The sequence below is a fragment of the Oncorhynchus tshawytscha genome, linkage group LG15 (genome assembly GCF_018296145.1).
Source record: "Oncorhynchus tshawytscha isolate Ot180627B linkage group LG15, Otsh_v2.0, whole genome shotgun sequence".
Taxonomy (NCBI): Eukaryota; Metazoa; Chordata; class Actinopteri; order Salmoniformes; family Salmonidae; genus Oncorhynchus; species Oncorhynchus tshawytscha.
Window position 1 is genome coordinate 17,370,913 of NC_056443.1, and position 59,914 is coordinate 17,430,826.

Below are 59,914 nucleotides of genomic sequence, written 5' to 3' on the forward strand. Positions count from 1 at the left end.
CCATTGGTCAGGAAAAACTCCTGGCTGTAACTATGTTCCATGGTGAAGTTTCACCTAGGTAGATATTTAAGGTCAGCTTCCCCTTCCCCAATCCCATTAGTTTGAAAAATGTAAAACTGACCTAATATCAGCATCTAAGGGCAACTTCACCCTACTCTCTTGTATATAATTAGGTCCAGGGGTGTTTTCTGACCAGACCAGAAACAACTCCTGGCCCTACTATGACATTTACCATACAAACCTATGAATATATACTATGCCTACTGAACACAAACACATTACATACAGTACATAGGTCTTCTCTTTTGGGTCAATACTCCTTCTTGATTATTTTGGGAGTCATGGGAGCTGCCAAGACAAAAATATAGTATGTTCCCTGATAAACTGCCAAAGGCTTTTTGCCCTGCCTGGTTTCCCAGTCTCTCAGGAAATCCAATGTATTTCATGCAACTGGACACAGTTTTGGGCATCGGCGCCGAATAGCCGTCGTCCTCTTGATCCCTGGTGTCGGCAGCTTTTTTTTATAGAATGCATCTCGTCTGTGTCTCAATAGTTTTAACTAGCTTCCTTTGCTTGTATCCTTTCCCGTTTCCATAGTTTCCTTTCCTTGTGTCTTCATAATGGTTCAGGTTCATGATGGTTCAGGACATGACAGGACAGGACAGGTGAAAACAGTGTGGATGAAACCAGTCCTTTTAATAATCACTGAAAATAAAAGAAGATGAGACAACCAAACCGAGCAATTTTATAGTATAGTGACACAACCCATGTTTCAAGCAGCAGCACAAGCAGGAGCAGAAGCAGTGCCGGTTGGCTTCCTTCTTATGGCTGAGATCCCGTTAACGGGATCGATATGACGACAGCCAGTGAAAGTGCAGGGCACCAAATTCAAACAACAGATATCTCATAATTAAAATTCCTCAAACATGCAAGTATTTTACACCATTTTAAAGATACACTTCTTATTAATCCCACCACCGTGTCCGATTTCAAAAAGGCTTTACAACGAAAGCATACCATGCGATTATGTTAGGTGAGTGCCAAGTCACAGAAAAACACAGCCATTTTTCCAGTCACAAAAAGTACAAATAAAGTTAAAATGAATCACTAACCTTTGATGATCTTCATCAGATGACACTCATGGGACTTCATGTTACACAATACATGTATGTTTTGTTCGATAAAGTTCCTATTTATATCCAAAAATCTCAGTATACATTGGCGCGTTATGTTCAGTAGTTCCAAAACATCCAGTGATTTTGCAGAGAGCCACACCAATTTACAGAAATACTCATAATAAACATTGCTAATAGATACAACTGTTATGCATGGAACTTTAGATAAAGTTTTCCTTAATGCAACCGCTGTGTCAGATTTCAAGAAAGCTTTACCGAAAAAGCACACCATGCAATAATCTGAGTACAGCGCTCAGAGACCAAAACAGCCAAACAGATATCCGCCATGTTGTGTGGTCAACAGAAGTCAGAAATAGCATTATAAATATTCACTTACCTTTGATGATCTTCATCACAATGCACTCCCAGGAATCCCAGTTCCACAATACATGTTTGATTTGTTCGATGAAGTTAATCATTTATGTCCAAATACCTCCTTTTTGTTAGCGCGTTCAGCCCAGTAATCCAAATTCATGACGCGCGAGCAGATGAGCAGACGAAAAGTCAAAAAGTTCCGTTACAGTCCGTAAAAACATGTCAAACGAAGTATAGAATCAATCTTTAGGATGTTTTTGACATAAATCTTCAATAATGTTCCAACCGGAGAATTCCTTTGTCTGTAGAAATGCAATGGAAAGCAAGCTAACTTTCACATGAACGCGCGTGGTCAGCTCATGGCACTCAGTCAGACCTCTGACTCATTCCTTTGTCATTCCCCCCTCCTTCACAGTAGAAGCATCAAACAAGGTTCTAAAGACTGTTGACATCTAGTGGACGCCTTATGAAGTGCAATATGACCAATATCCCACTGTATCTTCAATAGGGAATGAGTTGAAAACCTACAAACCTCAGATTTCCCACTTCCTGGTTTGATTTTTTCTTAGGTTCTTGTCTGCCATATGAGTTCTGTTATACTCACAGACATAATTCAAACTGTTTTAGAAACTCCAAATATACTAATAATATGCATATCTTAGCTTCTGGGACTGAGTAGCAGGCAGTTTACTCTCGGCACCTCTGGGCACCTTATTCATCCAAGCTACTCAATACTGCCCCCAGCCATAAGAAGGAGTATGTGAACATATGCTACTATTCTATCTTTTCCCTGATTCATTTCACAGCATGTAAGAGGATTTGCCAATTTGAAGACCCTGTTGACATCTGTGACTTTACATTGACAGTGGTCTAATAGGCTAATGCCTAGGCCTATATTGGATGAGGGGTTACACTCAGGCTTCCTGTGTCTAATGTAAATATTGCTGAGTAATAGGCCTAATGGGCGAGGTGTAAGGATAAGATAAGATAGATAGGGGAAGTGTAAACTCAGATGGCCCACAACAAATCTACTGTAGGCCTGTCATATTTCAATAGAAAACAATATAAATTGATTGTCCATCTTAAAAAAAAATGTTTTACCTTTTTTTAACTAGGCAAGTCAGTTAAGAACAAATGGTTATTTACAATGACGGCCTACCCCATACCAATAAACACATGAATACAAACTGAATCTACATGCCGTGTTAACAAAAATATTCATAAACCGTTATAGCTGGAAATATATTTACAAAGTACAAACCAGTGATAGCCTACAAATCCCGAAAGTCTTAGCAGGGTCCAATTTGACAATCGTCCAATCCGCGTCATGACAGCTCCGCACGTGACTCTGGGTGAAGTTCTTCCTGAGAGAGCGGTGCAAAACAGACTGACAAATCCAGGAACGGAGAATTGCAGTTTGTGTGTAAGTAATACAAATTACGATAAAAAATACCGCGGCGAATAAATTGGGTGGGCTTTTCGGCAGCTGTTGGTTGATGTTATGTTGTGCTGAGACGAGAGAAACGTTCGCCGTTGTGTTCTAAAGTAGCTGTCGGTTTGTGTTGGGCCTTCGCTTATTTCCTGGTCGATGCTCGGGAGCTCATTCTATGGATGTGATGCACTGGCTCGAGTTTTGGCTTTGCGCTCTTGCTGGAATGGGGGGCAAAGTTGTAAAAGTTGTCTTATCGTGTGCTTGAAGCCTTTATTTTGGAAACATTGCTTTCAGTTGGTGGTTATTTTTTGTGTTTACAATGTTATTTGAGCCGTAATGTCTAGTATTGAAGCAGAATGTTTTTTAAATTTTCTTTCAGCGCAACATTGAAGCTAGTTTTGCATTCCATTTCTCCTTCACCTCACTTGATTTGGGGGGATCGGGCTAGTCAGCAAGCAGGAATTACAAGTAAAGTCAGAATACAAAACGTTCCCGAGATGAGTAACGTTAGCGTGATATGGTTTCAATTCAAAACACTATTCGTTTCCCATATTTCTGCATTGAAAGTCTGACTTCACTTGTGACAGTCCCGTGCTAGTGCTACTTTGTTGCTACAGTATTTGCCAGTATTTGTCATGCTGTTGCGTTATTGTTGCAGTGATGCATGTAACACATTGTATCATATTAGCATCGACCATGAAAGTCATCGTGATAATAATCTCAGAGCTTGAAAGGAACATTATTGAATCATTAACGTTACAGACCTCGTGTGGATATTTTTTAGCACATAAATGTATCCAAATGGTTTTTAATATTGCATTCATCCAAAAGAGGTAACCAGAATATAGGACAGAATGCTTGACCCAAATGGCACCCTATTCCCTATATGGTATGCTACATTTGACCAGGGTCCATAGAACTCTGGTCAAAAGTAGTGCACTATGTAGGGTATATGGTGCTATTTTGGATGTAAACCAGTGTTTGACCCACTTGCAGCATCAGCCTACAGTATGATAATATCAACAACAATGCAGGTATTGATTTAGCCCTTTTGGGGGGAGGTCTGTTTCTGTGTCTGTCTCTGTGTCTGTCTGTCTCTGTTGTGTTTGTGTGATGGGATTGAATAGATAAGAGTAGTTTGTAGTAATGTACTGTATGATGAGGCTTGCTAAGCTAGGGCAGCCCCCTTGTCTCCCACTGCCTCCCACCCAGGCAGTGGTCACTTGTCAAATATTCTGGACAAAAATATAAATGCAACCATTTCAAATATGTTGCTCAGATACAGTTCATATAAGGAAATCACTCATTTAAAATAAATTCATTAGGCCCTAATCTATGGATTTCACATGACTGGGCAGGGGCACAGCCAAGGGTGGGCCTGAGAGGGCATAGGCCCACCCACTTGGGAGCCAGCCCCAGCCAATCAGGATGAGTTTTTCCCCTCAGAAGGGCTTTATTACATACATACATACTCCTCAGCACCACCCCTTCCCTCCTCTGACGATCAAGCAGGTGAAGAAGCTAGATGTGGAAATTCTGGCCTGGCATGGTTACACGTGGTCTGCGGTTGTGAGGCCGGTTGGACATACTGACATATTCTTTAAAACGACGTTGGATGCGGCTTATGGTCGAGAAATTAACATTCTCTGGAAACAACTCTGGAGGAAATAAGAGAACTGCACATTTTAGAGTGACCTTTTATTGTCCCCAGCACAAGGTGCACCTGTGTAATGATTATGCTCTTTAATCAGCTGCTTAATATGCCACTAGCAGGGATAATAACAAATTTGGGCACAACATTTGATAGCTTTCTGTGCATTTGGAACATTTCTGAGATCTTATTTCAGCTCATGAAACATGGGACCAGCACTTTACATGTTGCGTTTATATTTTTGTTCAGTGTATATATTTGTCTGTGTTTGTGTGTCTGGCGGGTGTGTGTCAAACGTTTTAAATAACGATGCTCTTTGTCTCGATGCAGCGTAGCACTACCTCATTGGTACAGTATGTTGATGTGACCCGATGTTGCTATATCAGATATAGAGACTGGCACTTTCAATGAAATGATTCATGTCTTGACTTATACCTTTAGCATTTAAAGGGACAATCCAAACTTTGACTTTTAAATCAGTGATATATAGGCCTATCCATTGAAGAATGTAACCTATGAATGCCTCATGAGCTTAGCTCACCTGACTCCCAAAATATAAGCTGTATCACAACCGGATGTGATTGGGAGTCCCATAGGGCGGAACACAATTGGCACAGCGTCGTTCAGGTTTTTGCCGTTGTTGTAAATAAGAATTTGTTCTTACCTAGTTAAATAATGGTTCAATTAAAAAAGAATGTTTTACTCCATTGCTGTTAAACAATATAATAAACAAACACAGTTTAGTTTCAAAACATGGTTAAAACGAACAGTTTGTTCCCATGGATGGTCTGTCCTTGCATCCATATGAATTTGACAGTGGTTAGACCTACATTTCCCCATCCCTCAGCTGTTTACCAAAAAGGTTTCGGGGTTGACTGCTGTGTTCATTTTTCGAATCCCGAGTTGCCCTGTTAAACTGACATCAACCAACCGTTGGTTGATATTCCGGAGCTGGAATAAACCAGGCTGAACTAGGCTATATGATGCTAAATATAACTCAAGTGGTCACTACTTCAAACTGTAATAGCTGCTCCTTGAGATGAGCGGTTTGATTTGTGTGGTGTAGTTTGTGTGTGTGTGTGTTAGGGTAGGGGTTTGAAAAATGTTTCACTATATGAATAGTATCATACATTTTTGTTGGATATCAGATATCCAAGGCAACTCTGCTAGCTAATTTTTTGCATCCACAATGTTATTTATCATCCAATATAACAATGACTGTCTTGACTGGAGTAGCCTAGAGAAGCTAGTTAAGGATCTGCCAGTTTTTTTCAATTTTTGTCTAAAATGACATACCCAAATCTAACTGCCTGTATCTCAGGACCTGAAGCAAGGATATGCATATTCTTGATACCATTTGAAAGGAAACACTTTGAAGTTTGTGGAAATGTGAAATTAATGTATGATAATATAACACAGTACAAAAAAATTGCATGTTTTTTTCTCTGTATGCTAGAGAAATGCCATAATGTATTATTCCAGCCCAGTTGCAATTCAGATTCTGGTCACTAGGTGGCAGCAGTGTATGTGCAATGAACCATTGCATTTCTGTGAAAAAAGATGAATCAATACTGCCCAAATGTGCCAAAAAAATGTATTAATAACTTTTCAAGTTCATTATAATGCACTCTCCTCAAACAATAGCATTGTATTATTTCACTAATAGCTACTGTAAATTGGACAGTGCAGTTAGATTAACACTAATTTAAGCTTTCTGCCAATATAAGATATGTCTATGTCCTGGGAAATGATCTTGTTACTTACAACCTCATCGCGTTAGCTCAACCGTCCCGCGGGGCACCCACTGATCTTGTAGAGGCTAGCTAAGCTCGCTAGCTAGGCTAATTGAGGCCACATGCTGCACTTTCTCCCCAACCCCATTCAGATAAAACAGCCTACCTGTTGGTTGCTCGTTTTAGCCTAATTCTCTTTTTTTTTTAAATGTATTATGCAATTTTATTCCATCTTGCATTGCATTGCATTGAGCTGCTTTGATAGGCCAACATAAACAACAAGCTACCTCTCACTTTCTCCATATATCGCTAACTCTCTTTGTTCAGTATGTTTTATTGTGGTTTGCACCATGCACTACATAAAAACTACATTAAAAAGTTTTTTATTCAATGAATAATTTAACATTTTTCTTTCAGCCTTAGCAGAATATCTAGAATTGCAGGAAATTTGCTTTAAAACAGCTACATTTTGTCACTGCAGCCAACAGGAGGGCCTCTAAATTTTTCAGACAGCGACCGCATCATTGATCATGCTCATGTCTACGCCTACCACCTAAGCTCCATGTTGTTCCTGAAAAAAATATTGTATGTAACAATACCACATGGATATTTTAATTTAATGTCGGAAAAAGTCTTTCAGTGTTAAAATCGGATTAAAATAGGCCTATTTCTCGGGCAAAAATGTAAAACCCACACAAGTTTCTGAAAACGAACGTTCGTTCGGATATTTGAATAACAGCACATCCGTGTGTGTTTTTAAAATATACCTCAGTTTGATTCACAGCTGTGTGTGTTGATATACACTGAGTGTGCAAACATCAGAAACACCTGCACTGAACACTTTCCATGACACACTGACCAGATTTAAGTGCATTCAGGTGGCAGGCGCAACTGTTTGAGTGTGTCAAGAGCTGCAACGCTGATGGGTTTTTCACGCTCAACAGAATCAAGACTGGTCCACCACTCAAAGGTCATACAGCCATCTTGCCATAACTGTGGGAAGCATTGGAGTCAGCATGGGCCAGCATCCATGTGGAATGCTTTCGACATTTTGTAGAATCCATGCCCCAATGAATTGAGGCTGTTCTGAAACACCTTCCCTATTAATTGTTGTCTGCAAAGTAGGCATTAAACATTGTTGTGGACACATCTCATTCCAAAATCATGGGCATTAATATGGGGTTTGTCCCCCCTTTGCAGCTATAACAGCCTCCACTCTTCTGGGAAGACTTTCCACTAGATGTTGGAACATTGCTGCGGGGACTTGCTTCCATTCAGCAACAAGAACATAAGAAGGCCAGCATCCCGGAGTCGTCTCTTCACTGTTGACATTGAGACTGGTGTTTTGCGGGTACTATTTGATGAAGGGAATGGCATCTGGTTTAGAGATCTTCATGGGTCCCAAAAAGTTGGACCCGTTCTGAAGTTAGCCATGGGGCTTTCCCCCACCGACCCCAATATGCAAAAATTCATTTAAATAATATGGGTCCGTTCGGAACGGGTCTCTGAGGACATCTAGACCCGTTCTGTATAGACCTGGTCGGATCCAGTCCCGGTCCGATCCGAGTGAGAGAAGCAGCAGAAAACTACTTTTTTAAGCTACTTTATTAATCTGAGCTGATACAGCACGAGAGGAGGGAGAGAGGTGCCGCTCCAGCAGGTGAGGGAGGGGCCTTACTGTGAGCGAGTGACACATGGAGGGAGAGACGCGACAGCAACCAACCAAGCCGACTCGTGCTACCATAACCTAGCTATGGCAGATAATAGTCAATTTATCATAAAATAAATTGGACTGCATCAAATCGAGACGAGAAGCTAGCTAAAGTTAGCTAGCTAGGCTGAGGCTGCAGTGCATGCGCTTTCGCATCTTACAACTTTTTTAATTCTGTAATTTTAATTTCCATCTTCCGTTGATTTATTTATCTCCTAACTTTTGCCACACACTGCAAGGCTCTATAGTCTATACTGTAGCCTATTGTCTCTTTGATGACTTATGATTGGCCAACAACAAGTTACATGCGCCACGCTCATCTCTCGTGAAAAGCAAGAGCAGCAGCATAAATCATAAAGGTTCTCTCTCTGCTGCAACACTTGCGTTCGGATCTGTACAGGCCCCTCCTGACAAGTCACTTAGAATTACACGTCTCTGGTATTTGGGTACAGGTGGATCTGTGAAGACCTCTAATGTGATTCTACTTTTTGGGGATAACCATGAGTGGAAACAGTCCCAATGACTTTATTAATCAATATTGATATCTTACGTTTTGTTCTCTGACCTCTCCTCTCCTTCTATCTTCTCTCCTCCTGTAGAGTCAGTGGAAGAAGCACTCCCCTGTAGAGTCATGGCCTCTGCATCAATACCAGTCTACAACCGCTCAAATAACCCCCTGGAGAACAGCTCTAGTCAGAATGTAAGGATCTCGCTCTCTTCCTCGCTTCTCTTTCCCTTCTCTCTGTCTTTCTCTATTTGAATTCAAAGGGCTCTCTATACTCGCATGTTATTTCTCAAACTCTCTCTCTGTTCTATGTTTTTTTTGGTGGTTTGCAGCATATATAATTAGCTCTATTGATACCGTACTACCGACCACATCTAATAAGCTGTTTCAGCGGTTAGGCTGAGCAGGGAAGATGATGGTGCCAGTCCACACTAATACATGCAAACTCTCATCTCTCTCACTTACATACTCGTATGCATTCACGCATCCCTCTACACCAGGAATCCCCAGTAGGTGGCCCACCGGGGATTTTATTTGGCCCCACAAGTTTTCTTTGCAAAAATGTCTAAAAACCTATTTTCACTTTGTCATTATGGGTCATTGTGTGTAGATAGATGAGGGGTATTTTTTTTTATCCATCTGCAATCTCAAGTCAGTGACCAAACTTTTTAACCATGCATTTCCTAGGTTGCTGCTGTTACTAGCTACTTACCCTCTTCTGTCATTAAAAAGTTATGGTGGCTCTACCTAACATCCATAGGCAGTAGTGCTGTCTTACTCACGGCTGTGTTGAAAGCTCTTATGTAGGAACTCTGTCTGTACAGTTCCGGCAACCAGCATGAAAGCAATTTATAGCACATAGTTTTTTTTAGATCATGTGTCAGTTGGGTCAATTTTTTTTTTAAACGTTCCTTCGGCCTTCCAGGATAGTGTACACGGTATAGAGTTTTTGTCAATACAGACACCCTCTGTCATAGATTACTCATTCCTATTGGCTCTCGAATCAGGAAGTCCTCGAGTGGTGGGCCAATAAAAACAGTGCTCTTATAGCATTGACTGTTGAGGGTTTTCCATGCAAAACAAATGACGGCTAGGTACAGTACTATGGACACAAGTGTGGCTTTGTCGAGACCTAGGGAGGCTAGACGCCAAAGGAAACAGTGCCCCTTGCTAGACACACAAACACTCTCTCTCTCACACACACTCTCTTGCGCATGCGGATGTGCACATGCTAAACAGTAGCCTCATTCTCTTTCTCTCCCTCTCTCTCGCATACAGTACATCCCTGAAGATTTAGTGTTTTGTTAGCTGCTACTCTTCCTGCGGTCCAAACAGGAACAAAACAACACATCATAATATAACAGTAGACTACATCATAAATAATACAATGCATCATAATAAAACAGTAGGCTACATCATAATAATACAATACATCATAAAACAATAAGCTACATCATAATAAAACAATACATCATAATAAAACAATAGGCTACATCATAAATAATACAATACATCATACAAGACATTGTGCATTGTGCAAATTTGCACAGCTCCTTTATTAAAAATGTACAATATTAAAACAATACAATATTACAAAATGTGTGTTTTGTAGTGTGTGTGTCTTCACAGTCCGCGTTGTACTGCAGTGTGAAATGTTTTTTTAATCTGATTGTACTGCTAGCTTGAGTTAATTGATGTGTAAGAGTTCCATGTAGTCATGGCTCTGTAGTGCTGTGCGTTTCCCAGCCTCTCTTCTGGAGTTGGGGACTGAGAAGAGACCCCTGGTGGCATGTCTTGTGGGGGTATGTACTATATGGGTGTCTGAGCTGTGTGTTAGCTGTTTGAACAGACAGTTCGGTGCTTTCAACACGTCAATACCTCTCACAAAGACAAGTAGTGATGCAATCAATCTCTCCTCCACTTTGAGCCAGGAGAGATTGACATGCATGTTCTTAATATTAGCCCTCTGTGTACATCGAAGGTCCACCTGTGCTGCTTTGTTCTGCGACAAGTGTAATTTGCCTATGTCCATCTTTTCACCACTTGACCATATAACTGGGCTGTAGTCCAGGTGTAATAAAACCAGGGGCAGTAGGACTTGCTTTGTGGAATGTGATGTCAAAAAAGCAGAGCATCTCTTTATTACAGGCATACTTCTCCCCATCTTTACATCTATATGTTTTGACCATGACAGTTTACATACTAAGGTAACACTAAGTCATTTAGACTCCTCAACTTGTTCAACAGCCACACCATTTATTACCAGATTCAGCTGGGGTCTAGAACTTAGTGAATGATTTGTACCAAATACAATGCCCTTAGTTTCAGAGATGTTCAGGACTAAGGCTGTTGCGGTGACCATATTACCTCCACACCCGGCAGTCATGATTCATGACCACAGTAAAATTCCACGTCACCGTTAGGTCAAGGTAATCTCCTTTTTATGCACTTTGGACATACTTTGGTAGTACCCAATTTGCTAACAACCATCAGGTCACTAATGGCCTGGTACTCGGGGCTCTATTGTCCCTCTAACCACTCGGGCATCAATGCAAATAAAATCACAAAACGCATCAAAACAGTATGTTGCTTTTAAAGCTCACCTCACTGTGATGATCAACTTGAAGAAAGAAGTTCAACAGCAGGTTGAAACTGAGTGTAAAACATGGTCAATGTGGATTTTGCTTCAAAGCCGAACATAATATAGACAGCACTTCCTAAGGTGATGATTAATTCAAAAACACCCATAGACATATTAGAGCCTATGCATACACAATCTGCTTAGGAGCCCAAGCCCCCCCAAAAAAGGAATTTAAATGATTGTTATGCCGTTATACAATACATTGCCTACTGCGTACAGTACCAGTCAAAAGTTTGGACACAAACTTCTTTACATTTACAATTTTTTTCATTGTAGAATAATAGTGAAGACATCAAAACTATGAAATCACACATGGAATCATGTAGTAACCAAAAAAGTATTAAACGACTCCAAATATAGCTTTGCGTACGCTTGTCATTCTCTCAACCAGCTACATGAAGTAGTCACCTGGAATGCGTTCCAATTAACATTTGTGCCTTTTCTGGACATTTGTGGAATTTCTTAACACTTAATGTGTTTGAGCCAATCAGTTGTTTTGTGACAAGGTAGGGGTGGTATAAAGAAGATAGCCCTATTTGGTAAAAGACCAAGTCCATATTATGGCAAGAACGGCTCAAATAAGCAAAGAGAAACAACAGTCCATTACTTTAAGACATGAAGGTCAGTCTATCCTGAACATTTCAATAACTTTGAAAGTTTCTTCAAGTGCAGTCGCAAAAACCATAAAGTGCTATGATGAAACTGTCTCTCATGAGGACCACCACAGGAAAGGAAGACCCAGAGTTACCTCTGCTGCAGAGGATAAGTTCATTAGAGTTACCAGCCTCAGAAATTGCAGCCCAAATAAATGCTTCACAGAGTTCAAGTAACAGACACATCTCAACAGCAACTGTTCAGAGGAGACTGAGTGAATCAGGCCTTCACGGTCTAATTGCTGCAAAGAAACCACTACTGAAGGACACCAATAAGAAGAAGAGACTTGCTTGGGTCAAGAAACATGAGCAATGGACATCGGACCGGTGGAAATCTGTCGTCTGAGTCCAAATTTGAGATTTTTGGTTCCAAACGCCGTGTCTTAGTGAGACGCAGAGTAGGTGAACGGATGATCTCCACATGTGTAGTTCCCACCATGAAGGATGGAGGAGGTGGTGTGATTGTGTGTTTTGCTGGTGACACTGTGATTTATTTAGATTTCAAGGCACTATTAACCAGCATGGCTACCACAGCATACTGCAACTAAACACCATCCCTTCTGGTTTGTGCTTAGGCCCACTGTCATTTGTTTAACAACAGAACAATGACCCAAAACTCACCTCCAGGCTGTGTAAGGGCTATTTGACCAAGGAGGAGAGTGATGGAGTGCTGCATCAGATGACCTGGCCCCCACAATCACCTGTTAATTCTTCGGTTTGATGTTGTCACCTTTATTCTACAATATAGAAAATAGTAAAACTAAAGAAAAACCCTTGAATAAGTAGGCGTGTCAAGATTTGACTGGTATTGTATTACGCATGGCAGAAAAACATTAAACTGATTTAAGATGTCTTTGGTACATAATTGCTCTAGCCTATACTCCAATATTAAACCAATTTGAGTAATGTCCTTTTAGTTTGGACTGTATTAATATGCATACTGAATGGACTGGTTACCTAATATAACGCTCCAAATTTCTATCCACGAGTCTGGGAGAGAACGTATTGCCCTTGGCGATGCTGTTGGTTGATTGGTTGTGCAGGGCGGCTTACAGGTAGCCTACAATTATAGTGAATTAATTTTTTTAATATCCTAGTAATAGGACATTTAAAAAATATATTTTCATAATAAATTGGGTGACACACCTTTAGCTATTCAGGACCAGTTTACAGCTGATATCTCAAAGTGCTGTACAGAAACCCAGCCTAAAACCCCAAACAGCAAGCAATGCAGGTGTAGAAGCACGGTGGCTAGGAAAAACTCCCTAGAAAGGCCAATTTCTAGGAAGAAACCTAGAGAGGAACCAGGCTATGTGGGGTGGCCAGTCCTCTTCTGGCTGTGCCGGGTGGAGATTATAACAGAACATGGCCAAGATGTTCAAATGTTCATAAATGACCAGCATGGTCGTATAATAATAAGGCAGAATAGTTGAAACTGGAGCAGCAGCACGGTCAGGTGGACTGGGGACAGCAAGGAGTCGTCATGTCAGGTAGTCCTGGGGCATGGTCCTAGGGCTCAGGTCCTCTGAGAGAGAGAAAGAGAGAATTGGAGAACGCACACTTAGATTCACACAGGACACCGAATAGGACAGGAGAGGTACTCCAGATATAACAAACTGAGCCTAGCCCCCCGACACAAACTACTGCAGCATAAATACTGGAGGCTGAGACAGGAGGGGTCAGGAGACACTGTGGCCCCATCCGAGGACACCCCCGGACAGGGCCAAACAGGAAGGATATAACCCCACCCACTTTGCCAAAGCACAGCCCCCACACCACTAGAGGGATATCTTCAACCACCAACTTACCATCCTGAGACAAGGCTGAGTATAGCCCACAAAGATCTCCGCCATAGCACAACCCAAGGGGGGGCGCCAACCCAGACAGGATGACCACATCAGTGAATCAACCCACACAGGTGACGCACCCCTTCCAGGGATGGCATGAGAGAGCCCCAGTAAGCCAGTGATACATGGACACACATGCTTTGTTTAATGCCAGTGGCACATCATTGGTAAAAATACAAAAGAGTAGAGGGCCCAGAGAGCTGCCCTGTGGTACACCAAACTTTACATTTGACATAAGACAAGCTTCTATTAAAGGAAACCATTTGAGTTATATTTGATAGATAGCGCTGAATCCACAATATGCCAGAAGATGAAAAGCCATAATACAAGCTGCACTGAAAATCTAACCGTACAGTTCACACAATCTTCTTAATCAATCTTTCATTCTTAATTGATTTGTAAACATTTCTAAAAACAATTCACTTTGACATTGTCATTGGCCAACATACAATACTCCATCTCAATTGAATCAATTTTAAATTCAGGCTGTAATAAAACAATGTGGAAAAAGTGAAGGGGAATGAATACTTTCTGAAGGCACTGTATTTGAGTGCTAAAAATAGAAGTGAACTATACCTAACACGTATAAGTGGTTTATGTTAATTTCCCATCCGTTGTCGGGGCTGCTTGTCAAGCAGCAGAAGTTAACTGATCATGTTTACTTAGCAAGCTACCGCTTGAAACTTTGTACAGTTGGCTTTTTTTGTGTGCTAATGTATAAAAAGGCCACTGTGTTCTTGGGAACCTTCAATGCTGCAGAAATGTTTTGGTACCCTTCCCCATTTCTGTGCCTCGACACAATCCTGCCTTGGACACAATTCCTTTGACCTCATGGCTTGGTTTTTGCTCTGACATGCACTGTGAACTGTGGGAACTTATATAGACAGGTGTGCCTTTCCAAATAATGTCCAATCAATTGAATTTACCACAGGTGGACTCCAAGTTGTAGAAACATCTCAAGGATGATCAATGGAAATAGGGATGCAACTGAGCTGAATTTCGAGTCCCATAGCAAATGCTCTGAATACTTATGTAAATAAGGTATTACTGTTTGTATTTTTTATAAATTTGCAAAAACGAACACGTTTTTTTGCTATGTCATTCTGGGGTATTGTGTGTAGATTGCTGAGGTTTTATTTTTTTTAAACTTTTTTACATTAAGGCTGTATCTTAACAAAATGTGGAAAAAGTCAAGGGGTCTGAATACTTGCCGAAGGCACTGTATCTGGATGATTTATAAAGTCAGGCACGTTTAACATGTAGGCTATTGATTATAGACCTAATTAAGTTGAGGTTTCCTCTCTCCTCACTTTTCTCAGACAATTTATGGCAAGGGCTGTTTTCTCGTCTCCTAATGCTGCTGCTGCCGCCAATATTCTGGTTAACTTTGCTGTTTTGCACATAGCGACATGGTCTAGGAAAAGCCAATTCAACAGCGCGCTGATTGTGTTTCAGGACAGCGGCTGCTATCCAATGCGGTAGAAATCTCTTTTTGTTATAAAATAATATAATTTGTATTTGTGTTGCACCATTGTTCTTACAAGATATAACCACATACGTGCTACTGAAATTGTGTCTTAAAGTGATGGACTGTGTCGCCCCCATGGCCTCCACAATTGATTAGTCCCCTCAGACAGACGCGAATCAGACAAGTGTCTTGTTTTTTGCTTCTGCTCTGCTAAAGAATTTTCTGTCTACCAACAGCCTATCGACCAAACAATCTAAATGTGGTCAGCCTTAATTGATGGGCCATGTCAAATTGGCTAGCTAGCTAATAACAGATCACGTCAATATGGCTAGTTAACGTGCTAACTCTCCGGGGATAAACTAAATGGCTATATCCAAATATTGTTTGATTTGCTTGCCATCTATAGTGGTGACGACAGTAGTCCGACTGACAACTTTACCAGAACGAGAACTTGCAGATGTCAAGCTGTGTAACTCTGATTGAGCTCTGCATCGTATTGTGACGGTTTATTGATAATGACTTGGTGGCACAATGAGTTGAGATATTGGAATCCTCTTATCTTAACCTGTGTATATTGAACCTAGGAGCAAAGAAGGAAGTAAATGCCGTGTGTATCTTTCTCTTTAAAGAGGTGTGTGTGCCCTATTAATGTTCCACACTCTGTTTTGATGGCAGGCATCCAGAGAGAGTCTGAAGATGGAACCACTGGCAGTCACCCTACTGCCCGGAGAGGAGAGAGTCATAGGTGAGTTTTCTAAACTGTTTCTGGGTGAATCTCAATTGTATTTCCTTGATTGCGTGCATCCTCGCTCCTCAAAACGTATTGGAGGTGAAGATCTGAGTGGAGGAGCCTCAGATCTTCTGCTCCAATGTGGGAAGAAATAAAGAATTGAGGAAATATTATTGAGATTCGCTCTCTGTCTCAAAGGAACCTCTCATAACAGCAACTCTCACTAGTGGTTAGTTTCAGATTCCATAGATGGTTACATCATATAGGATTTCTTGAATGTATCTGTATTTAGCCTTGTAACCTTTGTCTAGCTGTCTTAGAGGAACTTCTCATAACAGGAAGAACTCGTGTTTTTTTTCTCTAGCCTTGAAATTTGGTGACATCATTCAGCTGCAGTAGTTGGTGTCTTAGAATACTTACAGTGCATTCAGAACATTTTTTCCACATTTTGTTACGTTACAGCCTTATTCTAAAATTGATACTTTTTTTCTTGCCATTGTATAATGTATGTGAACCCTTAAATTGGTCATCAAATTTGATCTGATCTTCATCTAAGTCACAACAGACAAACAGTGTGCTTAAACTAATAACACATACATTATTGTATTTCCTTGTCTATATTGAATACATCATTTAAACAAACATTCACAGTGTAGGTTGGAAAGGGTATGTGAACCCCGAGGCTAATGACTTCTCCAAAAGCTAATTGGAGTCAGGAGTCCGCTAACGTGGAGTCCAATCAATGAAATGAGATTGGAGAGATTGGTTAGAGCTGCTCTGCCCTATAAAAAACACTCAAGAAATTTGAGATTGCTTTTCACTAGAAGCATTGCCTGATGTGAACCATGCCTCAAACAAAAGAGATCACAGAAGACCTAAGATTAAGAATTGTTGACTTGCATAAAGCTGAAAACGGTTACAAAAATATCTCTAAAAGTCTTGAACATCAGTCCACAGTAAGAAATTGTCTATAAATGGAGAAAGTTCAGCACTGTTGCTACTCTCCCTATGAGTAGCAGTCCTGCAAAGATGACTGCAAGAGCACAGCGCAGAATGCTCAGTGAGGTTAAGAAGAATCCTAGAATGTCAGCTAAAGACTTGCAGAAATATCTGTAACATGCAAACATCCCTGTTGATGAGTCTACAATACGTGAAACACTAAACAAGAATGGTGTTCATGGGAGGACACCACAGAAGAAGCCTCTGCTGTCCAAAAAACCCATTGCTGCACGTCTGAAGTTTGCAAAAGTGCACCTGGATGTTCCACTGGCAAAATATTCTGTGAACAGATGAAACTACAGTTGAGTTGTTTGGAAGGAACACACAATGAATTCCCAAGTTTAGCCTAACATTCTCCTGCAAAATGTCTTGATATCTGTCTGCCAATTGAAGCTCAAATTAATTTGGGTGACACAACAGGACAACGACCCAAAACAGAGAAGTAAATCAACAGAATGGCTTCAACAGAAGAAAATACCCCTTCCGGAGTGGCCCAGTCAGAGTCCTGACCTCAACCCGATTTGAAAAGTTGTGGCATGACCTCGAGAGCAGTTCACACCAGACATCCCAAGAATATTGCTGAACTGAAACAGTTTTGTAAAGAGGAATGGTCCAAAGTTCCTCCTGACCGTTGGACAGGTCTTATCCGCAACTACAGAAAATGTTTGGTTGATGTTATTGCTGCCAAAGGAGGGTAAACCAGTTATTAAATCCAAGAGTTCACAAACTTTTTCCACCCTGTACTGTGAATGTTTACACGGTGTGTAAAGACATGAAAATGTATAATTGTTTGTGTTATTAGTTTAAGAAGACTTTGTCTGTTGTGACCTAGATGAAGATCAGATCAAATTTTATGACCAATTTATGCAGAAATCCAGGTATTTTGTGATGGTTAAGTTTGTCTCTCCTCATTTGATAGTAAAAAGTCAGAGTTATACTTCAACTAAATCTTTAATCACTTATTAGGGAGCAGGTCAATACAACCAGTGGCGGTTCTAGACCATTTCAACTGGGGGGGCCAAGCTGGGGCCAGTTGTACTGTTAGAGGGGCCAGTTACATTAGACGTTATTGTTGTCATATCGTTTTCTTCACTGCATTGCAGGCGGAAGACCATGTTCATAATCATCATCGTTGCCACTGTCTAATAACGGATGTAAAAAAAGAACGATAGCAAAAATTAGTTATGTAAAAATTATTTCATACTCCACATTTAGGGGGACCACAAGGGAGTCCAAAATTGTCACAGGGGCACTAGCCCCCCCTGGCCCGCCCCCAGAACCGCTAATGAATACAACTCGCATATAAAAAGTGAATCGATTGAGTGCTCTACGATAATGATGGCTGGTCGACGATTCACGCTCAGATGATACGTTGAGAGCTCTGAGACAAAATAGCCAAGATACACCCTTTTCAACCTACATGACGAACAACGGATATATAGAATGGGTCACGAGGTTAAGATTTGTATGAAAGATACAGTCTGCTATGTATTATAGGTATCTGCTGTGTCAACAATTTTCATTGTGTAGAGACCAGTGTCTGGCCCTCCGACTCCAAACTGGAACCATCTCTTCCTGATACGGTATAGAACAGAAACATTAACTCGTGCTCTTTAGGTTTTATCACCCAAAATACATTGTAAATCTCCTCCCAGAGGCCCATCCTCAGTAGAACACACACACAGTAGTTAACAGAATACACTATTCTGTGCAATAAAAGTATTATAACAATCTTGCAATTTTCCACCATAATTTCCAAAGGGTTCATGTACTTTTTCTTGGCACAGTACATTATTTTATAAGAAAGAAATTCTCATCACACAATAACCCATAATGACAAAGCAAAAACTGTTTTTTAGAAACGTTTGCAAATGTATAAAAATGATCCAGAAGAAGATTGGAAGAATGTCCGATGAAACCAAAATATAACTTTTTGGTAAAAACTCAACTCGTCATGTTTGGAGGAGAAAGAATGCTGAGTTGCATCCAAAGAACACCATACCTACTGTGAAGCATGGGGGTGGAAACATCATGCTTTGGGGCTGTTTTTCTGCAAAGGGACCAAGACGACTGATCCGTGTAAAGGAAAGAATGAATGGGGCCATGTATCGTGAGATTTTGAGTGAAAACCTCATTCCATCAGCAAGGGCATTGAAGATGAAACGTGGCTGGGTCTTTCAGCATAACAATGATCCCAAACACACCGCCCGGGCAACGAAGGAGTGGCTTCGTAAGAAGCATTTCAAGGTCCTGGAGTGGCCTAGCCAGTCTCCAGATCTCAACCCCATAGAAAATCTTTGGAGGGAGTTGAAAGTCCGTGTTGCCCAGCAACAGCCCCAAAACATCACTGCTCTAGAGGAGATCTGCATGGAGGAATGGGCCAAAATACCAGCAACCGTGTGTGTGAGAACCTTGTGAAGACTTACAGAAAACATTTGACCTCTTTCATTGCCAACAAAGGGTAGAGAACAAAGTATTGAGAAACTTTTGTTATTGACCAAATACTTATTTTCCACCATAATTTGCAAATAAATTCATAAAAAATCCTACAATGTGATTTTCTGGATTTTGTTTTCTCATTTTGTCTGTCATAGTTGAAGTGTACCTATGATGAAAATTACAGGCCTCATCTTTTTAAGTGGGAGAACTTGCACAATTGGTGGCTGACTAAATACTTTTTTGCCCCATTGTAAGTATTCAGACCCTTTGCTATGGGACTCAAAAGGTTCATCCCGTTTCCATTGATCATCCTTGAGATGTTTCTACAACTTGATTGAAGTCCACCTGTGGTAAATTCAATTGATTGGACATGATTTGGAAAGGCACACACCTGTCTACATAAGGTCCCACAATTGACAATGCATGTCAGAGCAAGAACTAAGCCATGAGGTCGAAGGAATTGTCCGTAGAGCTCCAGGACAAGATTGTGTCGAGGCATAGAACTGTGGAAGGGTACCAAAAAATGTCTGCAGCATTGATGCTCCCCAAGAACACAGTGGCCTCCATTAGTCTTAAATGGAAGTTGTTTGGAACCACCAAGGCTCTTCCTAGAGCTGACTGCCCGGCCAAACTGAGCAATCGGGGGAGAAGGGCCTTGGTCAGGAAGGTGACCAAGAACCCGATTGTCACTCTGACAGAATTCCTCTGCGGAGATGGGATAACCTTCCGGAAGGACAACCATCTCTGCAGCACTCCACCAATCAGGCCTTTATGAAAAAGGCCCATGACAGCGTATACAAGTTTGTGAAAAGGCACCTATAAAATATTCTCTGGTCTGATGAAACCAAGATTGAACTCTTTGGCATGAATGTCAAGCGTCACATCTGGAGGAAACCCCGCACCATCCCTACGGTGAAGCATGGTGGTGGCAGCATCATGCTGTAGGGATGTTTTTCAGTGGCAGCGAGACTAGTCAGGATCGAGGGAAAGATGAACGGAGCAAAGTACAGAGATCCTTGATTAGAGCACTCAGGACCTCAGACTGGGGCGAAGGTTCACCTTCCAACAGGACAACAACCCTAAGCACATAGCCAAGACAACGCAGTAGTGGCTTTGGGACAAGTCTCTGAATGTCCTTGAGTGGCCCGGACTTGAAACCGATCGAACAACTCTGGAGAGACCTGAAAATAGCTGTGATGTGACGATCCCCATCCAACCTGACAGAGCTTGAGAGCATCTGCAGAGAAGAATGGGAGAAACAACCCAAATACAGGTGTGCCAAGCTTGTAACGTCATACCCAGGAAGTCTCAAGGCTGTAATCGCTGCCAAATATGCTTCAACAAAGTACTGCGTAAAGTGTCTGAATACTTTATGTAAATGTGATATTTCGGGTAATATTTTTAATACATTTTCTAATATTTCTAAACTGTTATTGTTTTTTCATTATGGGGTGTTGGTTGTGTGTGTGTGTGTAGATTGAGGGGGAAAATAACGACTTCATCAATTTTAGAATAAGGCTGTAACATAACAATGTGGAAAAAGTCTAGGGTTCTAAACCCTTTCCGAATGCACTGTATATACAGTATACCGCCCACACCAAAACGTGGTGTGTAAGTGTTTACTGTAAATATAACCCGAGAGGTGGTAGGGAGGAGATTCCTGTTGGGGTTGTCACAGGAGAGGCTCAATATGGAACCAACTCTCCCAGACGTGTCAACTTGCATTGTTCCAGAGTAGTTATAATGTCGCTATTGCTCTCTCAATTTGTCTCTCCTCTTCAAGGCTTTATTGGCACGGGAAACATGTTTACATTGCCAAAGCAAGTGAAATAGAGTAATGTTTATTGTTCATTTTTTGTCTATCTCCGCTCTCACTCGCTCTCTGGGATCACTTCTGCCGATGTTATTTATTGCTTGGATGATTTAAAGACTGGTTGAATACAGCTTTTGAAAATGTTTTATTTTCTTGCTGTAGTGTTTACATCATTGTTTGTGGGTACGTGTGCATTGTATATTCTTTGTCATTCATATATTGCTCGTTTTCTCGCTCTCCCCCCAAGACAAAGACATAATGTACATATGTCCATTCAGCGGACCTGTCAAAGGCAAAGTCTTCATTACTAACTACAGACTGTACTTCAAGAGTGCAGACGCAGTGAGTAGTACACACACGCGTACACACTCCCAGGGACTACCGCTGGGACAAAGCACACACACACACACACACACACACATACATCTGTCTGGTGGTTGTGTCTTGTGTGGCAGACAGATGGAAGGCATCAGAACACCCAGTCAGTCTAACTCTCTAAATAACATGACTGCTATATACTTAACTACTCCTTGTCATTGAACTGTTTGACCAAGAAATCAAAGAGCATATGAGAAATCCACAATCACCGGTTCCTGTGGCATGCATTGAAACGTGTGGCCTTATCGTGGCTTTCTTTCGCAGAATTACAAGAAATGAACATACTTGTTTAGTAAAAGTGTTCACTAGTAAACACCATGTTAAGGTGTGGAACGTTCATTGTATTACAAGAAAAATAAATAGCAGGTCTATTTCGATTCAGCAGGTGGCATAATCTGTCCGCCCACAATTCACTACGCTCCATTACTTTAGCATGGCTTTAGCGCAGGACACAATACACAGACATAGTCCACCAGAAGATTTCAAACATCTGCCACTGAAAAACAGAAGTGTTTTGATGCTCAGATGTTTACCATAGTAGACACCTATGTCATGAATGATGACACAGGTTTCCACCGCCAGCTTAGTGGAGAAAAGCCAAACGCAGGACAGACAACCACAGATGCTGACCTGTCACTATCGTGGATTTAGCCATCCGGCCTTCCGAAGTCAGAAGGAACTGAGTCACCATCAGCAAAAAGAACACAAGATATCAGTTGCCTATAATCTAGCTAAAATTGAAGCCAGATCTAAAAGAAACACAGACAACACAGTTGATGCACTTTTCAGTTATCACTGTGGCCTGTGTGTATACATTCTATACATGAGGGTGATGGAGAGAACCTGCAGGCTGTGGAAATTCAAAACGCTGCATTTTTAGGCAAGCCGAGAGAAGAAAACACAGCCTGGAGGGTCTGAAACGGCAGTTTGATCTAGCCTCATAAAGCCCCAGCGTGTCTCAAAGACTCCGGTGGAACGGCACAGTGAATACAGGTGGTGGATCAGAAAACAACATAGCATTACACTTGAACTGAGAACACCATGTGTGCCACACAAAAGACCTCATGCAACATCAAGGGGCCCGTGTCAAGTTTGACATTGCACAGAAAGTCAGCAGGACCATTGGAGAGCAGACAGACTTCATGCATCAATATGATAAAGACTTTGAGCTGAAGGCAGAGTGTGGAAAGCACTCAATCTCAAGTAGATCTGAGGACATCGACCATATAGTAAGTGTGCTTCTTTATTGGAAGTTGTTTCCTTTTGACACCTGGCAGGTTTTATTTACCCAAGCTTCCGGAACTTCCAAATGAAGCTGTTGCACAAATTGGACTATGAGGAACTATAGTTGTGGATCAACAACCACAAACTGAGCTTACACTGTGAGAAGAACCAACTGTCTGCTCATTTGGCACACAGGCAGAGGCACAAACATTTGACAGTTGATTTCAGCTGCAGTGTTAACCCTAGAATGGAAATGATCTTAAACGCCGCAATTAGAGAAGTAATGTAGGAAAGAGGAAAGAAGATGTAGTACTGAAACCAATGACAATGTAGACTCAACCTGTGTTTTTATACCGTTACATTCTTCGGTGCATTTATTTGTATAATTATTTAAACAGAAAATATTATACAGAGCCTTCAAGGTATTCATACTCCTTGATTTATTCCTCATTTTGTTGTGTTACAACCTGAATTTAAAATGGATTCAAAATAGTTTTTTTTTTCTCACCCATCTACACACAATATCCCATTATGGGAATGTGAAACCATGTATTTATAAATGTTTTCTAATTTATTTAATTTGAAAATGAAATACAGATATCTAATTTACAGAAGCATTCACACCCCTCAGTCAATACTTTGTACAAGCACCTTTTGGCAGCGATTACAGCTGTGAGTCTTTCTGGGTAAGTCTCTAAGAGCTTTGCATACCTGGATTGTACAATATTTGACCATTACTTTTTAAAAAATCTTCAAGCTCTGCCAAACTGTTTGTTGTTCATTGCTAGACTGCCATGTTCAAGTCTTGCCATAGATGTTCAAGCAGATTTAAGTCAACACGGTAACTAGGCTACTCAGGAGCATTCAATGTTATCTTCAACTCCAGTGTATGTTTGGCGTTGTGTTTTAGGTGATTGTCCTGCTGAAAGGTGAATTAGTCTCCCAGTGTCTGTTGGAAAGCAGCCTGGAACAGGTTTTCCTCTAGGATTTTGCCTGTGTTTATAGCTCTATTCTGTTTCTTTTATCCTAAAAAACTCCCTAGTCCTTGCCAATGACACCCATAACATGATGCAGCCACCACCATGCTTGAAAATATGGGGAGTGGTATTTTTTATTACATTTTTGTTATTTAACCTTTATTTAACTAGTACTCAGTGATGGGTTGTGTTGGATTTACCCCAAACATAACTCTTTGTATTCAGGACAAAAAAATAATTATATATATATTATATTTAAATGTTACTGAAGTGCCTTGTTGCAAACAGGATGGATGTTTTGGAATATTTTTATTCTGTACAGGTTTCCTTCTTTTCACTCTGTCATTTAGGTTAGTATTGTTGAGTAACAACATTGCTGATCCATCCTCAGTTCTCATACCACAACCATTAAACACCAGCTTCAAAGATATTTCACATCGGTTTAGATGGTACAATGATTGAATAACTGCTGGTTTTGTCACATATACTGAAATTAGGTGAACAATTTCGAATTTTTGAAACCAGGAAATGGAAGAGCGGTTTCTGCATAATGCGCCTTTTAATCAATTTTAAAATCAGTCTGTAACACAACAAAATGTGAAAAAAGTAAAAGGTTGTGAATACTTTCTGAAGGTACTGTATGTACATTTTCTTTACCATTTTCTTTACCAAATGCCAAACGTCCTGCACGGTGTTGGGCTGTAAGCCCAACCCCCACCTGTGGATGTCGGGCCCTTATACCACCCTCATGGAGTCTGTTTCTGACCGTTTGAGCAGACACATGCACATTTGTGGCCTGTTGGAGGTCATTTTGCAGGGCTCTGGCAGTGCTCCTCCTTGCACAAAGGCGGAGGTAGCGGTCCTGTTGCTGGGTTGTTGCCCTCCTACGGCCTCCTCCATGTCTCCTGATGTACTGGCCTGTCTCCTGGTAGCGCCTCCATGCTCTGGACACTACGCTGACAGACACAGCAAACCTTCTTGTCACATCTCGCATTGATGTGCCATCCTGGATGAGCTGCACTACCTGAGCCACTTCTGTGGGTTGTAGACTCCGTCTCATGCTACTACTAGAGTGAAAGCACCGCCAGCATTCAAAAGTGACCAAAACATCAGCCAGGAAGCATAGGAACTGAGAAGTGGTCTGTGGTCCCCACCTGCAGAACCACTCCTTTATTGGGGGTGTCTTGCTAAATCCCTATAATTTCCACCTGTCGTCTATTCCATTTGCACAACAGCATGTGGAATTTATTGTCAATCAGTGTTGATTCCTAAGTGGACAGTTTGATTTCACAGAAGTGTGATTGACTTGGAGTTACATTGTGTTGTTTAAGTGTTCCCTTAATTTTTTTGAGCAGTGTACTTTAGATAACTCAAAATTGGTATTAGAACAAATATTTAAGCCAAAGTATTTATTTACAGTGTGTTTGTATGGCATATGTTCTACTATTCCACACAGCTCAATGGTTTCCACAACAATAATATCCTAGACTACATACCCTAAGTCTTTTGAAGTGTTAAGTATATATGAGAATGCCTACAATATTAATCAACACAGCATGAAAAAAGTCCCCACATATACAGTCATGTTTGAGCTGTAACAGTTTCACCCGCTTGTAGCTTGTACTATTTAAAACTCCCAACAGGCTGTTTTCCATGTTACAGGATACAGTGCCTTCATAAAGTATTCAGACCCCTTGACTTTTTCCAATTTTTTTTAGGTTACAGCCTTATTGTAACATTTATTAAATTGTTTTTTTCTTCCCTCATCAATCTACAAAATATTTTTATTTTCACAACTGAAATATCACATTTACATAAGTATTCAGGCCCTTTACGCATACATTTTGTTGAAGCACCTTTGCAGTGATTACAGCCTTGAGTCTTCTTGGGTATGACGCTACAAGCCACAATCACAACTGACCGTGATTGGGAGTCCCATAGGGTGGCGCACAATTGGCCCAGCGTCGTCCGGGTTTGGCCGGTGTAGGCCATCATCGTAAATAAGAATTTGTTCTTAACTGACTTGAATATAAATTAAAAGCTTGGCACACCTGTATTTGGGGAGTTTCTCCCATTCTTCTCTATAGATCCTCTCAAGCTCTGTCAGGTTGGTTGGGGAGTGTTGCTGCACAGCTATTCAATGGTCTCTCCAGAGATGTTCGATCAGGTTCAATTCTGGGCTCTGGCTGGACCACTCAAGGACATTGAGACTTGTCCCGAAGCCACTCCTGCGTTGTCTTGGCTATGTGCATCAAGGATCTCTGTACTTTGCTCCGTTCATCTTTGCCTCGATCTTGACTAGTCTCCCAGTCCCTGGTGCTGAAAAACATCACCACAAAATGTAGTCAACACCATGCTTCACCGTAGGGATCGTGCCAGGTTTCCTCCAGACATGACGGGTTGCATTCAGGCCAAAGAGTTCAATTTTGGTTTCATCAGACCAGTTACCTTTTTGGCAAACTCCAAGCAGGCTGTCATGTGCCTTTTACTGAGGAGTGGCTTCCGTCTGGCCACTTTACCATAAAGGCCTGATTTGGTGGAGTGGTGCAGAGATGGTTGTCCTTCTGGAAGGTTCTCCCATCTCCACAGAGGAACTCTGGAGCTCTGTCAGAGTGACCATCGGGTTCTTGGTCACCTCCCTGACCAAGGCCCTTCTCCCCCGATTGCTCAGTTTGGCCGGGTGGCCAGCTCAAGGAAGAGTCTTGGCGGTTCCAAACTTCTTCCAGTTAAGAATTGATGGAGGCCACTGTGTTCTTGAGGTCCGTCAATGCTGCAGACATTTAAAAATAAAAATAAATTAAATCTAAAAACCTTTTTGTTTTGTCATTTATGGGAATTGTGTGTAAATATTTTTTAAATCAATTTTAGAATTTAAAAAAATGTGGAAAAAGCAAAGGGGTCTGAATACTTTGGAGGCACTCCACACTCTTCCATATGCCTGCAATTAAGACTGAACGTCTTGTGGTCCATAGTTGACTACATGTTGGACACCCTCAAAGTCTACCCCTATGCCCAGTGCTGAAGTAGCCTAGCCATCACAAATCTGATATTAGATTAGTCTTATTTTAAGGCTGCGATGATGTGCAGTTTTATGTCCTTGGGTGTCTGAGTGGTACATGTCCAAAAACCTGTTTTCCATTGTGCCCTCTGCTCTTGCTGGATGCACAGATTTCTCCCCAGGGAAATTCTGAAAAACCTTGTTGTACAGAAAAGAACAGTCTTCAATTCTCTTACACTATAGGACAGTTCTTGGGATCTCAGGTCCATTTGACTCCAACATTGTGAGCAACCATGAAAATGTCTCTACGGGGTCAGAGGGCACCTTCTTCACAGCCAGTCTGATGATGTCCCTGTCAGGACTTTTCACAACCTCAAAACATTGCTGCATGCACAGGTGCTTCATTGTGCTCTTCCTTGTAGCATTGGATGCTGTAGCTCTGATGGCCAATACAGGAACTGGTAGGGTGTCCGCAGCTCGCCAACCATTCCACACCACTTCCAAAAAGCAGCCTCCTTCCCCTGTGCCTTACCCCTTTATAGGAAATGGGATAAAAACAAGAAAATATGCAATAGTTGTAATAAAGGACTAAATGTGAATCGTTTCTGGAAGCTAGTTTGTCTCTGGTCACTACTTCACCGGGCAGCCATTTGAATGTGTACTTTTTATTTTCTATTAAATTGAAATTGTTCAATTACGGGCCGAGTTGGTTTAGCCACAGAAAAAGGCAGCAACCTTCCCGCTAGCCATGATTGGCTGAGTTAATGGGTGGGCTGGACATGCCGAGAGATGAGTCGGATTGGTCTGCCATATCGCATGCTTCTGTCTATTTGAGCTGGTCAGTATGTGTAGGTAATCCTGTTTAACGTGGCTTGTTGAAATCACTGGGATTAGAGTATGATATTTTAGGAGATGGAGAAAACACCTGTCTCTGGATTAACTCTTCAAACTAAGGGCAGCCATAGCATCTGTGACAGGGAGAAGCAACCATCCATGATGTATACAGGTAAGATAGTCTAACTAGCTACATTTTCAGATATTAAACATTTCAAATTTTGACAGTCGTTTTCATTTCAAGTTAGTGTACCGTTAGCTAGCTAGCTAACGTTAGCTGGCTGGCTCGTTAGCTAATGTTATGTGTATAATTTTATTATTATCTCAGAGCCATTTGCTTTGCTAGTTATAGCCTAATGTTAGCTAGATTGCTGGATGGTTAGTTACCTGCAGATTCAAGCAGGATAGTAATGTCATGAGTTGGGATTATGGTTCATTGTTTACCTAGCTAGCTAGCAACATGTCTTAACAATGTTTGCCAGTTAGCTTGGGTGTTTGACTGTTGTTGTTAGGACAGAACGCTCAGATCAACCCTTAAAGAGATGGGTGGAGCTAAAGCTAAAGAGGGTGTGAACGATGCTGAATGGGTGTAGACAAAGAGCTCTCCAGTAGGTACCAAAACATTAAATGGCTATTTTCTGTGAGGTTACAAGTTGATTAACTTTCAAAGCAGAATTACTTTCCGGGTGTGCCTCAAATGTAGCTTTGTGTGTCTGCTTTTATCCAATGTAAAAAACACCATTTCAAATTTTGCTACTTAAGACCGAATCAAGGCGGTCGGTCACAAATAATACTGGTTCAATGACAACATTGTCATGTTGAAGGTAGGAGCATGGCCTTAGTGTTCATTTAAAGTAATGTAATTTTAACAGAAGGTCCAACATTATTTTAAGTGACATACAGTACCATTCAAAAGTTTGGACACCTACTTATTCAAGGGTTTTTCTTTATTTGAACTATTTTCTACATTGTAGAATAATAGAGAAGACATCAAAACTATTAAATAACACATGGAATCGTGTAGTCACCAAAAAAGTGTTAAACAAATCATATTTTATATTTGAGATTCTTCAAAGTAGCCTCCCTTTGCTTTGATGACAGTGTTGCATACTCTTGGCATTCCTTCAACCAGCTTCATGAGGTAGTAACCTGGAATGCATTTCAATTAACAGGTGTGCCTTGTTAATTTGTGGAATTTCTTTCTTCCCTTAATGCGTTTGAGCCAATCAGTTGTGTTGTGACAAGGTATACAGAAGGTGTCCCTATGTAGTAATATACCAACATTATAGAACAGCTCAAATAAGCAAAGAGAAACGACAGTCCATTACTTTAAGACATGAAGGTCAGTCAATGAGGAACATTTCAAGTACTTTAAAAGTGTCTTCATGTGCAGCTGCAAAAAAATAAATATATTATAGGTACTTAGTTTTATTAGTTGTATTAGTAATTGCAGCAGTTTAAGATGTAGCCCTATTTAGTAGTTTTACAACTTTTTGTCTTATTATTAGACAGTAGTTGCCATTTATTCTTGTTATTTAGTATTGTTTTTTTAATTATTTATTTGGACACTTAAAAATTGGATGGTGCATCTCAAAAGATTTCATCCTGCAAAATGTCAAATAATAACTTACTAGCTAAGTTGCCTAACATTTAGTTAGCTGAACAATACCTAGCTAGATTGATTTTTCAGCCAGGCTTAGAACAAGCCATGCTTCATTTCATCAATATCATGCAAATAAGTAGGCCTACATGCAAAAAAGCTCATTGTGACTAAAACAGTTGTTCATTTACTGGGGAGTTGCTGCTTGCTTTCCTGCTTGCTTTTGCAATGGAATAAATGGAGTTCTGAGATTACTTTAAAGCTACGACATCAATTTCAGATTAAACGGCTTTTACTGCAATTTCAGGTAAAAACAAAATAATATATAATATAATAATATACATATTATTGACATATAATAATGTCTCTAATAATAAGGAAAATTATTATAAATTTCAACTGTTTCAAAAACATTTCTCTGCTATTATGATTTTTACTGTAGGCAATCTCTTGTAGTGAGAAGAGGCCCTTAGTCAAGCGGTACAATACTGTGCGTGTCTGCTATTGCTGTCTGTGTAGTTGTGTGTGACTTTGCTCTGTCTAGGTTATTTGGAAATGGGTATAACCACACTCTCTTAAATAAAGCAATATTGTGCCTCTAAGTGTAATCCAGTCTCTCTGGTATTTTCACTTTCATTCTTCCTGTTTTAGATGAGACGTTAATCTCCAACACAACAAAAAGTGGGGAATCCCGTATCCCTCGCTTGCTTTTTCATCCCTCGCTCTTTCCTCCTCCCTCTCTCTTTCTCCTGGCACCACCAATGTTTGGCACAGTTTCGTGGGCACTTGCTGTATTGTTTTCAGTTTCTGTAAGTTGTAATGTTGCCGGGGCCAGTTGCCAGGGTCCATGGAGAGGTATGGGGGCATTGACAAGTTGACGGAGGGATGGAGGGAGGAGAACAAGAGAGAAGAGGGATGGTTAGAGAATGATAGATGGAACATACGTGGAGGTCCCAAGGTTGGCTCTATCGGAGATCATCAGTCAGGGAGAGTGGTGTGTGTGTGTGCACGTGCTCGTGCATCTGTGCGTGTGTGTAATTGAGTGTGTGTCAGTGATGGAGTAGGTTATTACAGTCTACAGGGACACTACTGCAGCAGTAATGCTCTTTACTCCGGTCTACGTCCCAAATGGAACCCTATTCCCTATGTAGTGCACTATTTTTAACCCATATGTCCCATATGGCTCTGGTCAAAGTAGTGCACTAGATATGGAGTAGGGAGCCATTTGGAACGCATACTCCACTGTCTGTAATACAACATCTGACAACACTTTAACAATATGCTGACTTCATACTACTTCTACACACATGCACATACTCTGGTGACTATGAACTGATGCACGTGATACGAATAAGTGCCTGCTACATGGGCCTATGCTTTACTAAGGGTTTACTTAATAAGTCTGCCCTATCTTGCATATTAAATATTGTCTACATAAAGCATATTCAAGAGTTTAGTGCATTACACAATTATATGGTTTGTGCCCTCTCAATACCAATATCAAGTATTATTTCAGTTCAACCACTGCAGCACCAATCATCACTTTATGGCGTGTTTTGTTGTGATATAACTGGAATCCCAGCAGGACCAATCACGTTTTTATTTCTTGTGACATCACAGGACCCGTCGGTGACCTTGAACGTTCCGCTGGGTGCCATTGGCCGGGTGGAGAAGATGGGCGGAGCCTCCAGTCGAGGGGAAAACTCATACGGGCTGGACATCACCTGCAAGGTAAGATACTTCATCATGGCCCTGACACCCCTATTTTATACACAATGGTTCAGTCCTAGTCTGTCAGATATAATCGGAATGAAACACAATTTCATTTATTTTTAACATTGTGCTCAGAGACGTTAATTCCAGTGTTGGATCAGGAAGTTACAACATCAAGACGATAACTATTTATTTTGTACTGACATTTTGTGTGTTGTGTGTGTCTCCCAACAGGACATGAGGAACCTGAGGTTTGCGCTGAAGCAAGAGGGCCACAGCAGAAGAGACATCTTCGATATACTCTTTAGATACGCCTTTCCACTATCCCACGGCCTGGTACGTACACACCTTTTTTCCTTCTACCTTTTTTGATTTAGTCTCACCTGATATTATTAACACTTTTAATAACTGTTTAACAACTATAATTGTACAAGACAAGTGCTTTATTAGAGTTCGTCAGTTTGAGGTGGCCTGTTATTTCCCTTTGCACATCATTAGAGTCAATCACTCACAAAGAGCAGTTTACTTAGCGAAACTCTCCCATGTTGTTTGCATGACAAATAAAACCTCAGTATTGACAAGTCAATCACATTCTCTCTCTCTTCCTCAGCTTCTGTTTGCTTACCTGAGTCAGGAGAAATATGAAGAGAATGGCTGGAGTGTCTACAAACCCATGGAAGAGTTCAGGCGGCAGGTAAGCCTCATCATTGTCTTATTAAATGTGTCATTACATTGCTATGATAAGTCTTATAGGGTTTATGTGTCTATTGGGCCAGGTCCAATGTCACAGCTTTTAACTCAGTCACTTACATGTAACTGACAAAATAATAAAAACACTTGAGTAAATGAGGGATACGAAGTATATTGAAAGCATGTGCTTCCACACAAGTGTGGGTCCTGACTTAAAATAGCAATTAACATCACATCATGCTTAGGATCATGTAAAAATATATATATATTTTGTCTACCGAGGCTATGCCCTCATTGGATAACAATGCCCCCATCCACAGGGCACAAGTGGTCAATAAATGGTTTGATGAGCATGAAAACGATGTAAACCATATGCCATGGCCCTCTCAGTCACCAGATCTCAACCCAGTTGAACACTTATGGGAGATTCTGGAGCGGCGCCTGAGATAGCATTTTCCACCACCGTTAACAAAATACCAAATGATGGAATTTCTTGTGGAAGAAGGGTGTTGCATCCCTCCAAGAGTTCCAGACACTTGTAGAATCCTATGCCAATGTCCATTGAAGCTCGTGGTGGCTAGGCTTGGGAGTGGTATCCAGATTTCTATACCTTCAAACCATGTGCCATCCCGGGATATACGGTAAACGTTTAAATAAAAAAAAAAAGCCCCAAATGCTAACAAGTACTAAGGATTCTCATAGCAGGTGCAAGGTAAATGCTAATGAGTGTATGCAAACATTTACTACTAGGAAAGAAAACCCAGCTCATAAAGTTATGCAAGTATCTCAAAATGCAGTTTTCAGCCTGCACAAAATAAATATTAGGCAGCAGGGATCTCAATCCAGGAGGGGATCCTCTCTGTTGCTGTTACCAAGAAGCTTGATCTTGCAAGCTAACGTTAGTCACTTTGCTAACAAGTTAGAAAAACCCAGCTGGTGAGAATTTATTTGGGACATTTTAGATAGTTAACTTAATAGTTATAAAATATATAGCTGGCAAACATTAGTAGTGAATTTCATACAAGTGTAACTTTATCACCTCACTTAAGTTGTGCAGCAGGAGTGACTCACCTCACGAATCTCCCATTTTGCTCATCTTTGTAAACAAACATACACGACTGTCTCAAACAGCTGTTTTCGGTAACTAGTAACTGTAAGCTTCATAAAGTGATCTAACGACGAAATGGTAAACACAATCTGCTTTATATATTATCTAGTGCACAAGTTGACTGCAGGTATTTGTTTAAAAAGTACTAATATTCAAAGCCAAAACAACATCACTTACCAGAATGCTAACAAAATGCTAACAAGTACTAAGGAATCCTCATAGAGAATGCTAACTAAATGCTAACGAACATTTTGTACAGTTTCTGAACTAAACCGTACAAGTATACAAGTAACTCAAATGCTACTCACAGTTTGCTGAACCCCCAAACAAATATTAGCCAGCAAGACTCTTGATCCATGAGGGGACTATCTGCTGTTACCAAGCGAATGCATGAATTTTTTGGGGAAGAAGCTAACCACTTAGCTGGATAGCTAACTAACGACTAAATTAGCAAACCAAATGCACAACTGCAAAGAATTTAGCATATTTTAGACAGTTAACTTAATAGTTATAAGATATCTAGCTGGCAAACATTTAGTTGTGAGTTCCATACTTTAATTAAATCACCAGGCGCATGCTGCACGACAGTGAGTGACTCTGGTCTCTTGTTGTGTGCTTATAAACAAACACCACGTGACTTGGAACGTAAGCTACATAAGAATGTGATAGGTGAAATGAAGAATGCAATGTTCTTTATCTCCTAATGTATTGCACAAGTTGACTGCAGGTATTTACTTAAAAAGTAGCTACAAATATTCAAATGTATTAAAAAATGTCATATATTTTTAACTGTATTGACTGTATTGAAAAAGCACCCCGTGGCTTTTTCGAAATACCCCTGTATACGGTATACTGCCCAAGCCTAGTAGTTGGCCAACATCCTATTAGGACACTTTGTGTTGGTGTTACCTGTACTTAGTCTGTTTTTAAATACTGTCCTTATCCTGTCATCAGTGATGTAGTACTGTACTTCACAAATAATGCCTTCGAGTCACAACCTGCAATCTCTTCTCTGATTGGGTGTTTGTCTACCCCGGTCCCCAGGGCTTACCCACTGACAAGTGGCGTATCACGTTCATCAATGACAACTATGAGCTGTGTGACACCTACCCCACTATACTGGTGGTTCCCTTCAAAGCTACAGAGGAAGACCTGAGGAAAGTGTCTACCTTCAGGTCGAGGGGACGCATACCGGTAACTCCCCATTTCCTCATCCTATCCTCACATTCTTCCTGCCCTCTCTTCACCTTATCCCGCTTTCTTTTCTTCCATCTCTTTATCCCTCTATCAAATCCCTGTGTTCTATCTCTCTTACTTCCTTCCTTACACCCAACCCCCCTCCTCCCACACCCCTCCATCTCCCACCTCCCCACTTACCTAACCCTCTCTCTCGCTCACTCTAACACTGCGTCTTTCTTTCTCGCCTCTCTCTAGGTCCTATCCTGGATCCACCGTGAGAACCAGGCCGTTATCTGCCGCTGCTCCCAGCCCCTGGTGGGGATGTCTGGGAAGAGGAACAAGGATGACGAGCGCTACCTGGACGTGATCCGGGAGGCCAACGGCACTGCCAAGCTCACCATCTATGACGCACGGCCCAGCGTCAACGCCGTTGCCAACAAGGTCAGGGGACAAAGGTCACAATGGGGTCAATGGATCATATAGGGACACTTCCACCCTTTTTATTAACATGTACAGAAAAGCTAGCGAGGAATCTTTGGTATTGAGTTTTTTTTAATGTGAGCTCCTACATCACAGCAAAGCTTTGCTACATACAAAGAGTGATACGGTGCAATGTTCTGGAAGGAGGTGTGTTGGTGATGGTGTCTTTTAGACATCCACATAGAATGGACTGTTGTGTATCTCTTGTCTACTGTAGGGCCTTGCTAGTAGTCTCCTACATTGTTTACTGGTGTCAGAATCGAGGATGTAGAGTTTAGAAGCTAAGAGGCCACAACAACTACACTGTGTGTGAGTGTGTTTGGACTCTACTGATATGGAATCTATGAGGATAATCCCAAAATGTCTGACACCCAAGTGAGAGGCTTTTAACAGCTAGCTGCCCTCTGCACATTGTGCCTGCAGTGTGTGTGTGTCATAGACTGATCAAAAGCCCAAAGCATTTACTAATGGCCCTGTTTGAATACCCTCAAGTGAGGAATGGGTAACACTTTATAATAACACCTTGGAATAAGGCATTTATAATGGGTTAGTAAATAGTTTATTCATCATTTAATAATCCTTACGCCCACATTTGTAAATGTTAGTAAACAAATGTATTCACATTTATAAACCATTTTTAAAGTATGTTATGATTCCTAAGATCATTTCTAAGATTTTGAATATACAGCTCTGGAAAAAATTGAGACCACTGCAAAATGATCCGTTTCTCTAGTTTTACAGGTATTTGGTAAAAATTAACATTTTTGTTTTATTATATAAACTACTGACAACATTTCTCCCAAATTCCAAATAAAAATATTGTCGTTTATTTGAGGTCTGACAACACTGCATTGTTTTTGTTATTTTGACCAGTTGTCATTTTCTGCAAGTAAATGCTCTGAATAACAATATTTTTATTTGTAATTTGGGATAAATGTTTTCCGTAGTGTTTTGAATAAAACAAAAATGTACATTTTACGCAAACACATACCTATAAATAGTAAAACTGGAAAAACGGATAATTTTGCAGTGGTCTCTTAATTTTTTCCAGAACTGTAGGTCCTTAAGCCAGCAGCATACCACCCTGCATACCACTGCTGGCTTGCTTCTGAAGCTAAGCAGGGTTGGTCCTGGTCAGTCCCTGGATGGGAGACTAGATGCTGTTGGAAGTGGTGTTGGAGGGCCAGTAGGAGGCACTCTATCCTCTGGTCTAAAAAATATCCCAATGCCCCAAGGCAATGATTGGGGACACTGCCCTATGTAGGGTGCCGTCTTTCGGGTGGGACGTTAAACGGGTGTCCTGACTCTCCGAGGTCATTAAAGATCCCATGGCACTTATCATAAGAGTAGGGGTGTTAACCCCGGTGTCCTGGCTAAATTACCAATCTGGCCCTCAAACCATCACGGTCACCTAATAATCCCCATTTGAACGATTGGCTCATTCACCCCCCCTCTCCCCTGTAACTATTCCCCAGGTCGTTGCTGCAAATGAAAACAAGCCATTTACTAATCATTAGTGAAATCTTTTTGCAAGCCATCTCTTTAGACGAGGCCTATTTATAGTTTATAAATACTTTATAAATGTTTAGAGTGACCAGTGTAATTTCTTACAAAAAGATGGACAAGCCATTGGTAGACATTCCAGCAGTACCTGATGTTCCTTAAGTTCTCAAAATGGCCCTTATACATTTTTTTTCAATATTCAAACAGGGCCAGTGATTTTTTTTGTCCATGAATGATGACATCACTCTCTAACCTTAACCTCTGACCTCTATTCCATCCCTATAGGCCACGGGTGGGGGTTACGAAGGAGACGACACTTATCAGAACGCTGAGCTGGTGTTTCTGGACATACACAACATCCACGTCATGAGAGAGTCACTGAAGAAGCTAAAGGACATCGTCTATCCCAACGTAGAGGAGTCACACTGGCTGTCTAGTCTGGAGTCTACACACTGGCTAGAACACATCAAGGTAGGGATGTGCACGCACCAGGGTTGGGCTCAATTCGAATTGAAGTCAGTCAATTCAGGAAGTGATTTGAATAAAAAATAAATGACTTCTCCGTTTCAGTTTATCTAGAAGTCTTTGTCAATCATTGAATTGGAATTTCAGTTTGCTTCCTGAATTGACTGCCTTCAATTAGAATTGACCCCAACCCTGGCACACACACACACACACACCTCAACACCCCTCTCCTCTAGCTGGTGTAATTGGGAGCCATCCAGGTAGCAGATAAGATCAGTGGGGGTAACAGTGTGGTGGTCCACTGTAGTGACTTTAACTCTCTTGTTCTTTCTCGCTCTCTCTTACGCTCTTACTCTCCAGCTCGTCCTCTCTGGAGCCATCCAGGTAGCAGATAAGATATCGGGGGGTAACTCTGTGGTGGTCCACTGTAGTGATGGGTGGGACCGGACAGCCCAGCTCACCTCTCTGGCCATGCTGATGCTGGACAGCCACTACCGCACCCTCAGGGGCTTCCAGGTGAGTAAGAAGGATGGGAGAGAAGGGGATAGGGGAGAGGGAGGGTGGGAGGAAGAGAAAGGGTGATGAAGAGGGGGCAGCCACTACAGCACCCTCAGGGGCTTTCAGGTGAGTAGGAGGGATGGAGGGAGGAAGGGTGGGTGGAAGGGAAGGGGAAGAGGTCAGGGAAGAACAGGGGACAGCCACTATCACACACTCAATGGATTCCAGGTATGTATGAATTGTTGTACTCAAATTGACGAGGCAACTAGATGTATAAATATACATTTATTAATTCATTCAGGTGCTGCTGGAGAAGGAGTGGATCAGCTTCGGACACAAGTTTGCCTCTGTAAGTCAGACAAAGCCTTTTTTTCCCTCCTCGTGGACATTTAATCACATTTATGATCAGGAAAACCAGACTCTGTGCTGTCCATGTTCAGAGTTTTCTTTCTTTCTATATAACTCATTATTTCTAGAAACATATGTGTGCCCTCACTCTTGCATGAATCAGTCCCAGGGCTGCAATTGTCACCCCAAGTGATGTACCAGTTGTTGTACAACTTCCCTGTTGACGGCACCTATACTCTCTGCAATGTTATGACTGTGTGATTGCATAGATATCACCTCTGTCTTACAGTATGTAAATGACCAAAAAGTACAAGCTACAGTGACAGGAAGCTGATAACACGCCATATTGTTTCTCTGTCTGTGTATGTGTAGAGGATAGGACACGGGGATAAGAACCATGCAGACCAGGATAGGTCTCCTATCTTTGTACAGTTCATAGACTGTGTCTGGCAGATGACCAAACAGGTAGGTACACACACACACACACACACTCACCTGTGTTTGGCTTCGACTCGTATCTCAATTTGTCTTTCTCCACCTTCTCAACCATATTGGTGAGAAGGTCTAAGGTCCCTCTTGTGCCCTTCTTCTCCAATGGGTTTTGAGAAGGAAGTAAGGAGAGAGGATGCAAGGAATCAAGGAAATATTAACTGAGACAGCCTTCAAGTTGGTTTCAAACCAGTCAGGCAATCAAATTTATTTATGAAGCCCTTTTTACATCAGCCGATGTCACAAAGTGCTGTACAGAAACCCAGCCTAAAACCCCAAACAGCTTGCAATGCAAATGTAGAAGCACGGTGGCTAGGAAAAACGCCCTAGAACAGCAGGAACCTAGGAAGAAACCTAGAGAGGAACCAGGCTCTGAGGGGTGGCCAGTCCTCTTCTGGCTGTGCCAGGTGGAGATTATAACAGAACATGGCCAAGATGATCAAACGTTCATAGATGACCAGCAGGGTCAAATAATAATAATCACAGTGGTTGTAGAGGGTGCAACAGGTCAGCACCTCAGGAGTAAATGTCATGTGACTTTTCATAGCCGATCATTCAGAGTTAGAAGACAGCAGGTGCGGTTGAGAGAGAGTCGAAAACAGCAGGTCTGGGACAAGGTAGCACGTCCGGTGAACAGGTCAGAGTTCCATAGCTGCAAGCAGAACCGTTGAAACTGGAGCAGCAGCACGACCAGGTGGACTGGGAACAGCAAGGAGTCATCAGGCCAGGTAGTCCTGAGGCATGGTCCTAGGGCTCAGGTCCTCCTAGAGAAGAGAGAAAATTAGAGGGAGCATACTTAAATTCACACAGACAGAAGAAATACTCCAGATATAACAGACTGACCCTAGCCCCACGCCACATTATTGCAGCATAATTACTGGAGGCTGAGACCGGAGGGGTCGGGGGACACTGGCCCCGTCCACCTATACCCCCAGACAGGGCCAACCAGGCAGGATATATCCCCACACAGTTTGCCCAATCACAGCCCACTAGAGGGATATCTTCAACCACCAACTTACTACCCTGAGACAAGGCCGAGTATAGCCCACAAAGATCTCCCCCACGGCACAAACCCTGGGGGCCGCCAACCCGGACAGGAAGATCACGTCAGAGACTCAACCTACTCAAGTGACGCACCCCTCCTAGGGACGGCATGGAAGAGCACCAGTAAGCTAGTGACTCAACCCCCGTAATAGGGTTAGAGGCAGAGAATCCCAGTGGAGAGATGGAACCGGCAAGGCAGAGACAGCAAGGATGGTTCGTCGCTCCAGTGTCTTTCCATTCACTTTAACCCCCCTGGGCCAGACTACACTCAATCATAGGACCTACTGAAGGGATGAGTCTTCAATAAAGACTTAAAGGTAGAGACCGAGTCTGCGTCTCTCACATGTATAGGCAGACCATTCCATAAAAATGTATCTCTATAGGAGAAAGCCCTGCCTCCAGCTGTTTGCTTAGAAATTCTAGGGACAGTAAGGAGGCCTGCGTCTTGTGACCGTAGAGTACGTGTAGGTATGTACGGCAGGACCAAATCAGAAAGATAGGTAGGAGAAATCCCATGTAATGCTTTGTAGGTTAGCAGTAAAACCTTGAAATCAGCCCTAGCCTTAACAGGAAACCAGTCTAGAGAGGCTAGCACTGGAATAATATGATAAAAAATGTTGGTTCTAGTCAAGATTCTAGCAGCCGTGTTTAGCACTAACTGAACTTTATTTAGTGCTTTATCCAGGTAGCCAGAAAGTAGAGCATTGCAGTAGTCTAATCTAGAAGTGACAAAAGCATGGATACATTTTTCTGCATAATTTTTGGACAAAGAGTTTCAGATTTTTGCAATGTTACGTAGATGGAAAAAAGCTGTCCTGGAAACCGTCTTGATATGTTCGTCAAAAGAATCAATCAGGGTCCAGAGTAATGCCGAGGTCAGTTTACAGTTTTATTTGAGACGACTGTACAACCATCAAGATTAATTGTTAGATCCCACAGAAGATCTCTTTGTTTCTTGGTACCTAAAACTAGCATCTCTGTTTTGTCCGAGTTTAAAAATAAAAAAATTGTTGCTATCCACTTCCTAATGTATGAAATGCAGGCTTCCAGGAAGGGCAATTTTGGGGCTTCACCATCTTTCATCGAAATGTACAGCTGTGTATCGTCTGCATAGCAGTGAAAGTTAGCATTATGTTTAAGAATGACATCACCAAGAGGTAAAATATATAGTGAAAACAATAGTGGTCCTAAAGCGGAACCTTGAGGAACACCGAAATGTACAGTTGATTTGTCAGAGGACAGACCATCCACAGAGATGAACTGTTATCTTTCTGACAGATAAGATCTAAACCAGGCGAGAACTTGTCCGTGTAGACCAATTTGGGTTTCCAATCTCTCCAAAATAATGTGGTGATCGATGGTATCAAAAGCAGCACTAAGGTCTAGGAGCACAAGGACAGATGCAGAGCCTTGGTCTGACGCCATTAAAAGGTCATTTACCACCTTCACGAGTGCAGTCTCAGTGCTATGATGGGGTCTAAAATCAGACTGAAGCGTTTCGTATACATTGTTATTCTTCAGGAAGGCAGTGAGTTGCTGCGCAACAGCTTTTTCCAAAAGATTTGAGAGGAATGGGAGATTCGATATGGGCTGATTTGTTTTTTTCCCCTTCTATCTTCTGGGTCAAGGTTTGGCTTTTTCAAGAGAGGCTTTATTGCTGTCACTTTTAGTGAGTTTGGTACACATCCGGTGGATAGGGAGCCGTTTATTATACTCAACACAGGAGGGCCAAGCACAGGAAGCAGCTCTTTCAGTAGTTTAGTTGGAATAGGGTTCAAGATGCAAGCTTAAAGGTTTTAGAAGCCATGACTATTTTCATCAATGTGTCAAGAGATATAGTATTAACAAACTTGAGTATCTCACTTGATCCTAAGTCCTAGCAGTGTTGTGCAGACTCAGGACAACTGTGCTTTGGAGAAATACGTAGATTTAAAGAGGAGTTCGTAATTTTCTTTCTAATGATCATGTTCTTTTCGTCAAATAAGTTCATGAATTTATCACTGCTGAAGTGAAAGCCATCCAGGTGTTACATTTCTCTTTTTCTCCTTCTCCTCTCTTCTTTCCTTATTTCCCCATCAGTTCCCGACAGCGTTTGAGTTCAACGAGCGGCTCCTAATGACCATCCTGGATCACCTGTTCAGCTGTCGCTTTGGAACCTTCCTCTACAACTGTGAGAGCGCCAGGGACACCAACGTAAGTCAGACTGTTACTATCTGTTTTATCGCTCTCTCTGTCTCTCTGTCTCTCTCCTCTCTCTCTCTCTCTCTCTCTCCACCTACAACTGTGAGAGCACCTGGGACACCAACGTAAGTTATGCTGTCACTTTCCTCATTCTCTCCTCCATCTATTTTTCTCCCTCTGTTTATCACTCTCTCTGTTCCTCTACAACTGCAAGTATCTGAGACCACAACATAATGAGTCAGAGCCACACTTCTCTATCTTTTGGTAATTTCCTCCTTTCCAATACACCCTCTCTTCTCTCTACAATATTTCTCTCTCCCAACCCTCTCTCTTCATCTACCAACCCTTTCCCTGTCTATAATATTTCTCTCCCAACTCTCTCTCTTCATCTCCAACCCTTTCCCTGTCTATAATATTTCTCTCTCACTCTCTTTGTCCCACCACGCTCCCTCCCCCTCCCTCTCTCCATCCTGATCATGTGAAGTAGAGCAGAAGAGAGAGGGAGAAAGACGGGACGCATCACTGGTTCTGAGTTTCAAACAGACAATAACAATGCACTATGGGGGATGCAACACACATTAGTACACACTGCACTCACTCTGACACAAACAGACTGTCTGCGTAACAGCACATCTAGAAAACACAGATACCCTCTTATCTACACACACCTCTCCCTTTACATCCCAGTGTAAACATTTGTAGACTGCACAAGGGTCTAATTATTGGTCCAGAGACTCATTGCTGTATTCGCTCTTTCTTTAGTTTGCTCTCCATCTATCTCAGGTAATTCAGGGTTTGATTCAAGCATGGGCCATAAGCTAAATATATCTATTAACTGTAGGTTGCGTTGGATAAAAATGTCTGATCTTTCTCCCACCATCCCTCTCTCTCCAGGAGGGGTGGTCTAAGACGTGTCTCTGTGGTCCCTGGTCAAAAGTAGCCTATGCGGAGTCGCCAGAAAACGTTATCAGGGATACGGTATTTTCAACCTAACGGAAGTGTGAACTCAGCTCAGGCGTCTTTCTACCCCTGCTACGTTAGGTTAGGTCAACAGTCCTCCTAACCTCAACCCTTTCTACCCCTGCTACGTTAGGTTAGGTCAACAGTCCTCCTAACCTCAACCCTTTCTACCCCTGCTACGTTAGGTCAACAGTCCTCCTAACCTCAACCCTTTCTACCCCTGCTACGTAAGGTTAGGTCTACAGTCCTCCGAACCTCAACCCTTTCTACCCCTGCTATGTTAGGTTAGGTCAACAGTCCTCCTAACCGCAACCCTTTCTACACCCCTCTCTCTCAATTTGTATTCTTCCCTTCCCATCTCCCTCTCATGGAGGTTCGGTGTAATACGATGTCTCTGTGGTCGTTGGTGAACAGTGATACTTCCCACCTCTCTCTCTTTAACTAAAGTGTTATTCTTTTCACCAGGTGGTGCTGTCTAAGACGTTTTCTCTGTGGTCATTGGTGAACCTGAACCTTCTCCCTCTTCCTCCATCCTTCCCTCTCTCTCTCTCTAAACCAATAATTTTTCTTCTTCTCTACTTCTCTCTCTCCAGGAGGTACGGTCTAAGACAGTGTCCCTGTGGTCATTGGTGAACAGTGACTCTACTTCCTACCTGAACCCCTTCTACACTCCTGAGTCCAGTAGGGTTCTCTACCCCGTAGCCAGCATGAGACACCTAGAGCTTTGGGTGACTTATTACATCCGCTGGAACCCACGCATACGACAACAGGTAGAGCGGGATGGGAGGAGAATAAATGAAAGTACTGTTACACTTTACCCTCTGTAATAAGGCTACATAACACTGTCATAATGGCCGCTTATGACAACTGACATTACACAGTCATAACACACATTTAGTCCAGCTAATATACTGTATCGTTATCTAGACCCTGGTTCATAAGGCCAAAACTAATACTGTTATTAACGATCACAACTGATGTTACAAATTTATAACATAAATGTAATAGGGAGGAGGTCAGACACCTGACCATGTGGTTTAAGGACAACAACCTCTCTCTCAACGTGATCAAGACAAAGGAGATGATTGTGGACTACAGGAAAAGGAGGACCGAGCATGCCTCCATTCTCATCGACGGGGTTGTAGTGGAACAGGTTGAGAGCTTCATGTTCCTTAGCGTCCACATCACCAACAAACTAACAGGGTCCAAGCACACCAAGACATTCATGAAGAGGGCACGACAAAACCCATTCCCCCTCGGGAAACTGAAAAGATTTGGCATGGGTCCTCAGATCCTCAAAAGGTTTTACTGCTGCACCATCGAGAGCATCCTGATGATCCTGAGCAGTTGCCTGGTATGGCAACTGCTCGGCCTCCGACCGCAAGACACTACAGAGGGTAGTGCGTATGGCCCGGCCCAGTACATCACCGGGGCCAAGCTTCCTGCCGTCCAGGACCTCTATACCAGGCAGTGTCAGATGAAGGCCCTAAAAATTATCAGACTCCAGCCAACCTAATCATAGACTGTTCTCTCTGCTACCGCACGGCAAACGGTACCGGAGCGCCAAATCTAGGTCCAACAAGCTTCTAAACAGCTTCTACCCCCAAGCCATAAGACTCCTGAACAGCTAATCAAATGGCCACCCAGACTATTTGCATTGCCCCCACTTCCTCTCTTCTATGCTGCTTCTACTCTCTGTTGTTATCTATGCATAGTCACTTTAATAGCTCTACCTACATGTAGATATTACCTCAATTGCCTTGACACAGGTGCCCCCGCACATTCACTCTGTACCGGCACCTCCTGTATATTACTGCTGCTCTTTAATTATTTGTTATTCTTACCTCTTACTTTTTTTTTAGGTATTTTCTTGTTGTTGGTTAAGGGGTTGTAAGTAAGCATTTCACTGTAAGGTCTACACCTGTTGTATTCGGCGCATCTAACAAATAAAAATGTATTTTATTGATTTTGATAATCCAGGTAGCTAGTGGGCTAGCTGACGTTTTGTTAGGATTTAGCCAAAACTCAGAATATACCATACTGTCAGTCAAATACACTGGACAATTAGTTGGGGGTATCTTGTGGTCAGTCTAATTGTGAAGTATCACCTCTGGGGATTGGTTGGTTTGGCAGCAGTGATGCCGTGGCGTCCTATAGGGCTTGCGGTGTGTGTGTGTGTAAATTAAATAATAATTGTGTATGTGTGTAGAGCACCCGCTGCCTGCCCCCTCCAGTTCTTACACACACACCCCCCTGAACACCCTTCTTACCCTCTAGCTCTTTAACCCCCCCCCTACCATCCTCACACACATACCCACTCTAGCCGAAACATCCCTGGCCCCCCTCGGCAGGGCCTGAGTCACTGGAGCTGAAAATCCTCTTTATACAATACACACACACACACACAGTCAAACATGATTCACCAAATTAGATTTTGATAGAGGAAGCAAAATACTTTAAGCATGTGTTCTCTTTTCAGTCTCCTCCATTTCCACTAACTGAAGTTAACTGTAAGGATTTTTTTCCTAATACTGTAAAATGAACAGCTGTACCGAAAGACTTGTGTGATGGACAAATTGTAGAGGAGGAACTTCTTGATGCAATTAAAGTCTTTAAGCCAGGGAAAACTCCTGGGCTGGATGGCATACCAGTATACAGTTGAGGTATATCAATTTTTATTTGATGTACTCAAATTTGAACCACTCCTACAAAAATTGTGAACTATCAGGTAGTCAGAAAGAAGGTCTGATTTCACTATTACTGAAACAGGACCCAGGTGGTAAGTATAAAGATCCAATCCATCTAAAAAACTGGAGGCCCTTCAGACTTCAGTGTTGTGAAGTTATGGATCTCTACCGATTGGTGTCCCACCCACGGGACGGTTGAGCTAATGTGCACTAATGTGATTAGCATGAGGTTGTAAGTAACAAGAACATTTCCCAGGACATAGACATATCTGATATTGGCAGAAAGCTTAAATTCTTGTTACTCTAACATTCATTGTCCAATTTGCTATTACAGTGCTCTAACAGTGAAACAACACCATGCTATTGATTGAGGAGAGTGCAGAGTTATGAACATAAAGTTATTAATTAACCAATTAGGCACATTTGGGCAGTCTATAAAAAATATTTTTTGTTTAGTTTAGTAGTTTGTGTAGTATTGTTGGTAGTTACTGTCTTGTTACTGTCTTGTCTCATCGCTACAACTACTCCCGTACGGTCTCGGGAGAGACGAAGGTTGAGAGTCATGCGTCCTCCGAAACACAACCCAACCAAGCCGCACTGCTTCTTAACACAGCGTGCATCCAACTCGGAGCCAGCCGCACCAATGTGTCTGAGGAAACAGCGTGCACCTAGCGACCTGGTCAGCGTGCACTGCGCCCGGCCCGCCACAGGAGTCGCTAGTGCGCGATGAGACAAGGATATCCCTACCGGCCAAACCCTCCCTAACCCGGACGACACTAGGCCAATTGTGCGTCACCCCATAGACCTCCCGGTCGCGGCCGACTGCAACAGAGCCTGGGCTCGAATCCAGTCTCTGGTGGCACAGATAGACCACTGCGCCACCCGGGAGGCCTTAATTTGGGCAGTCTTGATGCTACATTTTGAACAGAAATGCAATGATTCATTGGTTCAGTCTACAACTTTGCACATACGCTGCTAAATTGCGCCTGTGCTGGAATAATACATTAATGCCTTTTTCTTGCATTCAAAGATGATGGTACAAAAAATACCCCCCAAAGTTTTTTTTTCCTTTGTATTTTCTTTTACCAGATCTAATGTGTTATATTCTCCTACATTAATTTCACATTTCCACCAACTTCAAAGTGTTTCCTTTCAAATGGTAACAAGAATATCCTTGCTTCAGGACCTGAAGGACCAGGCATGTAATTTCAGGAGAAAATTAAATCCAGCTCTCCAGTCAGCACTCTGTTCTATGGTAGCAAGATGTTATTTCCTATTTTTTTCAACTTTCAATTGAAATTTGTTGTAGTGAATTAATTTCTTTCTTTAGGGATATGAATACTGAGTATGTCCACTTCACCGTCAGATAATTTTATTGGTAAACTACACGGTAATATAAAAGTTCTATTTTTTTAGCAATCCAATACGTAATATGGTACACTTATCATGCAATAGTTCAGTTGTAATCCAGAGAGGTTAGAAAAATTATCTAGATCCTCTGAGACTGCAGGGATCCAGATTGCAGATTTAAGAGGAAACTTGAGTTGTCAGCATGCAATGACACCTTTGTTTTTAGTTCTTGGTTTTCTAGCCCCTCTATATAATTGTTTGATCTGATGTTAATAGCTAACATTTTGATGGCCATATTAAATAGATACGCCGACAGTGGACAACCTTGTTTTACGCCGACAGTTAAATTTTTTCTGAGAAGTAGCCATTATTTGTTGTTTTACTAACTAACAAACGAATAACTTGAACCCATTATATAAGAGATTCTCCAAAATTAAAATAGTCTAGGCCGTGTATATATAAATTCTAGTCATACTTAATCAAAAGCCTTTTCAGAATCTGCCATGAATACCAGACCTGGTTTCCCAGATGTTTCATAGTATTCTATTGTTTCCAGTACTTGTCTTATATTTTTTCATCGTCCATGTAAAAAACCTGTCTGATCAGGATGAATACTATCCGACAATACCTTTTTTAAAGAGGAACCTCACATTAATATCAATGCAGAATTGACATGAAAAGTCTTATTGAATCTCAAGTCAGGATTGAGTCCTTTGTGTAGTAGGGTCTATTTGTGGAAAAATCTCCCTGATTTTAATTCTTTAGTCATATCCCAGTTTACCTATTTACTTATGGCCCTGTCTATTCTGAACAATTCATTTTTTTCATTTATATAAGCAAAAATTATTGAACATTATTTGGAACGATAAACCAGACTAAATTAAACATGCTTATTTGTGTAAGGAATATGAGTTCAGGAAGCTAACATTATTAAATATTAAATCATTAAACCTCAATCCAGATTAGAACATCTCACTTTCAGTTAATTGAAAATGGAACCATTTTCTAATTGTTTCCCTTTCTAAAACAAGCCATACAAAGCCCGTTGCAATTCCAGTTTCATCCCCTAGAAAAGACAGAACCAATATTATGGTTAAACTCAAATATACTAATTGATCTAAAATCTTTATGGAATAAAAATAAATACAGAACTATCTTTGCTAATGATTTTATGAACAGTAAAATTGGAGTAATGTAATGGGCGGTTAGAGAAAAAATGTCAGTGTATTACCGCAAAAATGGAAGCAAGTGGAGAAGGTAGAGAAACATTTTCATCTGCCCTTTGTTAAAGACTAAAATTGGCACCAAAACATGTTAATAAATAGAAAAATATAACCATTTCATTTGAGGACCAACATGTTGACAGCGGTGCCATACAGGTTGAAAAAGTAGTTGGGAAGAGATTTTCAATGTGCCGATTCCATGGCACATGATTTATCAAGTGATACACAAAACAACGCGCTTGATTCTATTAAAATTATTATACAAAATGATTGCCAACAACAGAATGTTATGGGTGTACAACCATCTCAACTCTGCAGATTTGTCTGCGAAGAGACAGAATCATTAGATCACTTATTCTGATATTGCACCTACATTTTGTAACTAGTTTCTGGTAAGATTCATTAATGGCTTGAAAACACAACATTTACCCCAAATGAACCCTACAAATAGCACTGTTTGGAGATTTGGAAAGCCATAGTCAATCAATCTTCACTATAATAATATTTATAGGAAAAATGTTCATCCTTATCTTACAATCTGTACATACTATGCGATTTAGAAAGGTTTTGAATGTACTGTATGTGAAACAGAACAGTTAGAAAATATAGGGTACTTATTTACATAAGTATTCAGACCCTTTGCTACGAGACTCGAAATTGAGATCAGGTGCATCCTGTTTCCATTGATCATCCTTTAGATGTTTCTACAACTTGATTTGAGTCCATCTGTGGTAAATTCAATTGATTTGGAAAGGCACACACCTGTCTATATAAGGTCCCACAGTTGACAGTGCATGTCAGATCAAAAACCAAGCCATGAGGTTGAAGGAATTATCTGTAGAGCTCCGAGACAGGATTATGTCGAGGCACAGATCTGGGGAAGGGTACCAAAACATTTCTGCAGCATTGAAGTTCCCCATGAACACAGTGGGCAACATCATTCTTAAATGGAAGAAGTTTGGAACCACAAAACTCAGCCAAACTGAGCAATTGGGGGAGATGGGCCTTGGTCAGGGAGGTGACCAAGAACCCGATGGTCACTCTTACAGAGCTCCAAAGTTCCTCTGTGGAGATGGGAGAACCTTCCAGAAGGACAACCATCTCTGCAGCACTCCACCAATCAGGACTTTATGGTAGAGTGAAGCCACTCCTCAGTAAAAGACACGACAGCCCGCTTGGAGTCTGCCAAAAGGCACCTAAAGGACTCTCAGTAAATGAGAAACAAGATTCTCTGGTCTGATGAAATTAAGATTGAACTCTTTTTTTTGGTGAATGCCAAGCATTACCTCTGAAGGAAACCTGGCACCATGCCTACGGTGAAGCATGGTGGTGGCAACATCATGCTGTGGAGATGTTTTTCAGCAGCAGTGACTGTGAGACTAGTCAGGCTTGAGGGAAATATGAATGTAGCAAAATACAGAGAGGTTTGATTTTATTAGGATCTCTGTTAGTCCTCATTTGGCTAATATTCCAAGAGTCCTTAAATGTTAAAATACAATTTATAATACAATCACATATTCACATACAGTTGAAGTCGGAAGTTTACATACACCTTAGCCAAATACATTTAAACTCAGTTTTTCACAATTCCTGACATTTAATCCCAGTAAGAATTCCCTGTCTTAGGTCAGTTAGGATCACCACTTTATTTTAAGAATGTGAAATGTCAGAATAATAGTAGAGACAATTATTTATTTCAGCTTTTATTTATTTCCTCACATTCCCAGTGGGTCAGAAGTTTACATACACTCAATTAGTATTTGGTAGCATTGCCTTTAAATTGTTTAACTTGGATCAAACATTCCGGGTGTACTTCCACAAGCTTCCCACAATAAGTTGGGTGAATTTTGGCCTATTCTTCCTGATAGAGCTGGTGTAACTGAGTCAGGTTTGTAGGCCTTCTTGCTCGCACACGCTTTTTCAGTTCTGCCCACAAATATTCTATGGGATTGAGGTCAGGGCTTTGTGATGGCCACTCCAATACCTTGACTTTGTTGTCCTTGAGCCATTTTGCCACAACTTTGGAAGTATGCATGGGGTCATTGTCCATTTTGAAGACCCATTTGCAACCTAGCCTTAACTTCCTGACTGATGTCTTGAGATGTTGCTTCTATATATCCACGTAATTTTCCATCCTCATGATGCCATCTATTTTGTAAAGTGCACCAGTCCCTCCTGCAGCAAAGCACCCCCACAACATGATGCTGCCTCCCCCGTGCTTCACGGTTGGGATGATGTTCTTCGGCTTACAAGCCTCCCCCTTTTCCTCCAAACATAAAGATGGTCATTATGGCCAAACAGTTCAATTTATGTTTCATCAGACCAGAGGACATTTCTCCAAAAGTACCATCTTTATCCCCATGTGCAGTTGCAAACCGTAGTCTGGCTTTTTTATGGTGGTTTTGGAGCAGTGACTTCTTCCTTGCTGAGCGGCCTTTCAGGTAATGTCGATATAGGACTTGTTTTACTGTGAATATAGATACTTTTTGTACCGGTTTCCTCCAGCATCATCACAAGGTCATTTGCTGTTCTGGGATTGATTTGCACTTTTTTCGCACCAAGGCACGTTCATCTCTAGGAGACCGAACGCGTTCCTGAGCGGTATGACGGCTGCGTGGTCCCATGGTGTTTATACTTGCGTACTATTGTTTGTACAGATGAACATGGTACCTTCACGTGTTTAGAAATTGCTCCCAAGGATGAACCAGACTTGTGGAGGTTTACACATTTTTTTCTGAGGTCTTGGCTGATTTCTTTTGATTTTTTCCCATGATGTCAAGCAAAGAGGCACTGAGTTTGAAGGTAGGCCTTGAAATACATCCACAGGTACACCTCCAATTTACTCAAATTATGTCAATTAGCCTACCAGAAGCTTCTAAAGCCATGACAACATTTTCTAGAATTTTCCAAGCTGTTTAAAGGCACAGTCAACTTAGTGTATGTAAACTTCTGGAATTGTTATACAGTGAATTATAAGTGACATAATCTGTCTGAAAACAATTGTTGGAAAATTACTTGCCATGCACAAAGTAGACCCGACTTGCCAAAACTATAGTTTGTTAACAAGAAATTTGTGGAGTGGTTGAAAAACGAGTTTTAATGTCTCCAACCTAAGTGTATGTAAACTTCTGACTTCAACTGTATAACACACTGTTACAAACAGACATAATACACTGACGTATTGACCAGATAAATACTCTTAATGAAAACATGCTCAGGATCTCGGACTGGGGAGAAGGTTCACCTTCCAACAGGACAATGACACTAAGCACACAGCCAAGACAATGCAGGAGTGGCTTTGGGACAAGTCTCTGAATGTCCTTGAGTGGCCAAGCCAGAGCCCTAACCCGATCGAACATCTCTGGAGAGACCTGAAAATAGCTGTGCAGCAACACTCCCCATCCTACCTGACAGAGCTTGAGAGGATCTGCGGAGAATAATGAAACCCCAAAGCTTGTAGCGTCCTACCCAAGAAGACTCGAGGCTGTAATCGCTGCCAAAAGTGCTTTAACAAAGTACTGAGTAAAGGGTCTGAATTCTTATGTAAATGTGATTTTTCTGTGTTTATTTTTATGAATGTTCAAAAATGTCTAAAACCTGTTTTTGCTTTGTCATCATGGGGTATTGTGTGTAGATCTGAATACTTTCCGAATATACTGTAATAGTTGACTGAAAACACTATATATAATGTATACAGTATGTCACTTGTCAAACTCACTCCACGTAGGGCCATGTTTCTGTGGGTTTTCACTCTTCTCTTGTATTAGGCTGATGAAATAAGGTTGCTAATTAGTAAAGAACTCCCCTCACCTGGTTGTGTCGGGCTTAATTATAAGGAAAAAACAAAGATCAGCAGGAATGAGTTTGACACCCCTGCTGTATGTGTTTAAGTACTATCTATCCAGATGTAATGTATATCAAATAACTATATTCTTGCTATATACTGTAACTACTGTGGGAAAAATGCTTTGTATGTAAAATGTGCGTAGATTGTACATGTAAAAATAACAAATCTGTCTGTATACCTCTGTTTATTTATATGCTGATCTTTTTGCATTGTTTGCATATCATTCAAGTCTTTTTTTCTCTCTCCCCCACACCTCCTCTCTCTACCCCCTCTCTCACTCTCCCCTCCTCATTCTACTCCCTACCCCTGTCTCTCTCTCTCCCTACTCGTTCCCCATCCATCCATCTCCCTCCTCTCATTTCTCTCTCTTTGCTTCCACCTGGTGGTGGTTGTAATCTATTTTATCCTATCGTACTCTACTCTATCTGTCTCTACTCTATTCTACAGCAGCAGAGTCCAGTGGAACAGCGTTACATGGAGCTCCTGGCACTGAGAGACGAATACCTGAAGAAACTAGAGGAACTGCAGCTCACTGACTCCTCCCCTAACTCCTCCCACCTATCAAATAGCTCTGCCTCCAATGCGGCCTCGCCCACGCAGCACATCAATCACCTGCACACCCCTTTCTGAGTGGGGTACTCAAACACACACGTGAGTGTGTGTTTGTTCGTCAGGGTTGAGGTTACTTCAATATCAATTGAGTAAATGAATCAAAGGAAATAGAATTCCTAATTTAAGAGTTGAAAAGTGAAATTTATTCCAAATAATAGGAACTTTTCAGATTCTTGAATTAGAATTTCAATTCACTTCCTGAATCGACATGTAATTTGACCCTGACACAGATACAATAAGTTGTTTTTTTGTACATAGCGTTAGTAAAGTAATAATGGAGATGATAAATAACATGGAAATCATGACGTATGACCATAACAAAAACTTAACTATGGTGATTATGCAATATGTCACAGTACAGCCTTTTGACAACTTTTGTATAACGTTGTTTTTTTTCTGCAAAAACAGAAGCCTTAATACGAAATAAAATAAATACTCAGTGTGTTATAGATAAACTATAAAGGACGTGTGAAGGGTTAAAACTCGATTCTCTACACTTTACATAGTGTGCACTCATTTACTCCCCATCATGCTTATGCATTGCATCGGTAAAAGCAGGCTGGGGGGAGTTTCCATCATATTTGCACACCAGTCCATTTTAAATCCATGAGGGGAGGGGGGGTGAATGAGTGCACACTTCCAGAAGAGTAAAGAATGGGAACATAGCCCCTGCTCCTCTTGAACTCTGTACACTGTGTCAACTCCAAGACCTGAAAAGGGCATTGTTAAACTGTAATGACAAACATACTAAAAAGAGAAAGTTTGACTATTAGTGCATTTGGCTGACTTAAATCAGTGTGCACCTGTACAGATGTCCTCAATATGAGCAATACCAGTCCAGTCAAGTTTGGATAACAAACTAGAGTAACTTCAGTAATAAGTTGGGTAACTCCCATAAGTTGGGTAAGTACAAACCCTGCAGTTCCCCAGTCCCAACTCACTTAAATTCTCTGAATATCTGCGTCCTTCAGTTTATTGCATACATTCGTAACAGCCCTAAGTCCTTGCATTTATCAGGGGTTGTCTGTAGTCCACTCTATGAGATGTCCAGTGGGCCTAGTATCCCCATGTATTTTACTGTAGAAGGTCTATGGAGAGACATGACACTTGAGTTGTATTGGTTTTTATTTGAGGAGCTGTGAGTTTTATCTCCAACAATGTCCACCCTAGCCTGGTCCCAGATCTGTTAGTGCAATCTTGCGAACTCATGCATGTCAAGTATGACAATGACCATAGGAATTGGCAAGACAGCACAAACCGATCTGGCACCAGGCTAGGTCCACTCAGTCAGTCCAATAAAGTTCTGCATCAACAGGACTCTCATTTTGCCAACCTAAAACTTGAGAACCTTAGAACCTGTCACCTTAAAACCAGTCAAACTCCTCTTGGCATAAACTTAAACCTGAAATCCCTAATGGTGAAACTGCCACGTCCATTTGCGATTATAACAACAAAGAAGTTACTGCAAACAACTAATTCTGGTTATTTCCCTCCGACATCATTGCACATGAATAGAAGCATATGTAATGCAATTTTTTACACCACGATCTGCAACGCTCCCCAGCTCTGCTTCGTCAACAAAACAAAACGATAACAACGGCCGTGGGGCGGACAGAGGCGCTGTTTTGCCTACTGCTCATTCAGTCTTTAAACATTTGTCTCAAAACACTATCTCAGTCCAGGGAGCAAAATGGTTTAGATCAAGTTTGCTTGATTTTAAAGGTTTTAGGACTTCCACAGAGTATTCTCCAAAAGACTATGGGCAGGAAAAAAGTTATTTTGACAAGAGCAACAACCAGAGGTGAGGTAAGATCGGTGGAAAAGTCCAGAATAGTTTAAAAACTTTCAAGGGACAACAATAAGGTGTCCCAAGTATTCTCAGACAAGATACAGTTCTTTGGACAATAACTACCATAGAGGTTGAGATAAGATGTGGGATAAGATTAGTAAAAAGAAGTCTAGAAATGTTTAGTAACTCTTTTTAAAGGGCAGGTCCAGTGTTCTCGGGACCGCTGGTCGGGTCCAGTTCTGTGCCTTTGACCACCTGAGGTTCAACCTCAGGTAGACGTTTTGTACCCAAACCAGAGATCTGTATATAATGAGATGCTCATGTCTCTGCCCCAACAATGGGAGTTGTTGACCCAAAGGCAGGAAGGCAGGCGACAAGCTTAGATCAAAAATTAGCCCATAGAAACACATTGGGCAATTTTTAAAATATATTTTGGCAGGAGTGAAACCTCTCGCTTCACCTCTTCCTCTCTGCTCAAACTATACATTTTGTCTTTGTTATCGTTCCTCTGTGGCGGGGAGAAAGGGAAAGAAAGCACCCGATATGGTTGTGGCAGGAAAAAGGAAGCACCTGATTTGTTGTGGCGTGGGTAAGTCAAATCCTGATTCGTCGTCAGGGGGGAGAAAGATGGGGAAAGGAAACTGTTGATGGGTTGCTGTGGGTTCGTTCTGGTGAAGACTCTTCGGGTGGGTTACGCTTGTTTTAAAATGGTCACCATACTGGATATGGCAACGCCATACAAGAGAATGAATAGATATGACTTAGAAGGCTTGTTCGGAGTCACCCATGTTGAAAGGTGGTGGTGGGGAAAGAATGAGGGAACTAGCGGCTCCCTAATGCCTCACCAGAATGCAGCACTTTGGAAGTCTTTGGCCTCAATAAGCGGGGGAAAGTTAAAAAAGACACTGCAAGGGAAAAATAACCACATCGCAGAAGACTTTGTTGTTTGATTGTGTTAGTTGGTTGATTATTTTTAGCGAAAAATGTAAAAGACAAAAATCTATTTTTATTTTTTACTTTGTACAAGTACAGTAACTGATGTACACTGAACAAAAATATAAATGCAACATGCAACAATTTCAAAGATTTTACTGAGTTACAGTTCATATAAGGAAATCAGTCAATTTAAATAAATTCATTAGGGCCTATTGGTAACGGATACCTTAAAAACAAAGGTAGGGGCATGGATCAGAAAACCAGTCAGTATCTGGTGTGACCACCATTTGCCTCATGCAGCGCAACACATCTTCACATTGAGTTTATCAGGCTGTTGATTGTGGCCTATGGAATGTTGTCCCACTCCTCTTCAATGGCTGTGCTAAGTTATTGTCGGGAACTGGAATATGCTGTCGTACACGTCGATCCAGAGCATCCCAAACATGCTCAATGGGTGACATGGCTGTTGAGTATGCAGGTCATGGAAGAACTGGGACATTTTCATCTTCCAGGTTTTGTGTGACAGATCCTTGCGACATGGGGCCGTGCAATATCATGCTGAAACGGGATAGCACCGAATGAAGGGCACGACAATGGGCCTCTGGATCTTGTCATGGTATCTTTGTGCTTTCAAATTGCCATTGTTAAAATGCAATTGTGTTCGTTGTCTGTAGCTTATGCCTGCCCATACCATAACCCCACCGCCACCATGGGGCACTCTGTTAACAACGTTGACATCAGCAAACCGCTCACCCACATGACGCCGTATGCCATCTGCCCGGTGCAGTTGAAACTAGGATTCATCCGTGAAGAGCACACTTCTCCAGTGTACCAATGGCCATCGATGGTGATAATGTCCCCACTGAAGTCGGGTACGATGCGAGACCCTGGTGAGGACAACGAGCACGCAGATGAGCTTCCCTGAGACTGCTTGTGCAGAAAATCTTCAATTGTGCAAACCCACAATTTCATCAACTGTCCAGGTGGCTGGGCTGAGACATTCCCGCAGGTGAAGAAGCTGGATGTGGAGGTCCTGGGCTGATGGGGTTACTCATGGTCTGCGATTATGAGGCAGATTGTGATGTACTGCCAAATTCTCTTGCAGGTGGCTTATGGTAGAGAAATTAACATTAAATTCTCTGGCAACAGCTCTGGTGGACATTCCTGCAGCCAGCATGCCTATTGCACACTCCCTCAACTTGAGACATCTGGGGCATTGTGTTGTGTGACAAAACTCCACATTTTAGAGTGGCCTTTTACCTGTCAGGTGGATGGATTATCTTGGCAAAGGAGAAATGCTCACTAACAGGGATGTAACACATTTGTGCACAAAATTTAGAGAAATATGCTTTTTTTGCATATGAAAAATGTGTTGGATCTTTTATTTCAGCTCATGAAACATGGGACCAACACTTTACATGTTTCTTTTATATTTGTGTTCAGTATAATTACCTCAAACAAAACCTATTTTACTGTAGAAAAGTTATATTGTTGTAAAATATAATTTTATTTTGTGTAAAATTTGACACGTTTTATAAAAAGGAAAGTAATAAGACATGTCTTTTTTGTTGCTTTGAATGGTTGGTTAATAATTTGTGGATTTGTTGTTCCATAAATTTAGTTTCTTTAGTTTGTTTTATTTTATCTTATGGGCATTTTTGCTTTCTAACATAGAAGAGAGGACAGTAAAATCATGTTTGAATCATGATTTGTGGGATATTTGATTCAATTGGGAACCTATTCAGTTCTTTTTGGTTCTTTAACTGTGATTGTGAAACCTGGTGCGTGATTCAATCAAACTCGAATTTCAGTGTTTAAGGAGTAGCTCTTTTTCCCCCTTTGTCAAATGAAATGCCAGAATGGTTATGGGAACTGTTAAAACCTACTACTACTACCAAGTAGACTCCTCTGACAAGTAGATTATTACATGTTCCACAATAAGAAGTCTATGCATGGATAGTAGTTTGTAAACAAAGGCACTGCCGTAAACATTCCCATAGCAAGTTGGATTGAATTTCAGACCTTGAGGAATTGAGGACTCTGATAAAGTAGTGCACTATATAGGGACTAGGGCACAATTTGGGACGCAGCCAAACTGTCACACTTTTTTTTTTCTTTTTTTTTCATTTATTATATCTTAACGTAGGTAATATAGGGGGATTTAATAAAGGGGGGTTTCTTTGTCATAGTAATGCCTACTTACGATTCCCTAGCCTGGTTCCAAATCAGTTTGTGCTGTTTTGCAAAGTCCTTGGGGGTCATGACTCGTGACCATAGGAGTTAGCTTGAGTGTCTTTCAGGGGGCGTTCTGTCCAGGGGGTGTACTTTTACAACCACCTGCCTCACCCTACTGAAATAGGAGATGGCCTCTTGCCCTATGGGACGTTCTGGCTCAGACGAGGTTTACTTTCTGTTCATGCCATGACAAGCAGAAACAGACTTGCACCCAGACTACGTAGGAGTTTTGGCTAGACAACACGAATCGATGTGGGATCCAGGCTGTACTACTCCCTCTCATGTATGACTGCTCCACTGTTGGTTGTTTTGACCGGCTCTTGTTGTGTAAATAATGCTGATTAAATTAATTTAAACATTTCTCACTTTTTTTTAAATGGATTGATTCTGTCATTCAAATTCTTGTGGTAATTTATCCTTTATTTATTCAGGAGATCATAAGGAAATGTGCAAAATGTCTTATGTAATGTCTGCTGATGTGAAAATTGTGGATCGGAGAAGATTGTGGATATTCAGACCTTGTCCCATCATAGCATATCTCAGCCCTAAATATAACAGAAGCACCAGTTCACGTCTCCTTAGGATATTGGAATTGGTCCAAAATGCTTGTTTTATACATTATAGCTGCATTTAAATGAGTTACTTTCTAGCTCCCTAGAATCGAACCCTACTAAAAATTACATTCAGACTACCGAACGTTCTCTAGGTCTATTCCATTAGTGGGGTTGTTCCACGAAATGAGTCACTTTGGCATGTCCCTCTGTGCACCCTCTGACTTCTAGGAAGATTTTAACCCATGTTTCACTATTGTTGTTGAGCCCTAGTTATTTTGTTGTTTTGACAAAGTAATTTCTGGAGATTATGTATTTCAAATAAAATGTTATTTGTCACATGTGCTGTGAACTGCTTACTTACAAGCCCTTAACAAACAATGCAGTTTTAAGAAAAACAAGTGTTAAAGTATTTACTAAATAAACTGAAGTAAAAAATAAAATGTGCTGGGCTGTACGCACTACCTTCTGTTGTGCCTTGCAGTCAGAGGCCGACCAGTTGCCATACCAGGCGGTGATGCAACTAGTCAGGATGCTATCGATGGTGCAGCTTTAGAACCTTTTGAGAATCTGAAGACCCATGCCAAATCTTTTTAGTTTCCTGAGGGGGAATAGGCTTTGTTGTGCCCTCTTCACAACTGTCTTGGTGTGTTTGGACCGTTCTAGTTTGTTGGTGATGTGGACACCAAGGAACTTGAAGCTCTCAACCTACTCCACTACAGCCCCGTCGATGAAAATGGGGGCGTGCTTGGCCCTCCTTTTCCTATAGTCCACAATCATCTCCTTTGTCTTGATTATGTTGAGGGATAGGTTGTTATCCTGGCACCACACTGCCAGGTCTCTGACCTCCCTATAGACTGTCTCATCGTTGTCGGTGAGCAGGCCTACCACTGTTGTCGTCGGCAAACTTAATGATGGAGTTGGAATCGTGCTTGGCCATGCAGTCATGGGTGAACAGAGAGTATAGGAGAGGACTGAGCACACACCCCTGAGAGGCCCCAGTGTTGAGGATCAGCGTGGCAGATGTGTTGTTACCTAGGGACTATGGTGGTCTGCTTGAAACATGTTGATATTACAGACTCAGTCAGGGACAGGTTGAAAATGTCAGTGAAGACACTTGCCAGTTGGTCAGCGCATGCTCGGAGTACACGTCTTAGTAATCCGTCTGTCCCTGCGGCCTTGTGAATGTTGACCTGTTTAAGGAGCTTGCTTACATTGGCTACAGAGAGAGTGATCACACAGTTGTCCAGAACAGCTGGTGCTCTCATGCATGCTTAAGTGTTGCTTGCCTCGAAGCGCGCATTGAAGTCCTTTAGCTCGTCTGGTAGGCTTGTGTCACTGGGAAGCTCGTGGCTGTGCTTCCCTTTGTAGTCTGTAATAGTTTGCAGGCCCTGCCACATCCAACAAGAATCGGAGCCGGTGTAGTAGGATTCAATATTAGTCCTGTATTGACGCTTTGCCTGTTTGATGGTTCGTCGGAGGGTATATCGGAATTTATTATAAGTCCCGCTCCTTGAAAGCGGCAGCTCTACCATTTAGTTCAGTGCAGATGTTGCCTGTAATCCATGGCTTCTGGTTGGGGTATGTACTGTGGGGACGACGTCATTGATGCACTTATTGGTGAAGCCAGTGACTGATGTGGTGTACTCCTCAATGCAATCGGAAGAATCCCGGAATATATTCCAGTCCTGTAGTTTAGCATCTGCGTCATCTGACCACTTCCGTATTGAGCAAGTCACTGGTACTTCCTGCTTTAGTTTTTGCTTTTAACCTCTACGGGATCCGGGACTCCCCCATAAACTTCAAAAGTGTTTCCTCTCAAATGGTCTCAAGAATATGCATATTCTTGCTTCAGGTCCTGAGCTACAGGCAGTTAGATTTGGGTATGTCATTTTATGCGAAAATTGAAAAAAAGAGTCCGATCCTTTAGAGGTTTTAAGCAGGAATTAAGAGGATAGAGTTATGGTCAGATTTGCCAAATGGAGGGTGAGGGAGAGCTTTGCATGTCTCTGTGTTTGGGGTAAAGGTGGTCTAGAGTTTTTTTGACTCTGGTTGTACATGTAACATGCTGGTAGAAATTAGGTAAAACTGATATAAGTTTCCCTGCATTAAAGTCCCCGGCTACTAAGAGCGCCGCCTCTGGATCAGCATTTTCTTGTTTGCTTATGGCCTTATACAGCTGGTTGAGTGCGGTCTTAGCGCCAGCATCGGTTTGTGGTGGAAAATAGACGGCTATTAGTGATGTGATTTGATTTTAAGGTTAAAAAAAATGTTTACAAAAAACTGACCCATTTTAAGGTCAACCCTGTAATGTGAACTGATCGCTATTTTAATATGGTGAAATTATTAATTTGTAAATATTATTTTCAAAGTTAACGTTGGAACAACAATCACATTGTAAATGCAGGTAAGCTGGTTCTACTCTTTCTGGCAAACTTCTGGTGTTTTGTGGTAGAAAACTAAGCTTGCATTTAATTGCCCCTCCATGTTGCACACAATAAGCTTCCATTTCTCCTCTCACACTGGGATTTTTGGATGAATTAAGATGAAATCGTCAACCATTTTACTTTATTTGGCACTTAATAATATAGCCATTTTTTATTTAATCTTTTGAGATGGGAAAATGTGTTATTTATTAAGTTGAACATTGCTCTATATAACCGAATGTTAAATTATGTGAAATAAACTTACATTACCGAAATGGGGCTGATTTTCCAGTGACCTTTGAAGTGATCAATATGTTTAATATGGGGGATGCATCAGGTGCTACATCAGGCTATATGTTGTAGTAACCTCTTATGATCTAGGCTATAAATTTTCCAGGCTTACTATAAAATCCCTACACCCTTTTACAGTTTCCTGTCTGTGCATGTGTTGCTGATGAGGCTGGTTTATGCCATTTG

General features: G+C 41.5%; 1 protein-coding gene across 4 annotated transcripts; it reads left to right on the top strand.

Annotated features, from left to right (window-relative positions):
* The first annotated feature begins 2,802 nt into the window (after window positions 1-2,802).
* Window positions 2,803-54,073, top strand: LOC112214515 (myotubularin). Of its 4 annotated transcripts, XM_024373313.2 has the most exons (16): window positions 2,832-2,913; window positions 8,617-8,717; window positions 15,807-15,876; window positions 21,360-21,454; window positions 30,744-30,854; window positions 31,071-31,172; window positions 31,447-31,530; window positions 33,679-33,828; window positions 34,069-34,254; window positions 36,082-36,267; window positions 36,622-36,777; window positions 37,061-37,108; window positions 37,480-37,572; window positions 40,720-40,833; window positions 42,375-42,551; window positions 51,336-54,073. In XM_024373313.2, the coding sequence occupies exons 2-16, from the start codon at window positions 8,649-8,651 to the stop codon at window positions 51,516-51,518; spliced, it is 1,824 nt and encodes a 607-aa protein (XP_024229081.1). In that variant the 5' UTR covers window positions 2,832-2,913; window positions 8,617-8,648; the 3' UTR covers window positions 51,519-54,073. The 4 variants fall into 4 exon arrangements, with proteins under 4 accessions (XP_024229078.1, XP_024229079.1, XP_024229081.1 ...); XM_024373310.2 differs by lacking the exon at window positions 8,617-8,717 and having other exon boundaries at window positions 2,803-2,913; XM_024373311.2 differs by lacking the exon at window positions 8,617-8,717 and having other exon boundaries at window positions 2,803-2,913; window positions 51,339-54,073.
* The last annotated feature ends 5,841 nt before the right edge of the window (window positions 54,074-59,914 follow it).

What these genes read in the sequence shown, in the direction of transcription:
- LOC112214515 (XM_024373310.2), top strand. Translation starts at nt 2,818, where the DNA reads ATGACAGCTCCGCACGTGACTCTGGGTGAAGTTCTTCCTGAGAGAGCG. An exon ending in CGGAGAATTGCAGTTTGTGT is followed by an intron (nt 2,914 to 15,806) that starts GTAAGTAATACA and finishes TTTTGATGGCAG; the next exon opens with GCATCCAGAGAGAGTCTGAA. An exon ending in TCGGACACAAGTTTGCCTCT is followed by an intron (nt 37,109 to 37,479) that starts GTAAGTCAGACA and finishes GTGTATGTGTAG; the next exon opens with AGGATAGGACACGGGGATAA.